The 72,089-nt window shown below is 39.0% G+C and overlaps 2 protein-coding genes across 2 annotated transcripts; both read right to left on the bottom strand.

Annotated features, from left to right (window-relative positions):
- Positions 1–25,048: 25,048 nt before the first annotated feature.
- Positions 25,049–37,750, bottom strand: LOC143857459 (F-box/FBD/LRR-repeat protein At1g13570-like). The gene is made up of 4 exons (XM_077367882.1): positions 37,497–37,750; positions 26,445–26,603; positions 25,618–25,773; positions 25,049–25,536 (listed from the first exon to the last, which is right to left on the bottom strand). The coding sequence occupies exons 2-4, from the start codon at positions 26,448–26,450 to the stop codon at positions 25,372–25,374; spliced, it is 327 nt and encodes a 108-aa protein (XP_077223997.1). The 5' UTR covers positions 26,451–26,603; positions 37,497–37,750; the 3' UTR covers positions 25,049–25,371.
- Positions 37,751–38,726: 976 nt separating this feature from the next.
- On the bottom strand, positions 38,727–65,307 carry LOC143857341 (heat shock 70 kDa protein, mitochondrial-like). The gene is made up of 6 exons (XM_077367773.1): positions 65,152–65,307; positions 42,926–42,999; positions 42,728–42,806; positions 42,090–42,656; positions 41,066–41,686; positions 38,727–39,648 (listed from the first exon to the last, which is right to left on the bottom strand). The coding sequence occupies exons 1-6, from the start codon at positions 65,221–65,223 to the stop codon at positions 39,025–39,027; spliced, it is 2,037 nt and encodes a 678-aa protein (XP_077223888.1). The 5' UTR covers positions 65,224–65,307; the 3' UTR covers positions 38,727–39,024.
- Between the last annotated feature and the right edge of the window lie 6,782 nt (positions 65,308–72,089).

The raw sequence follows: 72,089 nt of genomic DNA, 5'->3' as shown, positions 1-72,089 counted from the left end.
CCGTGGAGCCAATAATAATAAAATCCATAAAAGAAAAATAAAAAACAAAATGATGTATGCTGTGCAGTGTGTGAATCCCTTGTTTTAAACACCTATTTAGTGCCCCTGGATTCTAAGCGATTAAATTCCCATTTATAATGATTTTAGTCCAAAATTCTTCAAAGTTAGTAACAAATGGCATTTTAACAGAGTTAGACAATATCTCGACAGATTATCCACAGCAGAGTCGCCAGCCTGTGGACCCCGATCCGAGAGAGGCGGGGGACGAGCCCCCACACGAAGTCTCAGGATCATCCACGTGAATGGAGAGCTCTTTCAAGGAACTCTCGAAAGAAGAAATGCCTCTCACAGCATGAGTGGCGATAAAAGGTGAGATACCTCTCGATTCGGGGACTAGCCCAGATTCGAGGCGTATCTTAAACAAAGAAGAGTCGTCATCCAAGGAAGTGGGCCCAGGATCTCATACTATGCTCTGTTGCAACGGATAACCAGAAATATAAAAAAAAAGGTTCGTGCCTGGTTACGAATTTGGAAGGTCCGAAGAGCACCTCGTCCGCCCAAGTGCAAGCACCTGGTCTCTTATGCCATTTATTATTGATTTTGAAGAGTTTTGGGTGAAAGTCATATGAAATAGGAACGAATATCTCCGAGAAGACGTCTATCTAATCATGCATGTCTCGGAGATGATTGATAAGCACACACAAAATAAATGAAAGTAGTGTCGCCTAAGAATAGCTAGGTTATGAGTGTCATACCTAATTGGTGTCTAAGTTCTGGTGTGCAAACACATGCATACTACAGCTAAAGGTATAGGATCTGTACATGAAAGTAAGAAAACACAGCAAAACATACAACACAAATCAACTCTATACATAACTGGACAAGATGAATCCTAAAAATCTAATGCAGGACTTGACTCGGACCAAGATGGCCATCCATCCCAGCTGCTCTACATATCCCGGCCTTGGGAAGAATCGGAGTCAACGTAGTTCGATGACCTATTCTAACTACGATGTCTAACCATCTAGAACCGCTATCCTAGACTCGATCCACTAGACTCGACTGATTTTTAAAGCTTTTTATATGATTGCTTAAATTCAAGTGAATTGTAATTTTTAGGACTCTCTATATGCCCTAACTAATGCAAGTTGATTAGCCTTAAGCTAATGCAGGTGGGCCCTACATCCTATGTGTAACTAGGCTGTGCATCCTAAGGAAAACCATGGGCTGACTATATGCTTCCTAGTCTAGCCATCAGTTTGACTAAGTGTCTAACCGATCAACTTGAGGCCTCCTAACTCTAGGGACACTCACGCGACAGGACACACCATATCAATACAAATCAGGACAGCCTCCTAACTCTAAAACACTCAAAACAGCTAGGACAGACTCCTAACTCTAGGGGAAGATCTTTTTGAAAAAGATTTTGAAGATTTTTCTTTTTTTTTGGAAGATTTGAAATGTTTATTTTTTTTAAAGGTTTGGCTGGACTTGGGATGTGAATCCCAAGCTGCACTACGTACCCTGTTGAAAGGGATCAAGCCAACGTAGTTCGGAACAGATTTCTTAACTACTTTCTAATGACTCTTGATTTTTGGGATTTTTAGTTTTTGAAATGTTTTTGTTATTTTTGACACAAGAGGACAGAATCCTATCATAAGGGTAGGACAGACTCCTGATATCCCACAAAGGTTGGACAACATCCTATGCTTTGCAAGGGGAAAAAAGAACAGAACCACAGCTCTGCAAGGGTTGGACAGCATCCTATACCTTGTAAGAACGGATAAAAATCACACGATTTGATGAGAGGTTGGATAGAATCATAACCCCTATGATGATACGACTGACTCCTGAAAGACTGACTCTCTAGCTAAGGACAGACTCCTATGCTAAAGGACTGACTCTGAAACTAGTGACTCTAAGAGGGGATGCTATCTAGACAAAGCATGTCTTCTAGAGAAAGGAGAGACAAGGAGGGGTGTCAATGAGACTAAGCAAGTCTCCCAAAAGAGAGGGGCTCCAAGTATCCTTATCATTGTCCTGGCAATGATGCAAGGAGGGGTAACTAGTAGACCGAGTTGGTCTTCTAGTGAGGGTACAACTGCTTGTGAGACTCGAGCAGTCTCCTAATGTGCGACTCACTAATGAGACAGAGCTTATCTCTAAAGGGTTTGATTTTCTGCCGAGACATAGCTTGTCTCTTAAAAGAGGGCTCTTGATGACTCTTTCATCACCCTTACAATGAATGGGTTTCTAAACACTGAGTACGTCTAAAAATAAGAGGGGAGTGCTACTTGGACCGAGCAAGTCCCCTAAAGATGTTATAGATGGCTATTTACCTGAATGAATAAGAATGTGCTAATATAACTCACCTGATTTAAGTGCAATGAAATATTTGCTCCTTTCTTATGAAGAATAACGTAAAAATGGATCAATTAGTCAATAAAGTAAACATTTCAATCAATTCATGAGGTACAAATGATAATCTAAAGAAAAGAGTCAATTAAGAGAAGGCAATTATCATGACAATGAAAATACCATTTACAAATATATTACGGCATGCACTATCCTATTTTGATAACCTAGCTACACCCCTTTTAAACATCACTACATAATTTCATCTAAACCTTCACATTCACGCATATTGACTCAAACAATCATCAACTTGAATTTTACCCTCACACATAAGAATCTTATATTTCGATCAGCTTTGTAGCTTTGAAAAGACTAAGGCAATCCTTATAAGGTACACTCTCATTAAGTTAGAATTTCTGGAACAGATAAATATTACTTCCAAAATGAATAGCATGATATCAATATCTAGAATTATTCATGACTTTATTTATGAAGCTGATTGGAATTCAACAACTACTCTTGCACGTGTAGAAAATTCCTTTAAAAAAATTCACCTATATCTATTAAAAACACAACAGCCAATGAATAAAGAAAATAAACTGATTTTCATGTCATCAAAATACTTGTAGTAAAAATGATTCAGAGAAGACATGCTCACAACATGATAAAATAAAATATATAATCAAATACTCTATTTACTCTTATTTTCCAAAGACACTTTTCAGCACAATCAAAAGAATTCGAATTAAAAGACTTGATCTTGTGGACCCCGATCGTGAGGACGGCGCCGAGGGACGCGAGATCCCTCCTGCAATCCTCTAAGATCTCCACAATGGAAGAGAGCTCTGCCAAGGAACTCTCGAAACGGATGCCACCCTCACAGCATAGCATGAGTGGCGATATAAAAGGAAAGAGATACATCCTGATCCGGAGCCAGGGCTCGAAACCAAGATATATCCGAAAATAACTCAGAGTCGCCATCCATGGACAAGCCATGGAACCAAAACAAATGCTCTGTTTGCAATGGATAACCAGAGACACAAAAGGTCCGTGCCTGATGACGAATGGGGAAGGGGTTAGGCGCCCCCAATTCGCCCGAGTGCGAACACTTGGTCTCTTATGCCATTTATTATTAACTCCAAAGAAGTTTGGGTAAAAATCATATGAAATGGGAACAATCATCAGGAATCGTCTACCTAAGCATGCATTTCCTGATGATAAAATAATAAGCGCATAAAATGAAATGAAAGATGTGTCACCTAAGCATAGCTAGGTTATGAGTGACATGCCTAATGGGTGTCTAAATTCTGATGTGCAAACACATGCAAGCTATAGCTAAAGGTACAGGATCAGTACAAGAAAGTAAGAAAACACATCAAAACATATAATAACAATACAACAAATCCTAAGACTCTAAATTATTAGCCCGAGTCCTCGGATGGTCTGGTATTCATCCAAAGAAGCCTACGTATCCCCGCCTCCACGAGAATCAAGGCAACGTAGTTCTTCGCGCCTATTCTAAGCTAGGATGCCTAAGACACCTAGACCCCTATCCTAGACTCGATCTAAAAGACCGGACTAGTTATTAAAGTTTATTGTACGATTATTTAAATTCCAGTGAATTGTGGATTTTAGGACACCCTATATGCCCTAACTAAATGCAGATTAGCCCTAGGCTAATGCAGGTGGTTCCTACAACCTATGTGTAACTAGGCTGTGTGTCCTAAGGAAAACAATGGGATCACTAACGCATCCTAGACCTAGTCATCAGTCGGCGATGTGAATCGCCAACTGACCGGACGGAGGCGCTCCTAGCTAGGACAAACTCCTAACTCTAACACAAACACACAACAAAAGACAAACTCCTAACTCTAAAACAACATAAACAAGCACACAACAAATAAAAGACAAACTCCTAACTCTAACACTCTCTATCTAGGACAAATTCCTAACTCTAGAGGAAGATCTTGTTGAAAACAAGGTTTTGAAGAAAAAGGGTTAAAACATTTATTTACAAAGTTTGTTTGGACTTGAGATAAGAATCTCAAGCTGCACTACGTACCTCGTGGAAGAGGATCAAGCCAACGTAGTTCGAAAATCGAACTCGCCTAATACGCTTCTAAAAGAAATACTCAACACTTTAGATTTTTTAAAGGTTTTTTATGTTTTTCAAATGTTTTTGATATTTTTAAAGTTTTCAAAAATTTTGAGTTTTAAATTTCTAATGTTTTTGGATTTTAAAGTTTTTCCAATGCTCAGGACCTTTAGATGAATTCACTCTTACAGAGAACAAACAAGCATAACCATAAACTAGGGCAAAGCCCTAAAGCAAAAAGAGAAACTCTGAATAAGCAACTAGCGTCTCAAAGAGACAAACCACAACAAGAAAGATAGCGTCCCAAGAAGAGAGAAAACGATCCAAGATCCCAAGCAAGCAAAGCTCTAATAAGACTGAGTTAGTCTCAAACAAGGATGAATGACAACAAATCTAAAGGCGAACTACTAACTAACACACTAAAAAAAAGGAGCACAAATGAGTCAGAGACTCACTAAAAACACTACCAAGAAAGGGGTAAAAATGAGTCAAAGACTCACCAGGAGGAAGGGTTATTCTAACATGAGGCTAGGTAAGCCTCCTAAAGGGGAAACTCTCTATAGGAGACAAGGCTTGTCTCCGAGACACAAATGACGTAAAAAGGAATAAGAGACCCTGTGCATATTTGGCAAAGGTAAAACACCCAACCGGGCCGGACACCTACCTAGCCCTAGGGTGCAACAAATGTGCAACCCAATACCCATAAGGGTAGGGGTATGAAGCCAAGCCGAGTAGGGTGTTCTCCCAAAAACCAAACGACGCACAAAGAGGAGAACTGGTGAGAGAATGAGACCGGGCGGGTCTCCCAAACACACACAAAGATGGGCTCCAAAGGTTCCTAAAGGAATTTTTGAACCCACAGGCTTTTTAGGAATCTCGAATTCTTTTGGGTTTGTAGAAATTTTTAGAATTTTCTTGAAGCTTTTAATTATCTTGAGGCTTTTAGTATGTGTGTGGTTTCTTTTAGGTTTTTTGTTTATAAGGCTTTAGTTTCACTTGCAACTTTTAGTGGTCTTTTGGTTGATGGCTTTTAATAGGTTTAAATTGGTAATTTTAATGGGTGAATTTTGGGTTTGTGGCTTTTAGGTTGGGTGTATTTTAGATTTGTGCCTTTTGATTTTTGTTTGGAAAAGGACGTTAACACAACCATGTTTTGACAATTCCACATATTCGACATTGACCATTAAAAGTTCCAACAAATGCAGCCAACTAAAACTGTCATAACTCTTTAACCGCTTGGCTAAATTGAATGCACAAACATGCGTTGGAAAGATCATTTAGAGGGCTACAACTTTGTAGTTCAGCATTGTTTGTGAATTTGTGATTTAGAGGTTCGAAATTGGGTCACAAGATGGGCAGCCAGCACTATGGCGGGAATGATATTGGCACTGCCATATTTTTGTCTTATCATTTCTTGTCGAATAATGGGCTGTGATTATCCTTTGGGAAAGTAGGTTGTGTCTCCTTTCAACTGAAAAAGGGGTTGTGACTATCAAATTGAGACGGGTTATTTTGTTTATCAATTTAGAAAAGGAAAGGGTATTGTTATCAAATGATGCTCGAATGGGCTAATGTTGCAATTGGATTTTTTTGTTTTAGGGGCTGTTTGGGAATGGAAAATATATTCTAGGGGCTGTTTGGGAATGAAATTTGTAATTCAATTTACTGTTTATTGGTGGATTTTAATTTCCAAAGAGGGTTTGTTAGTGGATTTTATGTGTATTCGAATTGGAGGGGTGTGGCTTTATCAAAAGTGGAATTTGGTGGACTGTTGGGGGTTACAAAAGTTGGTTCTAAAATTGAATGGGTTTTGCAAAATTGGGTTCTTGGTTACGAAATTGGGTCCTTGGACTACGAAAATGGGTTTTTAATTTAAGTTTTGGACTGTGTTGTGGTTGCAAAATTGGGTGGGTTTCGGATTATTGATTTTGCCCAAAATGAACCGAAAATCCCATGAGCCTAAGATTCAAGATCCCTCACAAAAACTTAATTAATGAACATAAAACAAAACTTGAACAAAACAAGATTATCTAATAAGAAAAACTTACTCTTAATAACATGTATCTAAGTCAAGAAAGAAACTAGAAAAAAAAACTAGTACTCACCTGAGAGAGGGTATGAGGAGACTGCTCCAAAGATGGGATCAGAAGGTTGTTTGTCCATGTTTTAGTCAAGAGGAAAAACTTTCTTTTTTCAACCATCCTCCCTTGAGAGAGAAAGAGCTGTAGGTATGGATATTGAGAGGGATGTGAGATGAGAGCTTGAGAGGGTGAGAGGTTGCTGTTGAGAGGGTGAGATTGAGAACTTGAGATCATGAGAGAGAGAGAGAGAGAGAGAGAGAGAGAGATGAGATGAGATGCTCTTCTTTTTGTTCTTTTTTTTTTATGGGCTAGAGAGGTGAGACCTCTTGTTTGAGGGAAAGGGTGAGAGCTCCAAAGGGTGAGAGGGTTGTTCGGTCCCCCAACTCCCCCAAGGCCACTCCATCTCTCCCACAGCAACTCTCTTTGTACATCACCTCCTCTTCCTTTTTTTTTTAATTTTTTTTTCTTATGTTGCCACCTCTCCCAAAAGGAATTTCGTGGGTTGCCTCATGCCAAGATTCCCACCATGCCTTCTTTCCATAAAATATTATTTATTCCCTAAATAGTGTATAGAAGATGCCATCAATGTTTTGCATATAATTTTTATTTATTTTAGCAAATGTGATGCAATCATTTTAAAATTGATATTTTAAGCATGCACTCATCATTACACTATTTCTCAAATTAAAACCCGTGTGGCTCCATGCAAGGGAAGAAGAAAAATACTACCTTTTGCTTCTCTTTTCTTTCTTTTTTGCTATTTTAAACAACACCTCATCATTTCCCATGTTCAAAACCATGTGGCCTCTATGCAAAGAAAAATGTTACATGCTTCTCTTTTCTTTCTTTTCTTTTTTTAAATTGCTACTTTAAACAACACCACATCATTTCCCATGTTAAAAACCGTGTGGCCTCTTTCAATTTTTTTTATATTTAGCTTTAATAAAATACCCTTCCATGAAGTGTTGTACAAGCAACCCTTTTCTTCTCTTAAATCATTTGCCATATGATCCAAACCGTCCAAGCAATATGCCACTGTCTATATGGATTGCGCCCCCTTAAATCATTTCCCTATGACGATCCAGACCATCCAATTGATGGGTCCCAACCTAAGTAGGTTGTGGCCTCCTAAATCATTTCAATGGGCTGATCTGATCTGTACAATTGATGGGCTGAAATGTAAGTTGGTTACACCCTCGAAAATCTCTTCTATGGGATGATCTGAAGCATTCAAATAATTGGCTATCAAGTGATAGGCTTGGATCACTCATAATGTGGGCCCCCTGAGTCTCTCCCATTGGCTGATCCGAACCGTTCATTTGATGGGCGACAATTGATGATCTTGATCATTCAAATAATGGGTTGCGATGTGATTAGTTGTACCCTTGAAATTATCTTCGTAGAATGATCCACCTTGTCCAATTGATGGGCTGCCATCTTAAGATTTTTATTTTTCATAATAATGGGCCCATGCCAGACGAAATACGTTATGCCCTTTCGGATTTATACTGCGCACCCACTCTCAGCTCGTCCTATCTGCCAAATCAAATTGGATTTTATCGAAATTTAGCGGGGACCTCGGTGGGACCATAAGCTGCTTCAGGGTTCAATTTGGGACCCCAACTCACTGATTTGAAGAGACTCGCACAGACAACGCAAACTTGGGTCTGGTCAAAATGGGGTGTCTACAGATGCCCCTCTTTGGCAGAGCGTGTGTAATACGCGAATGGCAAAGCTGAACAGACAACGCATTTTGATCGACCCGAAAACAAAAGAAATTTTTTTGGGATTTTTCGGTTCTAAGAACGATACTTACAAGGATAAAATGGATTTTGGTTTTGAAATTCAACACTCAACATGACTTATGAGTAATTTGGTAAAAGGCGGGACACATAACTCGGCAATCAAAACATAAGAGAAACTCTCACCATACATAACATAGTAACATACCAAAGAAACAAACGCAGGCATACCTAAATCCACACGTGGGTGGCGGCGGTATACTGCAGAACAACGAATCATGTAAAACATGACCCAGGCTTTCATTACAAACAACAAAAATAACAAGATAGAGTTGCGGTCCAACTTTTTACCAAACTAGACAAGAAAGAACAACAGTTGAATGAAAATTTTGATTAAGGGTCCATGGTGATAAGCCACGAAGAGCCTTGAAAGCGGGAATCAAGGGTCCACGGTGAGAAACCGTGAAGAGCCAAGGAAGCAAGGATCAAGGGTCCACGGTGATGAACCGTGAAGAGCCAAGAAAGAAGGAATCAAGGGTCCATGGTAATAAGCCATGAAGAGCCAAGGAAGCAAGGATCAAGGGTCCACGGTGATAAGCCGTGAAGAGCCAAGAAAGAAGGAATCAAGGGTCCATGGTAATAAGCCATGAAGAGCCAAGGAAGCAAGGATCAAGGGTCCACGGTGATGAACCGTGAAGAGCCAAGAAAGAAGGAATCAAGGGTCCATGGTAGTAAGCCATGAAGAGCCAAGGAAGCAAGGATCAAGGGTCCACGGTGATAAGCCGTGAAGAGCCAAGAAAGAAGGAATCAAGGGTCCATGGTAATAAGCCATGAAGAGCCAAGGAAGCAAGGATCAAGGGTCCACGGTGATGAACCGTGAAGAGCCAAGAAAGAAGGAATCAAGGGTCCATGGTAGTAAGCCATGAAGAGCCAAGGAAGCAAGGATCAAGGGTCCACGGTGATAAGCCGTGAAGAGCCAAGAAAGAAGGAATCAAGGGTCCATGGTAATAAGCCATGAAGAGCCAAGGAAGCAATGATTAAGGAAATGATCAATGACATGTAAAAGATATGAATGGAATGACTATGAATAGTGGGTCCATGATATATCTGAGAGGACACATCACGAAGAGCCACTCAGGGAGCAAGGGTTCATGGTGTACCTGACTGGTAGACCATGAAGAGCCAAGGATGAACAAGGATAATGACAAGCAATGGAGATGAATAGAATGAGTATGGATAGTGGGTCCGTGATATAACTCGAAAGTCAGATCACGAAGAGCCACTCGGGAAGCAAGGGTCCATGGTATTCCTAAATGGTAGACCACAAAGAGCCTTGAATGAATATAGAGGACTAATTTATTGAATGGAGAATTGATTTTTGGATTTTTTAGATTTTTCTGGAATTAGCTTTCTCTTGCCAAGAAAATTGGGAGTATGAGTTCCTTGCTGAGGATCAGACTTAAGTACTTGACGGGGCTTTCAGGTGTTTACCCTTCTTTAACAAGTGAAAAGCATTCTGCTGAGGTTTGACGGTTGTAGGAGCAAATTCTAGATTCCGCTGGGGAAATTGATTTTCTTTAGAACTTGACTCTTTCAAGAAAGAGGGCTCATCTGAAGAGTTCAAAGATTTGGCTCAAGACGTGCTCGCATCTCTCTTACTTCAACTTGTTGTAAACATTGGCACTGATTGCCTTTGATGCTTGATATCTTTTATGACGCAAGTCATAAAAGATGCCCCTAGTGTATTGTACTTCCATGACAAGAGTCTCAAGAAAAGTAGAACAAGGATAGATAAGGAAATTTTTGGATTTGCATAGGTTCTTTCTTAGGAGTAAAGATGGGAAAATGGCTAAGCTCAAAGACTTCTCCTTTCATTGACCACTATTTGAGGTTCGCTCTTTCTGACACCAACTGCTTGAAACTTGACATATTCAGCCTGTCCGAACAGGATACCTAAACCAGGGTCTTTCATTTTGAAAGGTATACATCCCTTCCTTTCAGTGCCGGACAACTTAGACCTTGAAAGAAAACAAATATAAATGAAGGACAGACTCCCAAGGACTCTATCAAAGAAGATGTACATTATTCAAAGAACTCAACTCACTTTTGATTCACCTTTAGATAAAATGGGTTATTTTTTTAAATGGTAAGGTCAACCACCCTCCGAGTAATCTCGAAAACCAAGTCAAAAGGCTCTAATTTCCTCCATCGGGATTTCCGTCATGGTTATTAACCCCTTCGGATTGCTCAGTCTTAATGCCCCTAGTTTAAAAAAAAGATATCAAAGCAAGTCTTGTCGACACTACTCGGATTCCAGGATCCTGCCCTGTTTGAGAATGCTTCTCCGTTTCCTTGATTTCTCTCTCCATGGGAATTCTTTGCCTCTGACTAGATTGCCTCTTTAAATTTTCAATCCAGCAGACCGCTGCCCTTACTTTGCATAAGCCAATCCCTTTGGTTATTGACTTAGCAAGAAAACAACTTTCACCTTTCTCTAGGCCGCCCTTTCGGGTTTTCAACCTAGTGGGTCTTCAGACTTTCATTCTTTTTTCTGTTTTTGCTTTCATTTGCCTTGAACCTTTGCTTGTTTTACCAGAAGGACTTTCTAGGAAGGCTTAGGTTCAAAAAGGGGGGATATTTGAAGTTCAAACGATTTGGACCGAATCTGGTCTAGCCAGACTACCTACGTACCCCAAAAATGGAGGATCAGATCCGCGTAGTTCGCTTTGGGGTTTTTCAAAGAATGGTTTAGCATTTAGCTTCAAAATTTTAAAAAGGATTTTTATCCCAAGGTTTGACCGAACCTGAATAAATCAAGTTGCCTACGTACCCCTGAAGAGTTGGGGATCAGGTCCGACGTAGTTCGGGTGCATAAATGCCCCGGGTTTATAATGTGTTTGAAAAGAAGTATTAGCTTTAAATCGTTGGCCCAAAGGGTTCTCAAAAGGATTTTAAAACGTTAGGATTTTGGCTATTAAGGCTCAAACGTCCAATGATGGCCTCCTGATGTATTTGATGTACAAGCTCTTTTGCTTAAGGTTCAAAGCCTTTGAAAATTTTTTATTTTTTTATTTTTTTTCAAGGAGTCTGGCGGTTTTCTGGCAAAACTTCAATTACTGCGCTCCACTCCCATCTCGAAGATCTTGAATTTATGCTTAAGGTTTCACAACCCCTTGTCTTTCTTTCTTTCTTTTTTTTTTCTTTTTTTTTTTTTTTTTTTTTAGGACTCAAATTTATCATACTTCTTTGCCAGAAACTCTTCTCTCAATATTTCATCAGCTCCAAAAGATGTCTGATGTTTCGCTTTTTAAAATCTTCACTTTTCAACTGGATGTCTAAAGCCAATGAAATCTTGCTTTGAGCAACGACAGGGCATTCCCCTGGTTTATCCTTATAGGATCAAGCAAGACTACCTTAAACCCCCCTAAACAGGTTTATCAATTCTTTGCTCTCCTCGGGAGATAAAGTTTTGTCACTCCATCTTTCTCGAGTTTCGGATTTCGATACCACTATCGATAGCTTCGATTTCTTCTTCAAGTGGTTATGCTAGACGCTCTTCCTCTCGTTTGACCTTTTCAGATCTCGAGGGGAATTTCATCTGCAATCTCATCCAAGAGGGTGTCTTTAGTTATTTAAACATTAGATCTAAAGAGTCAATCATAAAACATCAAAGATTCGAAACCAACAACTTTATTGACTTGAAGACTCTTAAGTACATCAGTAACTCTTTTTTTTTTCGACACGCCTCAATGGGCTTTACATTGAACTTGACAAAGGATGGAAACAACAGACTATGAATGAACACGACTGACAAACATGACACACTTTTTTTTTTTTTTGACATTAACATAGTAAGACTTACCAACTCTGAGAGACGAAAGTTGGTACAAACTTAATGAAAGACAAACCTTAACAACACATGACATTTTTTATTTTTTTTTCGATACAGATGAACTGGCACTGAAAATATGAGTAGTACACCTTCTTCCATGATGTCGATGACTTGGGGTTCAACCCTGATATAAGTCATGTTGACTTGATTAGGTGAAATGAAAGGAAACTGGTTTAACCAATGGGTGAGATCAATTAGGTCAGACTCCTGTCATGGAATTGACAAAAACTGATTTTAGTATGAGGCAACCACATGAAAATGATATACACAAGTTGAAACAAGAGATAATACAAACACATCTCTCCCTTGGATAAAACCAACAGCAGAACTGTAAGAAGGATCATGGTAGGGTAAGCACATGACTTATCAATAATCCCAAAGGATAACAATCATACTGGAAATGAGTTGAGTAAAATCCGGCAGCATGACGGCCCTAAAAGGATCGTGGTAGAGTAAACTCATGGCTTATCGATAACTCTGAAAAGATAGCGATCACGCTCAAGGTGTTTATATAAAATTCGGCAGCATGACGGCTATACAGGGTGATCCTCACAACTCAACATAAGGGTAAATGAATAGAAACTCAGTAATGTAGGACTCTCAGCAAGGATACTTGCACTCAAATAATGATGGCAAGATAAGCACACAATCAGTAAGCAGAATATGGTCACCACGGAGATGTAATCACATGAAAGACTGGCAATGAATGACGACGAGATGACAGATTATGGTTTCAACAATGGCAAGGGAAATGCCACCAACCAAATCAAGAGAATGTAGATAGGAAGAATTAGACCAGGAATACCCACCGGAAATGGGTCCTAATTTAGACAATCAACTCAACAAATGGTGTAGGTACAAGAAGGTAACTAGAAATCGACTCAGCAAATAAGTTATGTACAAAGGAACGACACAACTAAACACTCGAGAGACAAAAGGCAGACCATAGTTAGAATAATGATAGAGGAAAATTACTGACCAGGTCTGAAGGCTGGGGAATGAAACAATGTGGCTAATGGATAGACCAGAAAACTTCATTGATAGACAGGCCCTGGTCTAACAGCTAGCAAAAAGAATGGATAACAAAGAATCAAGAAATGAACCCAGGCTATAAAAGGTGGTGAACAAGAATCATTGGCCTGATCCAAAACTGAAATAGTAAACGAACTCTAATCAATGATAATAGGTCAGAAAATCTCAGTAGAAAGTAGGCCCCGATCTCAACCGACAAAAACAGATATAAATCCGAGATATAGGAATAATCATATGATAAAGATGACAGGGTAGACCGCGATCTAGATGATGACCAAGCAAGAGCAAGAGTCATTGACCGGGTCTGAAAGAATGGTATGACTGAAATAGATAAAGAAACCTTATTCGAAAGGATAAGCCCTAATCTAAGAATAATACAATATACATACATATATATACATATATATACATCCTAACCAGGGGCACCAGCCCTAATCTATCTAACGGAGTCGAGAAAGTCTCGACTCGCGACAGACCAGTGAGTGTACTAGAACCGCGCTGTAGCCACATAAAGTGAGCTACCCTAGTCTACAAATGGGACAAGGCTCCTAACTCTAAGCTTCACATGTGTGAGCAACACATGTTCAACCCCATATGAATGCAATATACTTATATAAACACGGGTACTTCCTAGTTGGATTTCACTAAGTCAATACGTATATACATAATATATAAAACAAAGTAGGGCTCCGGACTCAATCTAATGGGTACTATGCGTATGAAACATACTTAATATGTATAACAAAAGTACGCCCAATGTTATACATAGTATGCTTCATTGCTCATCGGCTGCTGTAAACACAAGTACACCCAGTGTTTACGGCTGCAGCACCGGCGCATAGCTTGGAAATAGATTCAACAGTACCATCAGGGTGTAATGACATCCCAGTCGGGCACGCATTTAATCTATCCCGTGGAGCCAATAATAATGAAAAACAATGAAATAAGTAAAGAATAAACAATATGATAACATATGATGTGCAGTGTGTGAATCCCTTGTTTTAATTATGCACCTATCTGGTGCCCCTGGATTCTAACGATAGAATTCCCATTTAAAATGATTTTAGCTCAAATTTCTCCGAAGTTAGTAAAAATAGCATTTTTATAGAGTTAGGCAATGTTTCAAGAACTCCCCAGCAGAGTCGCCAGCCTGTGGACCCCGATCGTGAGGACGGCGCCGAGGGACGCGAGATCCCTCCTGCAATCCTCTAAGATCTCCACAATGGAAGAGAGCTCTGCCAAGGAACTCTCGAAACGGATGCCACCCTCACAGCATAGCATGAGTGGCGATATAAAAGGAAAGAGATACATCCTGATCCGGAGCCAGGGCTCGAAACCAAGATATATCCGAAAATAACTCAGAGTCGCCATCCATGGACAAGCCATGGAACCAAAACAAATGCTCTGTTTGCAATGGATAACCAGAGACACAAAAGGTCCGTGCCTGATGACGAATGGGGAAGGGGTTAGGCGCCCCCAATTCGCCCGAGTGCGAACACTTGGTCTCTTATGCCATTTATTATTAACTCCAAAGAAGTTTGGGTAAAAATCATATGAAATGGGAACAATCATCAGGAATCGTCTACCTAAGCATGCATTTCCTGATGATAAAATAATAAGCGCATAAAATGAAATGAAAGATGTGTCACCTAAGCATAGCTAGGTTATGAGTGACATGCCTAATGGGTGTCTAAATTCTGATGTGCAAACACATGCAAGCTATAGCTAAAGGTACAGGATCAGTACAAGAAAGTAAGAAAACACATCAAAACATATAATAACAATACAACAAATCCTAAGACTCTAAATTATTAGCCCGAGTCCTCGGATGGTCTGGTATTCATCCAAAGAAGCCTACGTATCCCCGCCTCCACGAGAATCAAGGCAACGTAGTTCTTCGCGCCTATTCTAAGCTAGGATGCCTAAGACACCTAGACCCCTATCCTAGACTCGATCTAAAAGACCGGACTAGTTATTAAAGTTTATTGTACGATTATTTAAATTCCAGTGAATTGTGGATTTTAGGACACCCTATATGCCCTAACTAAATGCAGATTAGCCCTAGGCTAATGCAGGTGGTTCCTACAACCTATGTGTAACTAGGCTGTGTGTCCTAAGGAAAATAATGGGATCACTAACGCATCCTAGACCTAGTCATCAGTCGGCGATGTGAATCGCCAACTGACCGGACGGAGGCGCTCCTAGCTAGGACAAACTCCTAACTCTAACACTCTCTATCTAGGACAAATTCCTAACTCTAGAGGAAGATCTTGTTGAAAACAAGGTTTTGAAGAAAAAGGGTTAAAACATTTATTTACAAAGTTTGTTTGGACTTGAGATAAGAATCTCAAGCTGCACTACGTACCTCGTAGAAGAGGATCAAGCCAACGTAGTTCGAAAATCGAACTCGCCTAATACGCTTCTAAAAGAAACACTCAACACTTTAGATTTTTTAAAGGTTTTTTATGTTTTTCAAATGTTTTTGATATTTTTAAAGTTTTCAAATGTTTTTGAGTTTTAAATTTCTAATGTTTTTGGATTTTAAAGCTTTTCCAATGCTCAGGACATTTAGATGAATTCACTCTTACAGAGAACAAACAAGCATAACCATAAACTAGGGCAAAGCCCTAAAGCAAAAAGAGAAACTCTGAATAAGCAACTAGCGTCTCAAAGAGACAAACCACAACAAGAAAGATAGCGTCCCAAGAAGAGAGAAAACGATCCAAGATCCCAAGCAAGCAAAGCTCTAATAAGACTGAGTTAGTCTCAAACAAGGATGAATGACAACAAATCTAAAGGCGAACTACTAACTAACACACTAAAAAAAAGGAGCACAAATGAGTCAGAGACTCACTAAAAACACTACCAAGAAAGGGGTAAAAATGAGTCAAAGACTCACCAGGAGGAAGGGTTATTCTAACATGAGGCTAGGTAAGCCTCCTAAAGGGGAAACTCTCTATAGGAGACAAGGCTTGTCTCCGAGACACAAATGACGTAAAAAGGAATAAGAGACCCTGTGCATATTTGGCAAAGGTAAAACACCCAACCGGGCCGGACACCTACCTAGCCCTAGGGTGCAACAAATGTGCAACCCAATACCCATAAGGGTAGGGGTATGAAGCCAAGCCGAGTAGGGTGTTCTCCCAAAAACCAAACGACGCACAAAGAGGAGAACTGGTGAGAGAATGAGACCGGGCGGGTCTCCCAAACACACACAAAGATGGGCTCCAAAGGTTCCTAAAGGAATTTTTGAACCCACAGGCTTTTTAGGAATCTCGAATTCTTTTGGGTTTGTAGAAATTTTTAGAATTTTCTTGAAGCTTTTAATTATCTTGAGGCTTTTAGTATGTGTGTGGTTTCTTTTAGGTTTTTTGTTTATAAGGCTTTAGTTTCACTTGCAACTTTTAGTGGTCTTTTGGTTGATGGCTTTTAATAGGTTTAAATTGGTAATTTTAATGGGTGAATTTTGGGTTTGTGGCTTTTAGGTTGGGTGTATTTTAGATTTGTGCCTTTTGATTTTTGTTTGGAAAAGGACGTTAACACAACCATGTTTTGACAATTCCACATATTCGACATTGACCATTAAAAGTTCCAACAAATGCAGCCCACTAAAACTGTCATAACTCTTTAACCGCTTGGCTAAATTGAATGCACAAACATGCGTTGGAAAGATCATTTAGAGGGCTACAACTTTGTAGTTCAGCATTGTTTGTGAATTTGTGATTTAGAGGTTCGAAATTGGGTCACAAGATGGGCAGCCAGCACTATGGCGGGAATGATATTGGCACTGCCATATTTTTGTCTTATCATTTCTTGTCGAATAATGGGCTGTGATTATCCTTTGGGAAAGTAGGTTGTGTCTCCTTTCAACTGAAAAAGGGGTTGTGACTATCAAATTGAGACGGGTTATTTTGTTTATCAATTTAGAAAAGGAAAGGGTATTGTTATCAAATGATGCTCGAATGGGCTAATGTTGCAATTGGATTTTTTTGTTTTAGGGGCTGTTTGGGAATGGAAAATATATTCTAGGGGCTGTTTGGGAATGAAATTTGTAATTCAATTTACTGTTTATTGGTGGATTTTAATTTCCAAAGAGGGTTTGTTAGTGGATTTTATGTGTATTCGAATTGGAGGGGTGTGGCTTTATCAAAAGTGGAATTTGGTGGACTGTTGGGGGTTACAAAAGTTGGTTCTAAAATTGAATGGGTTTTGCAAAATTGGGTTCTTGGTTACGAAATTGGGTCCTTGGACTACGAAAATGGGTTTTTAATTTAAGTTTTGGACTGTGTTGTGGTTGCAAAATTGGGTGGGTTTCGGATTATTGATTTTGCCCAAAATGAACCGAAAATCCCATGAGCCTAAGATTCAAGATCCCTCACAAAAACTTAATTAATGAACATAAAACAAAACTTGAACAAAACAAGATTATCTAATAAGAAAAACTTACTCTTAATAACATGTATCTAAGTCAAGAAAGAAACTAGAAAAAAAAAACTAGTACTCACCTGAGAGAGGGTATGAGGAGACTGCTCCAAAGATGGGATCAGAAGGTTGTTTGTCCATGTTTTAGTCAAGAGGAAAAACTTTCTTTTTTTCAACCATCCTCCCTTGAGAGAGAAAGAGCTGTAGGTATGGATATTGAGAGGGATGTGAGATGAGAGCTTGAGAGGGTGAGAGGTTGCTGTTGAGAGGGTGAGATTGAGAACTTGAGATCATGAGAGTGAGAGAGAGAGAGAGAGAGAGAGAGAGAGAGAGAGAGAGAGAGAGAGAGAGATGAGATGAGATGCTCTTCTTTTTGTTCTTTTTTTTTTATGGGCTAGAGAGGTGAGACCTCTTGTTTGAGGGAAAGGGTGAGAGCTCCAAAGGGTGAGAGGGTTGTTCGGTCCCCCAACTCCCCCAAGGCCACTCCATCTCTCCCACAGCAACTCTCTTTGTACATCACCTCCTCTTCCTCTTTTTTTTAATTTTTTTTTCTTATGTTGCCACCTCTCCCAAAAGGAATTTCGTGGGTTGCCTCATGCCAAGATTCCCACCATGCCTTCTTTCCATAAAATATTATTTATTCCCTAAATAGTGTATAGAAGATGCCATCAATGTTTTGCATATAATTTTTATTTATTTTAGCAAATGTGATGCAATAATTTTAAAATTGATATTTTAAGCATGCACTCATCATTACACTATTTCTCAAATTAAAACCCGTGTGGCTCCATGCAAGGGAAGAAGAAAAATACTACCTTTTGCTTCTCTTTTCTTTCTTTTTTGCTATTTTAAACAACACCTCATCATTTCCCATGTTCAAAACCATGTGGCCTCTATGCAAAGAAAAATGTTACATGCTTCTCTTTTCTTTCTTTTCTTTTTTTAAATTGCTACTTTAAACAACACCACATCATTTCCCATGTTAAAAACCGTGTGGCCTCTTTCAATTTTTTTTATATTTAGCTTTAATAAAATACCCTTCCATGAAGTGTTGTACAAGCAACCCTTTTCTTCTCTTAAATCATTTGCCATATGATCCAAACCGTCCAAGCAATATGCCACTGTCTATATGGATTGCGCCCCCTTAAATCATTTCCCTATGACGATCCAGACCATCCAATTGATGGGTCCCAACCTAAGTAGGTTGTGGCCTCCTAAATCATTTCAATGGGCTGATCTGATCTGTACAATTGATGGGCTGAAATGTAAGTTGGTTACACCCTCGAAAATCTCTTCTATGGGATGATCTGAAGCATTCAAATAATTGGCTATCAAGTGATAGGCTTGGATCACTCATAATGTGGGCCCCCTGAGTCTCTCCCATTGGCTGATCCGAACCGTTCATTTGATGGGCGACAATTGATGATCTTGATCATTCAAATAATGGGTTGCGATGTGATTAGTTGTACCCTTGAAATTATCTTCGTAGAATGATCCACCTTGTCCAATTGATGGGCTGCCATCTTAAGATTTTTATTTTTCATAATAATGGGCCCATGCCAGACGAAATACGTTATGCCCTTTCTGATTTATACTGCGCACCCACTCTCAGCTCGTCCTATCTGCCAAATCAAATTGGATTTTATCGAAATTTAGCGGGGACCTCGGTGGGACCATAAGCTGCTTCAGGGTTCAATTTGGGACCCCAACTCACTGATTTGAAGAGACTCGCACAGACAACGCAAACTTGGGTCTGGTCAAAATGGGGTGTCTACAGATCTATATGTGAATAATCATGTATTGTGACTATAGAACATCTAAAGTAGAAAATCTGACCTTCCTTCAAATTATTATGCCAATGAATCATATATATAAACAACCAAGCCAATAAATAACGAGCTGCTCTATTTTAAAAAAACGAGAATGTCCACAAGTATTCTCTATATTCCCCCTTGGAAATTTGTACTCGTATATCCTCATTTTGACCTCCCAAATCTATTATATTTCTAACTTTCAAAGCATCCAACTGATCTTAAAACCAGTTAATGGCACCATTAATGAGAAACCATTTGGCAAAGCAAAAATCTATTCCTAGCACTTTTAAATAAACAATCACAAAAAGCTAAAAAAAAAAAAAATGCCTATGTAACATGAGATGAACATAAAAAAAATGTCTTCTGATCATAAAGAGATTACCAGAATTCTGAACCAAATCGTGATCATTAGATAATTGCTGGAAGAAAACATCTACGAACCATATAACCTTTTATCAATTGGTAACTATCTAAAGTAAACCTTAGTAGGTTATGAAGACAAACATCACAGATTTTAAGCAAAACATGACCAAGTGCTATCAATTGAGCATCTCATATTATTCTTAACTCAGAATCTTCGACATAAAACTTCTCTTAAAAATCATGAACTTCTCAAATCCTAACCACAGCTACCGTTGCCATTTTCTTTTTTTAAACAACAAAATATTTCATAAAAAAAAATCGCACAAAGCTCAGATACGTTCAATCACATCACAAACATTAACACTCAAGCTAACAACTTATGAATCTTATCAAAATAGAATTTTCTTATCATCATAACTTCTCCAGAACACATCATAAACCAGTAAAACTTATCATAAACCAGTAAAACTCTTTAAATGATCAACAAAAATCACACACATTCCATTTTTCAAAATTTTATTAGAGTCTAAGCAATAGACAACAGATTCATCACTCAATATGAAATTGAACAGATGTGCTTACCTTTTCCAGAACAAAGCTCCTAAAAAATGATAGTTGTCATCTCTTGGAATCATGTGGCTTCCGAAAGTTCAAGAAATATTAGATCAAAGGTTATTTCTTAAGCTTGACGACGGCAAGTTCCAGCTCGCCGGAGAAAATGGAGATCCGCCGGAGAAAGAGGCCGAAATTTTACCAAAGTATGATCGGAAAATTGAAAAAGGGTAGGGTTAAGAAAATAAGTGCTAAGGGTAGAGGATGAGAACAAAATCTCAGATCTAGGGTTTAATGGATGGATCTATGGAATTAGCGCAGAAATCTGAGAAATGATCTTCGGATCTTGAACTAGGATTTGAACGTTCGATCTATAGTTCAAGAAAGAAAATAGGACTGAAAATGAAGTAGATTAAGGAACTTACCAAGGCATTGACCGGTCGGAGCTTGCCGGAGCATGATCGAAACTCGATCGGAGAAGAAAAAATCGGAGTTAGGGTTTAGCCTTTCTCGCTCTATTTCTCTCTGTTTCAGATCTATTTTTTTGAGAAAATCCAAGAGACCCAAAATGAGACGATAAAATCGATATTTATTAGGCATTTTCGGGTGATGATAATGGCACTACCATTTTTTATTGGCGCGCGGTTGCGCGATTTTTTATGAGCGCGACATGCTATCGTGTCCCATTCGGATGAAAATTGCACCGTTCAGGGATAAATTCGCCCCCCTCTCAAGATAAACTCACCCCCCTTTAAGGACTTGCACCACGACACTATCTCAGCTCGTTCGCTAGGCAAATGAGCTCGGATTTCGACGAAATTTCGCAGAGACCTTGCTGGGACCCTAACCTACCTTGGGGTGAAATTTGGGACCCTAATTCATTCATTTGATGGGATTTTGCTCAAACACGGGAGGCTCAGGGTACGGTCAAAATGGGGTGTCTACATACACAAATTGGGATTTAATACATGAAGCACATTTAATGAAAACAACATCCATTGATTTTGTTATTTCTATCATGAGCAGAATTGTAATGCCATTAGAAAAGTTGCTATAGGTAGGGGTTTTGTAGCAGAAGGGGTTTATCAATTCTCTGGAAGAGGGTTAGCAACTCTCAAAAGTAGGGTTACCAATTTTCGAATGGGCTTATCAAGTGCCTGAAAATTGGCAGAGGGTACTGGAGTTTTGGAATGGGGTTTTCAAGTATCTGGGAGTGGGGTTATCTAGTATAAAAATGGGGTTATCAACTTTCGAATGGGGTTATCAAATTCCTGAAAATTAGTCGAGGGTACTGAAGTTTTGGAAGGGGGTTTTCAAGTCTCTGGGATTGGGGTTATCTAGTATAAAAAATGGGGTTACCAATTTCCAAATGGGCTAATCAAGTCCCTGAAAATTGGCCGAAGGAAGTGGAGTTTTGTAAAAGGGTTTTCAAGTCTCTGGGATTTGGGTTATCTAGTATCAAAATGGGGTTACCAATTTCCGAATTGGCATATCAAGTCCCTGTGGGCTTGGATACTGGAGTTTCAGAAGGGGGTTTTCAAGTCTTTGGGATTGGGGTTATCTAGTATCAAAATGGGGTTACCCATTTACGAATGGGCTTATCAAGTCCCTTAAAATTGGCCGAGGGTACTGGAGTTTTGGAATGGGGTTTTCAAGTCTCTGGGATTGGAGTTATCCGGTATCAAAATGGGGTTACCAATTTCCGAATGGGCTTATCAAGTCCCTTATAAACACATTTTTACTTTCTGCTTTTTTTTCACTCGTTCATTTTCACCGTTTTTTTCTTTCTACCCTACAGTTCATCTTCCTCATCCGCCATTGAAAGGGAGAAGGAGAAATGCAAAACCCTAAAATAAATGAAAAACAAAACCTAGATACAAAGAGATAGATAGCAATGAACTCACGTTTAAGTTTTCGAGCTTTCCCACCTCCAATGGTGGCTAAACGATAAATAAGATGACTAGTAGGCTAAAAAAAATAAAGTTGGAAATGGAAAAGTAAAAAAAAATAAGAGGGAAAGAAGAGGGAAAAGTGGAAAAGCAAAACTTGTTGCTTAAGAAAAGGGCATTTCATCCAGCTCTTACTGACAAGACCTCTTTTGTCTCTCGTTGATAATTTCAGAAAAGCATCCTCTTGATAATTCCACCTAATTTTTGTCTCACATTGGTAATTGTTCCAATCTGTAATACCAATTGGTTAAGGTTAAAAGTTAGGGGGATGATATTTTCAACCCCGTGCAGTACGCATGCGCCCTTATTATAACGTGATTTGATGTGAACAGTGGGCAACTTTAATGCTTTTTTACGTCAATTCACGTTGGGGCGTTGGGGGGCGCATACGTACTGCAGGGGGGTGAAAATATCATCGCCCTAAAGTTAACGGCAAAACATAATTCAAATCAAGTTAGTGGCGCCCAAAATCGTTTTAGTAGGAACAACAATTTTTCTATGAGAAAATATTTTCAAATAAAAACAATTTATGGAAAAAGAGAGAATAACAACGGAATGAAACATGCTTAGTTCACTAGCGGGGCATCCACCCTTGATATTTGATCCAACAGCAGCCCATTTTTTCAAGGGCAGAAGCCCCCACTAGTGTATGTGCCCAAGCAGACTTGGGCACCACATAATTTCTCGTTCTAGGAGATTGGACATTTTGTTTTCTTTAAACATAAAATAGTAAGTATGGCCAAATTTTTGGGTTTCCCTGTATTTTGGAGAAAATTTAAGCCCATGAATAAAATATCCCTGAAAATGAGTTATCCAAACAAACAATAGAAAAATCATTTTGTAGGAAAAATCATTTTGCAAGAAAATAGAATCCATAATCCAAACATGCCCTAAGTAATGCACAAAATGCTTTTTCATCAAAAGAATAGGCGCATTCACGCATTATTTTTTTATTGCTGGAATCAAGAATTGGAATCAACATCCTAGTCTAATTCCTATTCCGATTTCCCTGTAAAAGAAGTGGAGAAAAAACTTAAATAAAAACTTCAATTTAAAAATGAGGAATTCTAGACTGAAGGGAGCCCTTGTAAAAAAGAGGTGAAAGGGCTCTCCTATTGGCTACACATCACCATCATGCATTAATAACGGCCGAAAAGTCAACATGATGGTGATGTGCAGCTAATGGAGGAGCCCTTTCACCACTTTTTTGCAAGGGCTCCCTTCAGTTTAGACTTCCTCTTCAAAAAGATTCAATAAAAATTTTATTCCAACCACGGCAGAATAGGAATTCCACCTCTTGGGTAGAAAATGTCATTTTCCCCTTTTAATTCCACCTTGGTGTCAATTCCGCCCCTTGATTACTTGTTTTATTATCAAAATGTCAGAATCGGACAAAACCAAGAAATATGAGGATTCTAGTACCTGTTTCCGGCAATCCAAGCACACCCAGAATCGGAATTAGTTTGGAAAGGGAAAATATTTCTAAAAGGTCCTACTTTTGTTTCCGGGATTTGCTAGTATCCATTGCAGAAGGCATTTCGCAGACGGTCTGTTGCATGTGAGAGCAGCCACACAGGCTCACTTTTCAACAGATTTTGTCGTCATTAATAAGGTGGGCTGCTCTCACATGCAATAAACCATCCACGGAATGCCTTCTGCGATGGACGCTAGCAAATCCCTTTTTTTACATACTAAAAATGATAGCTTTAATAAATTTTTACTCACAGGGTGATACGTGCGTTATAATAGCTTGAACCAACCTCATTAAATTTCAGTTGCCAGGAAAAAGTACTACATAATTCAATCTAATGAGCATGCTATATGATCGTTCAACCATGTCTCCATACAAACAAAGGAATTGTAGACTTAGTTATAATCAATTTGGGATTTGCTAGGGACTTTCGCAGAAAGACATTTCGCCGCTGGTGGTTGCATGAGAGAGCACCCACCTCAGATGAATTAAATGAATCTTCTGAAAATTGGCCAGTGTGTAGGCTTGGCAAAATTGGCCGAACCGAACCGAGCCGAAACCGAACTGAAAATTCGGTTTCGGTTTGGTTAAACCAAACCGATTCAAATTTCGGTTCGGTTTTGGTTTGCTAGATTCGGTTTGGTTCTACCAAACCGATGATCGGTTCAGTTTCGGTATGGTTTGGACAATGATAAATGCACCCCTTTTCATAGGAAAATGATAAATGTGCCCCTTTTCATCGGTTCGGTTCAGTTTGGAGTGTTTCGGTTTAGGTTTCGGTTCGGTTTCGGTTTGGAGGTAAGCATGTTCGGTTCGGTTTCGGTTTGATGGTCAAACAGAACCGAAACCGAACCGTTGCCACCCCTGCCTGTGTGTGGCTGCTCTCTCATGCAACAGCCAGCCGAAATACCTTTCTACGAAAGTCCCTGCTAAATTCCTGGCAAATCCCAATCAATTTTAGGTAAACATATATACAAGCTTTCATATATTTATTAAGGGAGTTGCTAGCCACTTTTCTGGAAAGCCAGTTTGCGCCCAGCATTTGCATTTCAGCCACACATGTTGACTATTTCGCAGATTTTGTCTTACTCATTTAATTCATCTGACATGGCTGTCATGAAATGCAAAATCGGGGCGAGAAATGGATTTCCGCGAAAGTGGCTAGCAAATCCCATTTATTAAACAAGGTTACAAAGTTTCATCGTCAAGTTTTACTCAGAAGAGAAAACAATTCAGAAAAAGTATGCAAGCTATTGTTAGAATCGACTCAGTGATGATCATTATTAAGGTTAGTTCCACTCTGTAATCTGTTTGTCAATGAGTAAAGTCACGACGCATTGTGTGACAAAAGAATCAATAACGTGCAATAGTAAAGTTTAAACAAGCAAAGAGAAGTTAAAATTTTCCCCAGGACCCCATTAATGATAAGAATAAACAAAAATCATATTTACCAAAGGCCAGATCATGGAATGCCCATGTCCTCCCCTGAAGCACTGAATAAGATCTCTGCTTGTGCTGAAGCTCTTCGAAATCGAACCAACTTTTTCAAAATCTTTGCTTCTTCATCCTTTACCTCGTTGGCTTCATTCTTGATAGTCAGTGTCTAAAGCACCGGTGAATTAACGAGAAGCAGTCTTATGAATTCTATTTCCGAGTTACTTCCACGCATATGAGTCATATCCACGGTTTGGAGGTGTTTCCACATGCAATCTTTGTGTTCTTGAGCTTCCAAGCAGTAGTCCTCAGGGAAAGCACTGCTATCCCATACCTAGAATTTGGAATCTAAGTTAGAGTAGTATCCCGAAAAAGAAAAAAAAAAAAAACTAAATCTTGTGTTTAGATAACTCACTCTAATTACAAGTAACTGGAGATGCTGCGAGCTTCTAAGCATGCAAAGAATGGCCAAGATCTCTTTTCCATTTCCAAAATCTACGTCCAAAGAGAGATACCTAAGATGCCCACATGTATTAGGAACCATCACCGGGATATCACCAACAGCCAGATCCTAGAACACCAATGAAAAAGAAGAAAATTAATATTTTGGTTTGTAAGAATTGATTCTGCATCCCAAGCCCCTCAACATTGCTTTAAACAGCAGAGAACCTTGTGCATCCCAAGCTCCTCAATTGGGGTGTTTTCAAAACAAAGAGCTTCAACTGAACCATAGAGGAATAAGTATCGGAGATTCGGAATATTGATTTTAGGACAAGTGTAATCATAACCTAGATATGTCAAACTCTCAAGAAGCGGAGATTTGGAAATCAGACATTGGAATTCCTCATTGGAGATGACTACACTACAAAGATAAAGGCTCTTCAGACGACTAAAGCTATCAAATGCCGGAGGTATATTGAAAATGCAACCCTGCAATCTCAAATGATATAGCTCTCGACAAGAGAAGAAACATGAAGGCAACTTATAAAGATCACTACAAATAAATTCAAGGAATAATTGCTTAATCCCCTGTCTTGACACGAAAAGTATCCACCAATCGAAATCAGAACAGGAAGATAATTAACACACTCGAACCCGTGAATTGATCCTCTATGCTGCAAGAGAACTTGATCGACAATGTTCACACACTTGAGGGTAAAGAGTTCCTTCTTCGAAGATGGGATACCACTTGGATAACATCGCTCATCGAATACAATGTATGGAATTGTGACCCACATATACCTCCATTTACTTGACAAGATGCTTGTCCTCACAGCATCCTTGATCGGCAAATATGAGAGAATTGCATCTATGGCATCCCTTGGAAGATTGCTGATCACATCGACAGTTGAAGCTCGCCCCACTTTCATTTCGGAGGGAGAATTCTATTCTTGTTTTCTTCTGAAATTAAACAAACAAAAATTCAGCCATCTCAAAGTTGCATCAACTATTATATGAAGAAAGACGAAACAAATTGAATCAAAAGCAAATGGGCACCATAAATGAAATTGTAGCAGCAAGAATAAGAGGATGGCACTGTATAGAATAGTAGATGCTACTTACAAGTCAAAAAGTACACCACAAAAAGAGAACATGGGAGTAGGCATTTTTTTGGTTTGTTTTTTATTTGCATGGAAGTTGGTTTTTTACTGATATACCTACAAGATATTGAAGTAAAGCCTATATTTATAGGGCTTCTGTAAGCTACTTTTAGAGTCTTGTGAGTTGAAAACATTTTCACAAAGCCCAAACATTCACTTTGAATTTATTTTTATTTTTTTTCTGAAAAGTGACAGATTTCATTGATATTGGAATAGCATTAGGGACCAGGAGTCCCGTCCTGCTTTACAAAATATCAGAGATAGCTGGAACGGGCATACCCGAGACCAGTGATAAGACTACAGAAAAACAAGGCAAAATATTAACATTTCTCTTCTTCCCTGCTTCATACCTTTTGCTACTCTTCTTTTCAGACTCTAAAAAGACTTTTCTACATCATCAGACTTTTTGCATGCCTCTATACATCAAGACCACAAGATACTAATAAATCAAAAACTATAATCTTCCTAGAAGATCATTCCTGCAAATACATCAAGACCACAAGATACTAATAAATCAAAAACTATAATCTTCCTAGAAGATCATTCCTGCAAATACACTATTAAAACAACACAACATAACATCTTTGCGATCTTCAGACGAAGATCTTGAGAGTAACCTTTCAAAAATTAAAGCTAGCTTTTTATGCGACCTTCCATGAAGATCTTGACATCCTTCAGAATTGAACCGAGACTCAGAAGTCCACCATGCCCTGTTTGTCAGAACTTCATGGGTTTCCAAAAACTCCCAAAACTAGATATTTTCCAAAAAGAAACTAACCATGTCTATGCTACTCAGAAAGACATCTCCAAACCTAAGAGCACTTTCTTAACTCACACAGAAAATAATCAATCCCAGGTTGCAGCTCCTTTTCTTTAGGGAAGAACACGATAGCAAACTCCGGTACCGGTACTTCTTCCATCGGGTCCGAATTGATGGCAATCAGTTTCTCCAACTTCCGGATGCAAAGCCGTCAGTTGGCCTCCCAACTGAGACGGCGCTCTCTTTTCTCATCCTCAAGGCTGTTCTTGAAGAAACAAAGCTTGTAAACCAGCAGGCATATATCCTTAATGTTGCTGTGCCTGTGAGAGGGAAGAGCTCCTCCACATTCTGAAGAAAATCCTCTCTAAGCTGATTCCATTGTCTTTTAAGGGTACTTTTGACGATCTCTCTTGGGGTGGGGGCTTCAAGGGAGGCCTTGGTTTCATTATACCATAAGTGTTGCACCTCATTTAAGATCTCCATCCAAGGGGAGCAGTCCACTGGTTGCAACCTTCTATGCTTGAATGTTCGAACTTCCGAAGAGAAAGCGCTGCAGGATTCCATTTTTAAACTCTAAAAATGATGCCCTTTCCTTTTACTGGAGGCCCATGAATCTACCTTTTAAGAACGAACCGTCTAAACTACCAATTAAAAGGCCCCACAGACGAAAACGCGCAAAGCAAGAAAATCTATTAAAGAGACGTCACCTCCCAATTAATAATATCAACACTAACAACGAGCCATTTGTCATATAAACCACAAATGTACTTATATCTCCTCGAAGACACTGTTCCCAAGATTTGTATTTTGCGTAATCTATTTACTTTTCCTGCCTAGAGAGCCACCGCTTCCGGAGTCTTTAGCTTATTCTACCAAAGAAACGCATTTACCAAGAAACCTCGATTTTGCATAGTACAATCCATATATCCCATCCTAGAGGCCACCGCTTCCGAAAGGTCCTTTTCCCAAAAAGGATTATAATAAAAGAGGAGAGTTGAGGACTCTCCTCCAGATTTGACGACCCAGCAATTGTTGCAGAAATTTACCACAACCTAGGCCCTCCAGAGTTTGAAAATGAGGCCAGACGGCTCAAATCTTTTACTGATTGACCAAGAACACTACTCATTAGGATACCCAGGATTTTCTTGGCTTTAATGTTTGATTTTCCATATCTCAAGAAAGCCAATGTTTGGCACCAAGCCGTGATGTTAGAAATTTTAAAAGAAAATTTTAAGTTGAAAAGTCAAAGATGCTTTTTCCTTTGGGTTTAAAATTTGGAGGGAAGATTCAAATTAAAGTTTCCCCCTCTTGTTTTGAAAGCAAATGTCTTTTGACTAAATGGGGACTTGAACCCAAAACCTTGGAGTGTGTGTGTGTATGTTGTGCTCTCTAAACCAAAGGCAAATTAATAGTCCCACATTGCTTAGGAAGAAATTTCTTCTTATCCATATAAGATAGAGAGTTGGAGAAAGGCTTGGGCCTTCAAAGGGCTTTAGAATTTGTTGGGTCTTGGGCTTTTAGAAGAGCACAAGCCAAAATGTAAATAACACACGCGCGCGTGCCTCGCCTCGCCTCGCCTCGCCGGGCCGTGGCCCGTGGTCCGTGGTCCGAGGTCCGGATTTGGGTTTGGGTACAATAAAGCAAGGAAGCAGGATTCTTCCCTGGGAGCCTTCGATTCCCATTTCGATTCCCGCTCTGGCAACCTTTAGTAGGATTCTTCCCTGGGAGCCTTCGATTCCCGCTTTCGATTCCCGCGCTGGCAACCTTGCAAATAAAGTATCTTTTTCGTGCCCAAATCGTATTTAATTTTTCCCATTAAATTTAAATCGGTTTGCTAATCTCCCCACGTTTTGGTATTGACACCCCTAATAAGTGTGAAAATCGTTTCATATCCAACAATCATATTTGTGACTGTTGGGAGAGAAACGTTTAAGACACTAATGGTGGTTAATCTCTTCCAACGGTCACTTCCTCATCATCTATAAAAAGGAGAGAACAACACCGTTTGGGGACAGATCTATGTACACGAATTCTGATTTTCAGAGGCAACTTTTCTTCTGTTTTTATCATCTTCTTCCTCCGATCTTTCTGTGTCTGAGCACTATTCCAAGGTGGTTCTGCATGGACCAGTCAGCGAGTGCACGTGGACTGGAGCCAACTTTGGATGTTTTATCTTGGAGCATCGGTTCGCAGATCCCGGTTGCACCGGTAGGGGGCGGATACGATTCTTAAGAAGAGTGACCAGTGGCACGACTCGGCCTTCTTAATCGGGTTTTTCCACAAATTTTTTCTACAAAAGAGATAAGTACTGGTTTATTTAGATTTCTTATTTCCAACAGAAAAAGGTTCTCGTTTCAAGTAACAGTTTTTCGGGTTCGATTAAGTCACAGATCAGACCATTAAGTCCAACACTTAATATTGTCAGAATGATCCTGTGGTCTTAGCTCCACACCCACAGGAGGTGAAACAGCTATTTTTGGATCACCCATTGCTGAGCCTACTTCCGAAAAATCAGTCTTGGAGGGCCCATTCTGAAAAGACGGGTGATTTTGAATTTTGAATTTCAAAATCGAAGGAAGGACAATCGAGCGAGACCCACCAAGTCGGTTCAGATTAACCATCGCCGGCCCTGGTGCAATTTGCTGATCAAAGGTATCACCTCCGCCTGAATTAACAATATTTTGGACGACACCCTGGGCCTTCCGACCAGAGATAAAGGAACGACCGAGGGCTCCTTAGAAACAACAGGGGGCAGAGGCAAAGGACGAAAATTCAAGGAATCAACTCGGGTAGAGGAAGCCCTGAACAAATTCTTACGAATATGTATAGACTTTTGTACCGGTCTTTGAGTTTGAGGCATGGAGGCTTGAATTTCTATACCTATTTTGAAACAAATGTCCTGGACCCAAATCTGAACAAAGGATCTGGTTTCGAGCCAAACCGAAGTAAGAATAAGAGCCGATGCATGCGTCATACAGTGGCCATGGTTGCCTTCCATTCTTACATCAAGGACTTTTCCAAATAATTTTCCCAGAGCCTCCACAGTAGATGTTGCTCATACACGAAGAGGAATCCCAATAAAATTAACCCAGATAGCCTTTTCCTCTTGTCTTTTTAACGGCCTCCACTCAAGAAGGGAATGAAGTAATTGCACGCTTCTTCTTCCATTGTCAAAAGCCTAGATGCCATATCTTCATTATCAAACATGAAAAGGATCTCATTAGGACCAAGAATGCATGGCATAGAGAGAGACGGAATATTCCATAAAGTCTTAGCTCGATTCCATATATCAACAAGATTCCAATTCCTCCATTTTATCCTACCAACCAAGCATGATTTAAGAAGGTGTTTACGGTCCTCCACCTCCTTCCCGGAGATGGTTAAGGTCGGAATCCCATTTTCCGTACCGCCTAGGATTTTCCCAGAGTCTGGCCAAAGACCCTCGAGTCTTACATCTGTCGAGGTATGAGCAAAATATCCTGAAAAGGTGGAGACAGCCAAGATTTACCTTTTGCTTTCCGGACCTTACAGCATCGACAATCTCTTCGCCAAGTAAAGTTAAAATAACCACATTTAGAGCAGGTCCAGTCTCCCCATTTTTTCATCTCTCCCTAGCCCGATGAACGTAAGGCCCTGATTCTCACTTTGAAATTCAACAGCCAGGATTATGAAATAAGAACTTATATTTTGCAGAAGCTCAAGCATTAGTTCGAACCCAACTGTAGAGCTTTTATAAACTAATGTACAAAATCCAAGACAGGGAAAACAATAAAGATTTTGTTAACATCTAGTGTGTCTGTGTGTGATATATATATATATATATATATATATAGAGAGAGAGAGAGAGAGAGGTAATCAAGATATTTGATATTGTGGGTCCCACAAACAAATGCCTTTTGATGATCGTAATAATTTGATCAAAGAGCCTGCATATGGAAAGTGAAAAACTAAAATATAAGCACAATGGTCCACACCCAATGAACCACAGTTACATTTAATTTGGTCAATAGGATTGCCCTATTGACATGAAATTCGACCAAATGGAGATTCATGCTAGGACCCACTACATAGATGATCCTAATCAACCAAAGATAGGCCCCACAAAGACCATTGTCGCTATAGCCATTGGGGATCCAATTTGTCCAAATGAGAGTTTTCTTTTACATCTTTGAAGGGCTTGAAGCCAATCGGGGGGAAGGGGTCAATTACAGAAAAAATTTCACGGAAAATAAAATTCTAGGGTCTAGTAGGCTTGCAAGTTTCCATTAAAACAGGAAAAAAAATATTTTGGAAAAAAATCATGAATAAGTTTAATGTTCATATTCCATGGGAAAAAAATTTCCCCGAGAAAATTTTAATACATCCAAACTGGCCTATGAATGAGTCAAAGTTGCTTTTGTTGGCATAAATATGGGGTGGCTCACATAGGACTAACCCCATCTTTAGGACTAACCCATCTTTAGGAACATCATAAATATGGGGTGGCCCACATAGGACTCTAACCCATCGGAGAACAAACATCAGGAGCTAGTCCTCATGACTGGAGGTGAGTTCAACATTTTATACTAAGTCATAGATAAAAGTTTGTATTAGAGTCACCTTTCGGAATATGGTGATTGATTTTATTTTTATTTTTTTATTTTTTATTTTTGAATGGTGGAATATGGTGATTGATCAGACTAGATTAATTGATATTTCCATTTTTTTACGATTTTCAGACTAAATGCTTATTATCATTGTGATTATTACTAACAACTACATGTGACCACTTTCTTCTCATTACACCTATCGGATACATGGCACATACAACAATAAAGCTGATCATTTCATATTTCAAACAAAGGCTTCAGAAAGAAAAGGATAGTGTCACTATTATGACAGAAATGAATTGCAACATAAAGATATTGGAAGATTAGGTCCTGAGATGTTTGACTTTTTGCCTCCTTGAATTTTCTTTTTCTTCTTGTATTTTCCTTGTTTCTCCCTTTGTATTTTTATCCTATATGTACCCTTTTTGGGCGGACCATCTCAGTCTTCCCTATCTTTAATGAATATTCACGATTGAAAAATAATAAGGGAAAAATACAGATACACCCCCTCAACTATGGCCAAATTCCACTTCTAACCCCGTGGTATTGAAGGTACCAAAGACACCCCCCAACTATGGCCAAATTCCACTTCTAACCCCGTGGTATCGAAGGTACCAAAGACACCCCCTCAACTATGGCCAAATTCCACTTCTAACCCCGTGGTATTGAAGGTACCAAAGACGCCCCTCAACTTTCTAATATTTTTAAGTAGACCCCCCCGTTGACAGTCCGTTAGTTTAACCTGGCGGGATGACTAAAACTAACCATGGTTAATATTTTGAGGACAGAAATACCCTCGTCACTGGTTTTAAGCCATTTGCAGAGGGAGTAGGGTTACGCCATTTCCCACGCCATTGTCGCCACCTCTGGCCGCCGTCGTCGTCGCCATCTTCGGCCACCGCCGTCACCGCCACCACAGACAATGAAACCCCACTCCATGGCTGCATCCAAACCCCACATCTCAAGAAAAAAACACTGATAAAAACAAAAAAAAAAGATCTAAAATATTAGGGTTTATGTGCAAAGCATGATAATGATCTGAATGAAGACAAATAAACCCCTATATCGAGGGTTTGAGCTGATAAATAAACAATGGTGTGAATCAAACCCTAATTTTCAGTTTTCAGGTATGAAAACCTGAAAACCCTAATTTTTAGTTGGGGAAGACGAGGGCATTATAGTCATTTCCTCCTCTTAGTCCACTCCGTCACGTTAAAAAAACCCACGGATAGCTTATGGGGTGTCTTTAGTAACTTCGAAACCACGGGGTTAGAAGTGGAATTTGGCCATAGTTGAGGGGGTGTATCTGTATTTTTCCCTAATGCATCATCATCATAATAATAATAATAAAAGGTAAACAAAGTAAGCCAAGTGATGATCATCGTCACTTGCAAGTGATCTACTAAGGCCATGTTTGTTTTGGATTTTGGGAACCGATTGTGAGTGTTAATCAGTTTTGGACTCACAATCGCTTCTAAACATCCAAAACAAACAGGGCCTAAGCTTTAGAAGACAAGGATCCTTTTTATCCCTCTGGTTCTGATTTGATATTGTTTTCTTTAATCTACTGCTCTAGTCCTGCCAATTGTGGAGATTGATACATGCAAAAGACAGTGACTTGTGGAGAAGAGAATTGTGATAAGTAGGAAAGGTTGTAATTTCTGAGTTTAAACACAAAACAGAAGTCGAACTTGTTTATTTGATTTAGAATTCCAGCTAATAAGTTGAGAGTACAATCTGAGTACAGGTGTGATAGGGGTGGATTTTGTCTATAAATGAGGGCTATGGGCAGGGACGGAAATTTCCATACGTTGTTCGTAGCCAATTTAGTCTCATAACTAGGAAATACAATTTATAAATATACATTGCCTCTAGAAAACAAAAGAAGAAAGATTACAACTATGTTAAGCAAAAGTAGAGTAGAAAGATTAGGGAATGATTGAGAAATTAAGGGGGGAGTCTAAAGTTAGTAAGACTTGTGGGGCAAGTTTCAAGGAAAACATAAATTGGGCACTCTCCCTCCCACATCCCAAGTTGGACGCCCAAGTGAGAGAGAGAGAGATAGCCAAAAAAAAAGACAAGGAAGGAAAAGGAGTCCATTGAAGAGTTGGCTTGATATATAGGGGAGGACTCAAATTTTTTGGTTTTCTTTCTCCATTGATCAAGTAAGTCTCTTATCTCTATCATGTATCAAACTCAAAATCCATTCATGAGTATATGATTGTATGATTTCCCTAATAAGATACTTTACGGGTAGGTCGTAGAAAAGGGGATTTTATATAGTTTTCAATTTTGTACAGTTGTGGGTACAAGTAATAATAAAAAGGAAACTATAAATGGCCTTCGATTTTGACAGTAGTAGATGCTCATTGATTAAAAACGAAACTTTTATTTTTGTTTACGAATCCAACAGTTGAAGGTATAATAATAATAATGATTGTAATAACAGTAGAAATTTCTATATAATTTCCATTCCAACAGTTGAAGGTATACGGGGTTACACTCCCATATAAAGTTCACTTTTGGTTTCGTAACCATTTTGGGAGCATGAATCAGTCCCAGTATTTAACTATTTGTATGCCCTACTTTGGGCAGCAATCTGTTTAGATTTTTGGGCTGATGGTATGTGGATTTTTGGAGTAAGCTGGCCCAATTTTGGTACTGTTTTTGTACCTTAAACCGTGAGCACAAATCTGTCCAGATTTATGTCCTATATATATATATATATATATATATATATATATATATATATATGAGTATTTAGGTCCAAATTGGACCAGATTTACACCCTGCTGGTCTAAGATTTTTAGGACCAAAAATGGACCAGGTTGTGTTTGAAAATGAGAGTATCTTATGGCCCTGAAAACATGGCAGATTTATAATATGTAAGCATGTATTTTCAAGTCCACAATGGACTAGATTTTTGGGTAGTATGTACTTGTATTCTCAAGCCCAAAATAGACCAGATGTATGAGTTATAGGTGTGTGTGCGTTTGGTTGTCCAAATCGGATCAAATTTATGAGCTTTGAGTGTATTCCATCGTAACTGTAGATAAACACATAGGGTTTTAAACTAATTTTGAGTAGGTCCTATCTTATCAGTGCATGCTCATAAGAGTACAAGACAATTTTTTGGGGACACATTTCTAAACTAGCAGTGTATGCACAAAGAGTTCCCTAAAATGATTTCTGTGACTACTTCGATCTCATCAAGGCTATACATGTAATAGCTCTAAAGATGATTTTTTTTTATCTAAACAGATCTTATAAAGAAGTATTTTTTTAAAAGCCTCTTTTATATATTAGATATATATAGGCAGATCTCAAATCTTATGTATGAAGCTAAATCAAACAATTTTCATATAAGTTAGATCATTTCTTCGATCCAATGTCCTTGTACGAGGCGGGTGATTTACAATCCCCTTGCTATTTTCTTAATCTTATATCAAACATAAATGGTATCTTCAGGATTATTTCCCTCACACTCTCACTTAGAGGCCATCTCAATATTCACATCCGAGGTTTTACAAGGCAGGTGATAGCTAAATTTGCTCGTATGGCTTTCAATTCATGCAACAAGAATGGTGAAGTATCTTCATTTTTATTGTTTTCTAAGTTATTCTATGGTAAATAAAATTTCCTTTCTTATATTACATGTTAGAAATAGAAATCTGGTTTCTAATAAAGAATTATCAGTTTAATTGTATTTGTCAATCACATGGAATAACTGGGAAGCAGTTTGGAAATATAAGAAATATCCAAAGAAGAAATGGGAAAGGGCGATGGGAAACCTTGAGTTATCCCCGTAATTAAAGGTATACAACTTCGGAGAACCGCGCAACTCCTAGTTGATGTTGGAATCCTACGGAGACCAAGAGTCCCTAGGCGGTATGATCTACCGTAATAAGTCCACGCGGAGTCGGCCGTGTCGGCAAGGTCAACAAGCTAGTGGGAGCTGAAGTGCCCTGGGTTTAAATGAAATTGTTATGATAAGAATGTGGTAGATTTATAATTGTTCCTATAGTTATTGAATTTTTCTCTTTCAGTTATTAGTACATTTTTCACTTTAAAATGATTTTTCTATTCAGTTGCAGAAGATTTTGGTAAACCATTATTCTGGAAAATTTCAATTGTCTTATCTATAATATATGGATCTTGATTTGTTGTTTTAAATTGAACTCTTATACTGGTTCAGTTTCTATCATCCTGCTGACCCTATTTTCTCCCCAGGACTAGAGGATCCTAACGAGGGTGCGTTTGCGCACGAGGATGTCTAGGAGCGTAGGATGATGGGAGCAATTAATTAAGGAAGATGATACCCTTCGTCGACACTTGGAATTTATTTTAGATTGGCTAGTTTGAGACTTTATTTAGTTGAGTAATTTGTTTTAAGTTAAAGTTATTGTAAGGAGACATTCTCAATATTGGAATAAGAGCAATGGTTGTTTAATTTTCATATATGGTTAAAAAAAAAAATTATGAGTATTTTGACAGGTGTTTGCTTGTAGCGATCCGGTCACGGAAATCGGGTTGTTAAAGAAGGTTTCAGCTATATGAAAATTTCAGTGGAATGAAATTTTCAGAATAAAAACTTACAGGGATATGAAATTATGTGTGGAAATGAAATTTTCAAGATATTTTCCACTAAAAAGCTAAAATTCCTGGGTTTATTTAGCAGGTAAGCAACTGTAATTTTCAGTTATAGTTCTGCTTGCATCAGTATGTATAGAAGAAGGAGAATTGTGATTAACTTAACAGAAATTTGAGGATGTAAAGTGGAAATCCATCAATGATCATGCATAGCCTCTTTATTACGAATTATGCAAAAATCAGAAACACAAAACAATAAATAAAATAACTATAATGAACATTAACAATGAAGCCAATTTCTCCAACTTCAACCCCGTATTTGGAAAGAGGAACATCTCAAAGCCGAATGACGCCCAAACTCAATAACCATGACAAAGCACCAAATTGAAACAAAAACAACCAACCCAACTCTCAAATTTTTTTCAAGATAAAATCCCTAAAATCTCAATTTTATTTCAAGATAATCAACCCAAGAAATATTTGATACTTTTTAAGATACAAAACCCAAAACACCCACACAAAAACGAAACCAGAAATCTCATACTAGTGCCAAGATATATAAAAAAAAACAAAGAAAAATGAATTTGGTCAAGTCTCAAGATAAATTACCCAAAAAGTTTGTGAATTTTTACCAAGATAACCACCCAAATCTCAGACAAAAAAGAACCAACAAATCACATTACTTTGTCAAGAGATAAACAACCCATAAATCCAAAGTAGAAGGAGAAGTAAGAGATATAGAGAAGAACAAAACCTTGATCGATGGTCGGATGAGCTCTGTAGGGGAAGATAAACTAATCTTTTACTTAAATCCTGTCTCTTTAGACTTCTACTTTGAAGAGTTCGAGTAGAAATACACTCCTAGATAATTAATATAGAAAGAGGGATTACAGCTTTTTCCCACAAATTTCTGTTTGACAATCCAACTCTCGCCCTCCTCTTGCCTTCTAGGAAGATTTTATATGATGAATGAGAGAGGGGGGCGAGTGACATCAAAACTGGGGGTGTAAATATAAGAGGATTCCGTTTTAGTTAATTGAGACGTTTACAAGAATGCCTTGGCTTGCTAAAAGCAGAAATTACAAGGAAGATGGGCCGTGCATGCAAGTGCAGACCAAAATGGCAGTGGGGCCCACATTGATTGGGTGATCCTGTGCCAATAAATCTTCTCTGTAGGATGATCCTAACGGAGGTTGAATATTGAAGGAACATTATGAAAACCTCCACAGATCACAGGGTTAGGATCATCCTATGGAAATAATTTTCTAGGCACACCCTATCTATATATGGGCCCAATAAATGAACGGTTTGGATCACCCAAGCAATATGGGCCCTACGGTATTTTTTGGTGAACGTGCACACATGGTCGTCCACCATATAAATTCTCTGTTAAACATGATGGTGATGTGCAGCCAATGGCGGAGCCCTTTCACCTCTTTTTTGCAAGGGCTCCCCCTTCAGTTTAGACCTCCTCCTAAATTTATGATAATATCCCACTAAATTAATCATAACCATATTATTTCCCCTCTAAATTATGGAAAGAAAAAGTCTCTCCCCCTCTCAAAAAAAAATGTCCATAGCCAAAAGAAACTTGCTATCCAAATAGGGCCCTGAGGAAATAATATAGCCAAACCCCCATTCTCAACATTTTCACTTGTTCTTGTTTAGATTGTTATTGATAATAGACACAGACAAAAAAGAGGTTCAAAGCAGTCATTTAAAAGTAAGACAAGAGGTGAGGAGGGATCACTTCCCATTACATAAACAAAGCTGTTTAACCTCCTCTCACCTGAAAAAAAAAATCAGCTTTTTGGCTGAGGTTAATAATTTTTATTAGGATTAGTCACAACCATTTACCAAAAAAATAAAAGAGAGTGAATGGCTGATTTTTTTTTTCGCTGATTTTCAGAGACGCTTTAGTAGGAGCTGAGGAGAGAAACTCCTGGCCGAATATTAAGAATTCAAAAAAGCTTAAAGAAGGAAATTAAAAGACAAAAATATGGTAATGTCTTCTCAACCAAAAAGATGTCAACAGGGGCCACTCAAGAAACTGGCTTTGTTTCCCATGTCTCTCTGATTACCTTTATGCACTTCCATCTCTCAAAAGAGTTTCATAAAATCTGTAGAATTCTCAGAGCTAAGGTTCTACTAAAACTTCAAAAAGATTTAAGTACAAAACTTCAAATCTTACACTGTAACATTTAACAAATTAAGACAATTAGGATATCAACTTCCAAATTCCCACGAATCACTCTTTAAGGACCATATCACTTGTCAGCCTTCTACTTCTTCACCTCTTCATAGTCTGCTTCTGGGGGTTGGTCACCACCCTGGGACCCACCAGAGGCCGACCCACCGGACCCACTCCCCGACATATGCTGCCCAATCTTCGAAACAGCTTTATTTGCGGCATCGAGCTTAGCCTTGATCTCTTCAACATTCTCTCCGGCCATGGCCGTCCTTAGATCGACCACTGCCGACTCAATTTCAGATGCAACCTCTGCCGGAATCTTCTCCCTGTATTCACCCAAGCTCTTCTCTATGCTGTAGATTGTAGTGTCAGCACTGTTCTTGATATCAATCAGAGCTTTCCTCTCCTGGTCTCTCTGTGAGTGCAATTCAGCCTCCCTAACCATCTTCTCGATCTCGTCCTCGGAGAGTCCTCCGGATGACCGGATTGTGATCTGTTGCTCTTTTCCGGTGGACTTGTCTTTGGCCGACACGGTCACGATTCCATTGGCGTCAATGTCGAATGTGACCTCAATTTGGGGGAGACCTCTGGGTGCGGGTGGAATGCCCACGAGCTCAAACTCACCTAGGAGCTTGTTGTCAGATGCCATTTCACGCTCACCTTGGAGTACCCGAACACCGACTTGAGTCTGGTTGTCGGCTGCAGTTGAGAATACCTGATCATAGACATGGATATCAGGGATAAAAATTAAATAACAGGTTAAAAAGCAACGATAATCAAAGCCAACAAAGGGTCTGCATTTAGTTATGAAATCTATAATCATATAAATAGTGCCAATGATTCATTTGATACCTCATAATTTCTAATAATGATGATAATGCCTGTGAGAATTCTTTACGGGAAATGATATTTCTTGGTTGTCTTTTCTCAGAAAATGAAGTTATTTTCAAAGAAAAGGAAACTGAAGAGGGTGGAAAAGATAGGAAAGGGGATGGAAATATCAGTTCCATTCTTTAATACAAACAATACTGGCACGGCAACTCAACTCACCAACTGTGATTCTCTGTAGCCATAGAACTATTTGAAGTCATCTTGAAACCAGATGCCTCATTTCCATTCACCTCAAGCTAAACATATCTTGCTATATGAATAATGGGATTTGCTAGGGACTATCGCAAAAGGCATTTCACGTACCGACATATCTTGCTATATGAATAATGGGATTTGCTAGGGACTATCGCAAAAGGCATTTCACGCACCGACATATCTTGCTATATGAATAATGGGATTTGCTAGGGACTATCACAAAAGCCATTTCACGTACCGGCTGTTGCATGAGAGAACAGCCACATAGGATGAACTAAATGAATAAGACAAAAAGTAAGCCTATGTGGCTGCTCTCATGCAACAGCCGGTCCGGGAAATGCCTTTTGTGATGGTCCCTAGCAAATACCATAAATAATAGAGATTGTTTCACCATGTTGCACATCGTGTTGTGACTAAGCGCTTCACCCAGAAATCAGCCTTTCACTTCTTCGTGAAGGGCTTGGATTAAAAAACATGTTTTTAGTGAGATTAATCCCAGCCCTTCACAAAAAGTGAAAGGCTGATTTCGGGCGAAGCATTTAGTCGTGAAGGAGATGAAACAACTTCATAAATAATAATTGATTCCGTAACCCATTGCATCAAAACTTTCTGTGCAAGTGATTTGTTTTCTAAATGTGGGACAGTTTCAGGTGATGATGATCTGCATCCTTGGCAACAACTGGATTTTTTTGTGCAAGTGATTACAATGGATCATTCCTCTAATATTAAATAGGTAATAATGCAATTAAAGAGAAACATGGGTACTTTGGTCAAATGAGGGTAATATGATGATGAGTAGTCAGTTCTATAACCAGTTATGAACTTATATTTTTCAAATAATTAAACAACGTTTTTCTTCTTGAAGAGGAAAAATCCAAGGTTTCACTCACACACCAAGCACAGTCCTTTTTTTCAGCAGGGGTATGGAATAAGTTAGAAAGCCACACATCTCATCACCGTACAATCAGGTGACGGAAAGAAAATGTGGTGTGCAAGTGAAAATCTGGATCATAGCCTTTTACTTTTGGTTGAAACTGTGGACTAACCTGACTCTTCTTTGTGGGAATGGTCGTGTTCCTGTTGATCAACCTGGTGAAGATACCTCCCAGAGTCTCGATACCGAGTGAAAGAGGAGTGACATCCAAAAGAAGCAACTCCTTAACGTCTCCACGGAGAATGCCACCCTGGATTGCAGCTCCCATCGCAACAGCCTCATCCGGATTCACTCCTTTGCTTGGACTCTTACCGAAGATCTCAGCAACAATTTCTTGAACTTTCGGAACTCGGGTCATCCCCCCGACAAGAAGAACCTCATCCACTTCCTTGAGAGATATGCCAGCATCCTTCAAACAGCTCTTACATGGATTTCTAGTCCTCTCAATCAAGTTGTTCACCAAAGTCTCAAACTTTGATCTTGTCAGAGTGATATTCAAATGTTTTGCTCCTGATGCATCAGCAGTTATAAATGGCAGGTTGATCTCTGTTTGGGTTGTAGAAGAGAGTTCAATCTTAGCTTTCTCGGCTGCTTCCCGAAGCCTTTGGAGTGCCAGTTTGTCCTTTGAAAGATCAATCGCCTCAGTTCTCTTGAACTCACTCACTAAAAACTCCAACAGGGCATTATCAAAATCCTCACCACCCAAGAAAGTGTCACCATTGGTCGCTTTAACCTGCAGGAGATGTAATTAGGTGAGAGGTTTCATCCAGATTAAGGATGTATCTATGTCAGAAACATCGTTCACGGGAATTTCTCGGCAAGGGAAATCTGAGGATATATTAAAGTTTTTTATTTTTTTCAGGTCTATATAGGGAAAAACAATAAAAAAATTATTTTAAAATATATAAATATATAAAATTTAAGAAAAAATATAAAATAAAAAATCATAAAAATATCAAGATATTATCGTGATATGGTATGATAAAAATGAAACTATCGCTACATTTTTTTAAACCTCAGGATTTTATCATTTTATCAAAATGTCAGGATAAAAACGCGATATTTTGAAAATACCGGAGATATTTGGGACATAGGGATGTATGAACAGTTTTAATAAGAACAAGTAAAATGCTTACTTCAAAGACCCCATTGGAGATTTCTAGGATTGAGACATCAAAAGTTCCACCACCAAGATCAAACACAGCTATAAGGCCCTCCTTGTTATTCAACCCATAAGAAAGTGCAGCGGCAGTTGGCTCATTGATGATTCGCTGCACATCCAAACCTGCAATCCTCCCTGCGTCCTTTGTTGCCTGTCTCTGAGCGTCATTGAAATATGCCGGAACAGTAATTACAGCTTTTGAAACAGACTTTCCAAGATAAGACTCAGCAGTTTCTTTCATCTTTGTCAAAATAAAGGCACCAATCTGGCTCGGTGAATATTTTTGTCCATTAGCTTCAACCCATGCATCTCCGTTGGGAGCCTTGACGATCTTGTAGGGAACCATTTTCATTTCTTTCTGTGTTTGTGGGTCCTCAAAACGCCTTCCAATCAGACGCTTTGTCCCAAAAACTGTGTTTGTTGGGTTGGTGACAGCCTGGCGCTTTGCCGGAGTTCCCACAAGCAGTTCTCCCTTCTGGTTGAAGGCAACCACAGATGGTGTGGTCCGGGCTCCCTCAGAATTCTCAATTACTTTTGCACTCTGCATATAATATTAGACTTATTAGTAGTAATACTGTGACAAATAACGACATCAGATGTCAGACAACTAACCTTTCCTTCCATTACTGACACACATGAGTTTGTGGTACCCAAATCAATCCCAATAACATCATTGCCCGCAGGTTTTGAGCTGGATCAAAATATTTGGAAAATCATTGTTCTCAGATAAGAAAGAAACATGGGGATTTTTAAGAGTTCGAAAAGCAGTCACAAGGCAAAGCAGAATAGAATATTTTGATCAACATGTACCTAAATGGTCTTGTCAAACTTGCCAATTTGTGGCCCAAAGGAGAAGCCCATGGCATCCTTGCACTGCTAGTCACCTGCATGAGCAATCCACGATAAAGAAGACAAGCTTTATTGGGGTGATTTGCACAATTATATGTTCACTCTCAATAGTATCTTCACATCAGTTTTAGAAGAGGAATCCAAACAATAATTGGAGTAACTGTTAGGGATTCTCTTAATTTTAGCAAAGGTATCTGAGCTGAAAAGAAAATGATGGAAAGTACCTCATCAAAACCGTGCACAGCAATATTCTGAAGATTGAAATCAGACCATAAAATCATATGAGATAACTCCTAATTTATATAAAGTTGCTGAACACCTTATTTAATTTATATAAAATTTCTGAATAACTTATTTGATTTTATGTACTTTTTGAAACATAGAGCAAAAAAGAATACAGCATTAAAAATAAAAAGGCCTGGGGATGAGATGACCGACACAAACAATAACAAGTCAAACAACTACTAAGAGGGAATGCATATTGATGCAGGTGTGCATCTACGCCGTTCGAAGGCAGAGCACATCACATCCATGATCGGACTACTACGGACCATTAGATTGCCAAACCAACTCCCCAGATCGACGACTAATCTCAATCTCAAGACTATAGCGAAGGAATACCTTGTGCACCGATCGTCCCAGATCGCCCGTAGATCAGAACAGGGAAAAGATCAACAACCCACATTGATCAGCATGCTTCAAGAGTCCTAAATTAGCTTTATTTTCTTTATTAAATATTTTTGGGATTTTTTTAAGTTTGCCTAATTTTTTTAAGTTTGCCTAATTCAAGAGTCCTAAAAGATCAACAACCCACATTGATCAGCATGCTTCGAGAGTCCTAAAAAACAACATGCTCCAAGTTAGTTGACAGCCAGTCCTTTATACCTATGTCACAAATATCTCCGATATTTTCAAAATATAGCGTTTTTATCACGAGATTTTGATAAAACGACAAAATCCCAAGATTTTAAAAATATAGCGATATTTCCGTTTTTATCATAAAATATCCCGATAATATCACGAGATTATCCCAATATTTTTAAGATATTTTTATTTTATATTTTTTTCTTAAATTTAATATTTTTAAATAATTTTATTTTTACCATTAATTTCCCAATAAAAACCCAAAAACAAATAATAAAAACTAATATATCCCGAGATTTTCCCTTGCCGAGAAATTCCCGAGAACGACATTTGTGACATAGTTATGCAGCACCGTGAAGAAAAATTGAGGAAGGGGGAGAGAAATAGACGAAAGGGGAGAAAATTAGAAGAATAAGGGAAGAAAAGACGAAAATAACCAGAAGAATAGACGAATATAGGGAGAGAAGAGAAGAAGAAAACCAGAATTAGAGGAAGAAAAATCTTTATTTTTATTTTTTTGAATGGTTAGAAGAATCTTTATTCAATATCAATAATCATCAAAGTTACAAAATAAGCTGTAAAGAGGCCTATAAATAGGCAATTAACAACCTAAAAGATAGAAACCTACTAAAATAAGAATTCCTAAAACAATAAACTTCTCAATTCTAAATAAAATCATAGAAACTAATAACATGGAAATAAAAATACGAGAAAGTAAATAATACGGAAATAGATCTTAATATATGCATCATTCTCCCCCGCTTGAAAAAGAACTCGCCTTCAAGTTCTAGTCCACCTGAGTCAAAGATGTAAAAAATCCACTGAAGTAATAGAACGCGTAGTCCGACGGAGGCAATCATGATGTCTAACGCTCGAGACAATCCGGAGAAGCATCTGCAAGGTTGGCAGAAGAAGAGGGAAGAAAGTGTCCATGTAGACTCATGCGAACAGAATCTGCGCTGGAGAAGTAAACTAGCTGGAAAGATCGCAACGTACTCCTCCTGGATCGGCAAAACAGCTATGGGCAGTATCAATCCATGATCAGCATCAAGATGGTCATCATGTGTACTGAAATCGGCGGGCTCAACCTCCATAATCATCTTGATTGGTGCATCTCCTGGAGATAGCAATGATCAGCTCGTGCTGTGTATGCTCTGGTAATGTCTCAACGATCTAATCACTCGGCTCGGACTCAAGCAATGGATCAGCCTCACGTGGATCTGCCACAATATTTGCCTCAGAAGATTAAAAGATGGCTCGCTGGATGCTCGGCAATCGGTGCGGCAGAAATCCCGGAATCGTCATCCTCAGAAAGCAACGGAGTCTCTGGCTCTGGATCGTCCATCTCAGATTCTAAATCTGAATCTGATGGAATCAAAGGCTCAACATCGATGATCTCATCAATACTAGCATCGGGCTCCGTAAGAATATCATCAACAAGTGGTACGGGGGAAGAAGTAGTGAAGTGGCTCTGCAAATCCGACTCACGCATGTGACGCTCTTGAAATCTAGTGGCTGCTGCAATTTCGTCGACTCGTGCACGTCGGGCTGCGGCTTTTCGTTCACAACGAGCAGCTTCTTCTCGTCGAGCAACTGCTTCACGCATCAATTGTTTTTCATACCGATATGCTATTATTGCATAAATACCCATAAACTCATCACGGACATTCTCCCATTGACAAAATAGAGAACTGCGATGACGGTCCGTGATTCGACGTATCCATAACCTCTGGGCTTGTCGTCGTACAGTTTCACTGGCTCGGTAGACGGTAGCTCGGTGATCATAACCGTAGTACTCATGATATCCTCAAGAGCATTGATCCACCGCAAACATGCATTCTCATAATAACTATAGTGAGTGCGGCCTTCGAAATATTGATCGTCGTAGCCGTTAAAATATGGAACATATGGTGGAGCCATTGGGATCAGCGTCAAAAATTGAAATCAACTGTATGATCTATCTGGCATGTTGAAATAAGCACAACGTCTGTTGCGGATCTGAAATCAGACGAGTGAAAACTGATGATCGAAAGAAGGGGCGCGATCAATGGCTGAGATGAGTCCTGAAACTGTGCTGAAGACTGTTGTCCGCTGCTGAAAATAGGCTGGATGCGCTCTAAAAGTTGTCACGAACAACTTTCGTGTTGAAGTCGAGGGCCAATTTTAAGCAGAAATTGCCCAAATGAGGAGAGAGAAAGAGTGTGAGAAAAGGTTCTTTTTCTGTTTTCTTTGTTGTTGTTTTTTTTGAGGGGGTGTCTAAAGGTAAAATAGAAGGGGTTAAATAGTGTACCTTAAATGAGAAAGGGGTGCCTAGAGGAAGTAGGGGGTATGTGTAGAGAATCTAGAGTTAATAGAAAGAATAGGGTGTTGGACATTGAACCGAATTAGAAAGACTCTAATTAAAAAGCATTTAGTGGGTGTTGGACACGTAACATACCACTTGGATAACAATTACTGCTAAGAATGAGAATAAAGTTGAGATAACTTGCCTTTTTTAAATATTGCTTCTCTAGCAAGTTACCCCTTTTCTATATGTTACTATTAAAGAGACACCCTTTTTGTTTCTAACTTTATGTATCTTGACTTAGGAGGAGTGGAGGACACGTGAGTTGCCTTTTTTGTATTTTGTGATAATAACTTGCTGGGCAAGTCCAATAAAGTTGTCTAAAATATTAAAAAAAAGACTTACCTGTGTGACCCACCTTCACCGGATATATACAAGATACCAAATAAAAGCTACCAAATAAAGAGACTTCCTCCTTTTGTTAACTCGCTGATTTACTTTCCTCAATTTTATGGAAACAATAAGAGTTACTTTCCTGATCAAGCACGGCAATAGGAAGACCAACAACAGCAAGGTCACCCCAGAAGTGGCGGTTTCTGGTTTGATGTGGTCGGCTCACAAAGAGAGGGGGATAAAGGTAGGTTTTTCAAGGCTGGAGGTAGGTGGCTGCAAGGATGGGACCAAGTAGGGCCAAAGATGATCAGATCGGTAATACGGCTGAAGGTTCTTGGTGGCTTAAATTATAGGACACACGATGGTTTTCAAAAGGCTGAAATCATGGACTGAAGTAACTTGGGAAAGGGCTGCTGAGATTGAAAATCAAGGGCTTATGGATGAAATGACTGTGTGTTTACCGAAGAGGAAATAGGGACTAGGGTTGAAGTTCTAGGTCACGGATGAACAGTGGCGTAAAATCAGTTGGAAGAGGGCTGTTTTGGGCTTGTCACCAATGGGCTGAAAGGGGTGAAAGAAACAAGGGTTAAGCGGAAATATGGTGGCATACCTTGAAGGAGTTTCGAGATTAATTTCTGCAACTTGGATCATTTGCTTTGATACCAAATTGATGCAGCACCGTGAAGAAAAATTGAGGAAATGGGAGAGAAATAGACGAAAGGGGAGAGAATTAGAAGAATAGGGGAAGAAAAGACGAAAATAACCAGAAGAATAGACGAATTTAGGGAGAGAAGAGAAGAAATCAGAAGAGAGAAGAAGAAAACCAGAATTAGAGAGAAAAGAATCTTTATTCAATATCAACAGGGGTGTAAACGAGCCGAGCCGAGCCTGGCCAGGCTCAGCTCGGCTCGTTAAGTTCAAAAACTCGGCTCAGCTCGTTAAGCTCAAAAGCTCGGCTCGGGCTCGAACCAGGCTCGCGAGCCTTACCGAGCTCGGGTTATATGAAGTTCACACCCCTCATCTTCCCTGGACAGCCCTACTAGTGTAATTTGACTACTTTTTTTACACTATGGGGGGTGGTCCTAGTAACAAATGGGGTTCCAAAAATGAAGTGACATATTTTGCCCCCCCCCTTTCACTCCCTGGACAACCCTTTTAATGTATATATTAATATATAATATATATATTTAAATATATTAAATTCTTAACGAGCCGAGCCTGGCCTAAATCGGGCTCAGCTCGTTAAGCTTAACGAGCCTGGCGAGCCGGCTCGGCTCAGCTCGTTAAGGATTCGAGCCGAGCTTTTTTCGAGCCGAGCTCGAGCAAGCTTCCGAGCCCGAGCCAAAATTGACACCCTTTAATATCAATAATCATCAAAGTTACAAAACAAGCTGTAAAGAGGCCTATAAATAGGCAATTAACAACCTAAAAGATAGAAACCTACTAAAATAAGAATTCCTAAAACACTAAACTTCCTAATTCTAAATAACATGGAAATAAAAATACGAGAAAGTAAATAATACGCAAATAGATCCTAATATCTGCATCACATAGTGATGTAGGACCGGGAAGAGAAATATAAGAAATAGGAGAGAAAGAGTGGGAGAAGAGAAGAAAGAGGAGAGAAGTAGAAGAAGATTAGAAGAAGAGGAGAAGAGAGGGAAGAATAGAAGAAGAGAAGTAGAAGATTAGAAGAGAATAGAAGAAGGAATCTGAGAGAAGAAGAGAAGAAATTAGAGGGAGGAGAAGAAACCTGTAGAGGGGAGAGACATCAATCTTTATTCAATAATCATCAAAATTCACAATAAAGCTATAAAGAGGCCTATAAATAGGCAATTAACAACCTAAAAGATAGAAATCTACTAAAATAAGAATTCCTAAAAGGCTAAACTTCATAATTCTAAATAACATGGAAAATAAAAGCTTAAAAACTAAATAACATGGAAAATAAATGCCTAGAAATCCTAATGGGCAAATATGCCACTTATTGCCCTACGATCTGCACCACATAGCTTTAGACCGCCCCCAACCACAGCATTATTATCCAATTGTTGTTGACGTGAACTAGCCCCAAAAGCTGTTACAAACCAGCCCGTAAACATCACCTCAAAACCAGCCCTTCATCCCCTTTTCTATTACCCGTAAGTCCCTACATATTTCTATCATTTGACCGACACTTCGAATTTATTGCCGACTCACGTGTCCTGCCGTGTCCTACACGACACGAGTGTCCACACGTGTAGACACTCCTTTGGACAGTTTTACTTGTATTGCTGTAAGTGTTAGACTTAATGTGGGTGTGTGGACATGTTTTTGCACCGTGTCAAGTGTGACATTCTGTTTTTTTATTGAATATTGTGTTTACCTCATTTAGACAACTCGTATCCATGTCCAAACTGGACACACGAATCCATATCCACAAATCATGATAACATATACTTTCTATTTTCGCTGTGTCCCCGTTTCTAAAGTTAGGGGGTTTGCAATGTCCGACACTCCGCATCCGTGTACAGAAATCATAGCATATTTCTTATCTTTGACCAACCCAAACCTCACTGAAACTCCCCTCTTCTTTAACTGATCAAGCCTGAATTCTCTTTATTGCTTCCTTTCTTGCCATAACCGAATTACACCATGTTTCTTGATTTTCTTTAATCATCAAACATACTTCCCTTCATAATAGAATCTCATCATCTATGTTATCTTTAACCTCCCAACCATTTTTTCTTCCAATAAATGGCAACCATTTCTTTTTATCTTTAACCTCCCAACCATTTTTTGTACCATTCAAAAAAAAAACCAGCCACCCTTCATCTTCTTGATTTTCTTTAATCATCAAACATACTTCCCTTCATAATAGAATCTCATCATCTTTGTTATCTTTAACCTGCAAACCATTTTTTCTTCCAATAAATGGCAACCATTTCTTGTTATCTTTAACCTCATAACCATTTTTTGTACCATTCAAAAAAAAAACCCACCACCCTTCATCTTCTTGATTCTTGAAATCCAGCAATCAACCAACAACCCTTCTGTTTCCATTCTTGCTCAACCACCATAACCAATTATTGATATCTTTTAACCACCCCCGGAACGATTCTTAAAACCAATTCAAGAATTCCATGATACACCCCTTCCACCTTAATGAACATACTTTAGCTCACCCATAGGATTCCCTACACAAACACCTTCCTCCATTAAAGAGGATACTTTAGCTTCAAGTGCCATTTTCAACTGCCCCTTCAACACTTTCACATTCCCTTTTCAACATTTTTCACAACCCTTTCCTTCCAATTTACGAGTCTTTTCCTCCCCTTTTCCTTTTTATTCCTCCTTTAATCCTTAGTAAAGCTTCTCCTATACCTACTCAACGTCATATGGTATCGGAGCTTCCGCTGCCACACGGGCCACGCCTACTCTACGTCACATATCCAATGCAAAGTCCTAGCCGATCTACACCTCTCACCAAGGTATCCGCCATGCAAGTGGCAATTTTTTGGATATGTCCGAAGGAGGGTGCCAACTGCCAACTCTTTACTAAGATCAATCAATGTTTCAACACATGGATGCAGGCCAAAACGCACACACGGGAAATCCGAGCTGGCTTGGCTCCAATATACTCATGTGACTCAGCCAACTCAAGTAGGTCATAAAAACAACAAAAAAGAGTGAAAAGGGGGGAACTATGAACTTCTAATTTACTAAATTGAAAGAATGTATGTTGTCAAATAGTTATTACAGTGAGTATTACAGTGAGTATCTGAACATGGATTAACTTTAAAAGTGCTAGCTACCAATAAGGCTTTAAGGGGTTAGGGTTTCACAGCTGTAAGAAAAGAAAAAAAGCAAGAGAGGAGGGAGAAAAAAGGCGGCGAAGAATGATAGTGGCAAACTCTTTTCTTTCTTGAGGGGTGATGAAGGAAGGCGAAAAGGGTTTTTTTCTTATGGGTAAGTTGGGCTTTGGCAAGACCCCTACCAGAATATTAATAAAAATACAGAGTTACAATCTTTGGTATTGGGTTCCATTAGAGTCTTTGAGTCCAAAATCACGAAGGGAAGAGGGCAATATTCTCCCCTTTGCAAGGAAAATGTGTTTCCTAAGAGGAAATCCGCAGCTTACTTCGCTTTTCTCCATATTAGGGGGCGACAAAGTTACAAAACCTTAGCTGACAAAGGGAGATGATGGGGGCTAACAAAGTCACAAAACTGAGAAATCTAGCTTCCAAATTTACCAGAGCGTGGCAATGAATAAGAAGATTTATGGAAATGCATATGAAAAAAGTTGTTGAGGCTGAACTTTTTTTAAAGGGTAAGCCTGGGTTTGGCTGGAAGCCGACAAGTGTATTAAAAAAAAAATGAATGAATCTAGATATGAAATTAGGGAAAATTGAAGATGTAAACAAGAAATAGACTCGCGAGCACTGTATAAACAAAAATAAAAAGGGAAAGAGGAATTGGGCTTGACGATGAGTACACTAATTTTTTATTTTGTAAATCTAATGCATGTATCGTTCTTCATATTTGTTTTCAAACGGGGAAGCCAATTGATGCAAATAAGACTTGTCTTTGGCCCTAACTGATTGATGCAAATACGACTTCTCTTTGGCCCTAGCTCTTGGAATTGTTCCTGGATGTTTATAGAGCAGCTTCTGATAAAGAGGCTTTTGTTGGTGTTTGTTTTGACCGCATTAGGGGTGTTCTTGTATGGTCCCCGGTCTTCAGGAGGAATTTCTTTGATAGGGAGTCGGCATCCCGTTTTCTTAAGCTTCTTGATGGGTGTTACATTAAGAGGAAAGGTGTGGATAAAAGAATATGGACTGCAGAATCTTCGGATATCTTCTCTGTCAAATCTTTGTATTTTATCTTGGTGCCTGGTGGTGTATCCTCTATCTCAGCCAAGGTATGGAAATTTCAATGCCCCCCTAGAGTTTGTATCTTCGGTCGGGCAGTATGTCGCGATCGGATTCAAACGATTAACTTTCTACGAAAGCATGGTATGTTGCTCATTGACCATTGCCCCCTATGCTTGAAGGATGGGGAATCTGTGGGTCATCTTTTCATGCGTTGCTCCTTCACTCGTCAGCTATGGAGCTTCATATTTTCGAGGTTTGGTATAGCTTGGGTCTTTCCATCATCTATTCCGAATTTGGTAAATCAATGGGGTTTTGTGCCTTGGAGGAAGAAAGGAAAAATATTATAGAATATTTGTTTGCTTGCGACGTGGTGAGTGATTTGGAAAGAGAGAAACTCTAGAGTTTTTGAGGGGATATCCAAATCTCCGTATTGGCTTTACATAAAAATTATTGCACTATTCGATAACTTGGGCAAGATGTCATTCGTCTTTCCGTTTTGTATCAGCCTTTGACCTATGGGAGGGGTCTAGGGAAGTTTGTTTTAGTAGGGGATAATAGGCCTGGGATTGCTCAACGGTGGGAGCCGCCTTCTTGTGGAATGCTTAAAATGAATTTTGATGGTTCGAGTCTTGGAAACCCGGGACCGCCGGGTTTGGAGATGTGTTTCGTAATGATTGTGGTGGAGTTGTGTAGGCCTATTCTGGCCCTCTGGGGATATGTGATGCTTCGGAGACTGAAGTGAAGGCGGCTTATCAAGGTATCAACAGGATTGAGAGAGCATGGATAAAACTATTGTGGAGGGTGATTCACTCAATGTGATTCGGTGGTTAAGTAGGGCGGTGTTGCCTCCATGGAGATTTTCTTCTATTTTTTATGAAGTAGAAGATTTAATCTAGGGTTCGAGTATCATGTTTAATCATGTGCGGAGGTCCGCTAATGGGGAGGCGGATGGTTTGCTAGGGGTGGAGTTAGTCGCTCGGACTTGGAGTGGTTTGATTTTCTCCCTCCGTGAGAATTATTTTGTAATTTTTCTTTCTTTTTTTATTCCTGTATATTCGGGTGTGGTCCATCTCGGTCCTGTCTCTTCTTTTAATGATATATTTTCGCCATTTCAAAAAAAAAAAAAACATATACTGTTTGCATCTTTAAACCTAACTTATGTTCTAGCTCAAGACTAGGAAACTCAAATTAACATTGAGCATCCTTGTTTTATATTTCTGTTTCCAATTTCTATTAAAGATTTACAGTGAACACAACCCATGATATGACAAAATTCTTATTCACGACTGTCAAACAAAGCATGGTTGGAGAGAGAGAGAGAGAGAGAGATTATCACTTATTCAATACATATAGGCAAGTAGGGATTGAGCCTCTAGCTCAATGGGTCGGAGATTCGATCCCAAGCTTCCCTAACCGAAAACGGCAAGTAGTTAAATATCTTCCACAATATGCATCTGCTATAAGAGCTCCCAAGAAAGGCATGAGATAAGAATTTACCACTCAAGTACTAATGCCTGCTGTGAGGAATTGCCTGAAAGCAGGCAAACGAAATACTCTTAATATGTCATATGTCTGAGGCATTCCTACAAACATATGGCATGGAATAAAAATAGATATCATCTGTAGAAGACGTTTCCTGGACACTCTATGTAGTATGCTTTGGACTGTTTCCACTGGAATCCAACATGACCAGAGTCCTCGGTAGCTCAGGGTTGATCTCATCACAATAATAGAATTGAAAATTTCAGAACCTCTGGCCAGAGTCCCCAGTAGTTCAGATCGAGCAAACCCAAAACAACATTGAAGAAGCTATGAAGGACACGATTCAATCTGAGAGAGAGAGAGAGAGAGAGAGAGAGAGAGAGAACGACACACAGAGAAACTAAGTTGGAAATTTCTCCACTGAAATCAACTGCTGAAAGCTAACAACAACTCAATCTAAAATCTTTCGGTCAGCCCCAAAATTCTTCCCTCGTGAAACCGCCACAAAATCCCAAATGCACTTATGAAACAACCTATCTCACCCCCAAATCAACCCTAAGCATAAAAAAAATACTAACTCTAGGATATGCCCAACAAATTTCTAGCCTAAAACTACAGTAAGATGCCAAAGTCAACACCAAATGAGGAAAACCAAGCCCATTTTTCTCACACAATGAAAAATAAAACCCCCGGGTAGTTTCTTTTTCTGGAAGCACCTTTTGTTTAATCGTCGTGAGAAGCTGGACGGGCTTGGACAAGAGGCTAGTTGTGACCAGAAGGAGCGACCATTGCACAGAGAGATATTGAAGAGGAGAGCAGCAATAGAGAGAGAGAGAGAGGGGGGTAGATGAGAGCTGACAGGGGATGACAAGCGGTCGGCGGTCGGAAATCGGGAATCGGCCGACAGTGTTCTGTTTTTTATTTCTTTTAAGAGAGAGACATGCGAGACTGACGAAAGGGGTAGGGGTATTTAGAAAGATGTCATATAGTTATCCAGATAAAACGATCCGTCGTTTCTGTTCTGAGAGGGAAATGACTATATTGTGTTTCTTTCTAAATGTTTCTAGAAAGAAAAAAAAGTGAAGAAAAAAGATTCCAGTTTATATGCCAAACATGATTCTTAGAACTTTATGATCTTAAAATCGGAAAAAAAAAACATTTAAAACGTTTCTGTTGAACATTGCCAAACACATACTTATCATGTTATTCAAGAGATAATTAAGAATTTTAAAGTACGGCTATAAGAGTTGGGTCAGGGTTTTTTTTCTTTAAACCCGACCCGACCTAAGATTTGGCCAGGTTTTTCAACTTGAAAACAGACCCAACCCAAGACCCATGATTTTTTAACCCGACCCAGAGTATTTTGAGTTGGGTCGATGTGGGTCCGACCAAAGTTAAAACCTTCACAAAAACATGTCAGTTTCGGATGAAAATTTCGGAAGAAATTCTGTAAAATCATAGAAACATATGAAAACATATGCAAATGATGGACATTTAAGATGAAACTTCATGGACTGTTAGAATGAGCACAAATACAGACTACAAAATCGTCATATAAGCAAAAGCACCACCCATAATGGTATAAAATTGAATACCCAGTTGGATGCATTGTCATGCATGTATGATAATTCAGTAAATACTAATACTACATTTCACTCGTATTTGATACAAGTATTTATACATAAGACATAAACCACATTTCATATAAATATAATTATATAACACATACTGGTATGGTATACCACTAATAAACTTACAATTTTTGGCTTCAATGTGCGTTTCGATTTCAGTATGCATTTCGGTGAGGATAGAAACATAAACACTAGTCATTTCACGACGGTTTTAATAGAAAATTAAAACCACAAGTACAATTCACACTACATCTTTTTTTGTTAATAAATTGAATTTAACTTGATCATATCTTCATATTCTTGTAAGAAGATAGTCATGACCTTTGATTCTCATGTTACGAAGATACCAAAAACTATTATCAAAAGTGCATTGATGTTAACAATGGTTGTTATTTTTCTTTTTTTAACAATGCTTGTTATTGATATTCATTATTTCCTTTTTGGATCTCTCCACATCTGGACAAATAGAATGAAAGGTCCATTTCAAACCAAACCATATAAGCTTACAATTGATTCATTGCCATCTCTCTTTTCAATGATAGTCACTCACTATTTATGCTTTGGCATTCTGAGCATCTGGACATATATAGACTAGGAGGTCCCTTTCAAGCCAGACCAAATAAATTTTTATTTTTTTTTGAAATATTAATATATTGATAGAAAGAACCGAGAAGGTTCACAAAATACAAAGAAAAGGAAAAAGAAAGTACAATTTACGGAGGGAGATAATCAAACCACTCTAAACTAGCCCTGCTAACTCTAGATTTGTCGAGGGAATCAGATTCTCCATTTGCCGATCTCGGAATATGAGTGAAAACTGCAGCCGAATCAGAAACATAATCAGAGATCTCATCCATAATACTGAGAAATCTCCATGGCGGCGGAGCAGAACCCGAAAGCCACTTTACCACATTTGTCGAGTCCCCTTCTACTATCACCTTGTCCAGGATGAGATTATCTAAATGTAATATTCCGGAAAAAGCCGCTTTTACTTCCGCATCAGAAGAATCGCTTATACCGATTGGACCGGAAAAAGCCCAAATCACTTCACCTCTATCATTCCTAAGAAGACCACCAATTCCAGCTGCACCCGGATTCCCAAAAGAAGCACCATCAAAATTTAGCTTGAAAAGACCAACGGGAGGAAGAGCCCACTTTTGAATCACCTTTGATTTAAACGACACCTCATTGCATATGATATGCCAACCCTCTCACAAATCATAGGCAAAAACCGCACAGAAAAGATGAGAACTTTTCGCCCAGAGAATAGCCAGGGCAATAATCTTCAAATATAGACCATAGGAAGATTTTGCCTTTCCATTAAAGATTCTCTCGTTACGCTCTTTCCAAATGGACCACCAGACTGCCAATAAACAAATTTTCCAAAGAACCTTGCCTTTTTTCTTCCAAGGAACAAAATCCCAGCTTTCAAGAACTTGTTCAGTAGAGTACGGAAAGACCCACGGAATACCGAATCTCATCAAAATCAAACTCCAAACTTCGCGAACATAACTACAATGATTCATCGATCACGATCTCAATGCTCCACAAATCATGGTTATCTCCATTGACGAAAAGAATTAAAGGCACCAACCACTAGCTCTTGCTGTTGATTTGTAGTATCCTGACCTAAAAACCTTCATATCCTCATTGTCATTCTTCACAACAACACTTCATCCCCAATTTTTATTTTGAAATAAACATTTAGATATGAAATTTTGTTTAGGCATTTTGAATTTCCACAAATTCATTTAACATGAGCTAATAGCCAACAATATTAACAAACAATAGTCTTCTTATTTATGTGGGCCAAAGACCAATTTATGTCCTTCACTATCTAATAACTGAATCGTGGAGTTATCATTACTTCCTGGCATTTAATACGGGGTAAAAACATACCATACAATAAAACTAATACAGGGAAAAACCCTAGCTCTGAAGCACGGGTACTCTTCCGGGGGTCCCGTACCCGTACCCCACACGTATGGGGTGCGGGTACATTCGGGTACGCCCCGGGTACGTACCGGGTACGCACCCTATATTTAAAAAAAAAAAAACCCAAGTTTTAAGTCTGGGTACGTGTCGGGTGCGCACCCACGCGTACCCGACACGTTTGGTGGGTTTTTTAAGAAAAGGGGGCTGTTTTAGCAACTTAAGGGGTGTGGTTATAACATATGGGGGGGGGGGGTGTTTATAAAAACAAATAAAGGGGAAAAACCCCGATCATTTCTCTCCCTCTCTCAAACCCTAAACCCTCTTCTCCGACGAGATTTCCTCCACTCCGGCGAGCTCCCTCCCCTCCGGCAAACCTTAACGGTAATCCTCACTCCCTCTCACCTCTCTCTCTCTCTATGATTCTCTCTCTCTGTCTCCGTCTCTCTCTCTCCGTCTCTCTCTCTCAGCCTCTCTCTCTCTCCGTCTCTCTCTCTCAGCCTCTCTCTGTTACTCTCTCTCTCTCTCTCAGCCTCTCTCTCTGTTTCCATCTCTCTCCATGACTCTCTCTCTCTCTCGACCTCTCTCTCTCTCTCTCTCTCTCTCTCTCTCTCTCAGCCTCTCTCTCTCTCTCTCTCTCTCTGTATCTCTGTCTCTCTTTTTTTTTGGGGATTTTGTGAATCTGTTTTTTTGGGGATTTTGTAAATCGATTTTGAGTCCAAAAACAGATTATTGGGCCCTCTTTCTTTTGGATTTTGAGGACAGATTGTGAGTCCAAAGTAGATTTTTGGACTCACAATCTATTGAGTCTAATTTTGAGTCCAAGAATCAGCTTCGGACTCACAATATGTTCTCAAAATCCGAAACAAACAGGGCGTAAATGCTATTTTTGGTGCAATAATCTATTGGATTCAAAACTAATTGTTTGTCTATTTGTTTTTTGGGTGCAATAATCTATTTTTGGGGTGTAATACCTGTTGAGAGTCCAAAACTGATTATTGGATTCAAAATTTTGTTTAATTTTGAGTCCAATAATCTGTTTGGAGCTCACATTTAGGCCCTGTTCATTTGATATTTTTATACTGTGATAGTCTGTTCATTGTTCATTGAATAGATATTTTATTATATATCTATTCAATAATTTGTTGTATATTTTATTCCAATAATCTGTTCATTGTTCTTTTAATAGATTTAAGAATGTCTTCATCCGGTGCTAGTGTGACACCTTCTACCGATGAAGATGTCTCGAAGCCTTTGTGGAAGCATGTGTCGAGATTTGATAAAGATCCTAAAGGTGGAGGGAATGTGAAGTGGCAGTGCAATTATTGTCAGAAGAATTTTAGTAGCTCGTACACAAGGGTTAGGGCACACTTATTAAAGATAGCCGGACAAGGAATCAGAGCATGTCCTAAAGTGAAGACGAGTGATCTAGTTGCTATGCAAAGGATGGAGGAAGAGGCCAAGGAGATTATGAAGCAAAATACTCCCAAGAAAGTGCCATTGCCGCCATCGTCGAGTACTGGATCATTGGGTTGCACAAGTATGTTTGTGGCTCCAAGTTATGATTTGAAGAAGAGAAAGACAATTGGAAATGTGAGTGCACTTGAAAAAGCTTTCAACATTGTGGCCCGTGATCAACTACATGCCGAGATTGCTAGGATGTTTTACTCCGGTGGCTTGCCCTTTCACCTAGCAAGAAACCCATACTATGCTATTTCCTACACTTTTACCACCAATAATGCACTTTCGGATTATTTGCCTCCGGGGTACAACTTGCTTAGGACAACTCTACTTCAAAGAGAGAGGGCTAATATTGATAGGTTGTTGCAACCTATTAGAGACACGTGGAGGGAGAAAGGCGTGAGCATTGTTAGTGATGGATAGAGCGACTCACAGAGGAGGCCTCTCATTAACTTCATGGCGGTATCGGAAGGTAGAGCTATGTTTCTTAAGGCGATAGATTGTTCGAGGGAGACAAAAGACAAGCATTTCATTGCTAACTTATTGAAGGAAGTCATTAATGAGGTTGGACATGATAAGGTTGTCCAGGTAGTTACCGATAATGCTCCAAATTGCAAGGCGGCCGGACAACTTGTTGAAGCTCAATTTCCTTCCATATTTTGGACCCCGTGTGTGGTGCACACACTCAATCTTGCTTTGAAGAACATTTGTGCGGCAAAGAATGTGGAAGTAAATCAAATTGTCTATAGAGAATGTGGTTGGATCTCGGATATTGCGGGAGATGTCATGCTAGTGAAGAATTTCATCATGAATCATTCGATGAGATTGGCCATATTCAACGACTTCAATAGTTTGAAGTTGCTTTCCGTTGCCGAGACTCGCTTTGCGAGTGTTATTGTGATGCTTAAGCGATTTAAACTCTTAAAGCAAGGTCTACAAGGTCTATAATCGATGGTGATTAGTGACAAATGGAATTGCTATCGAGATGATGATGTAGGAAAAGCAAAGTTTGTGAAAGAGAAGGTGTTGGATGACATTTGGTGGGATTATATCGATTACATACTCTCTTTTACATCTCCTATGTATGACATGCTAAGAGAGTGTGACACGGATAAGCCTTGTCTTCATTTGGTTTATGATATGTGGAACACGATGATTGAGAAAGTGAAGACGGCAATCTATAGGAAGGAAGTAAAGAGAAAAGAAGAAGAGTCTAGCTTTTATGAAGTGGTGCAAGAAATTCTTTTTGATCGTTGGAACAAGAGCAACACTTCGCTTCATTGCTTGGCTCATTCATTGAATCCAAGGTACTTGCGCCCGTGGACCGAAGAGATCCGGCGGAGGATCATCGAGTTGATCAAAAACTTTCCGAGATCGAGAGCCAGATGACGAACATCATGTCGATGGTGTCACAATTGGTGTACGCAAAAGAGGCATCAGTCTCACAGGCTAGTCCTGAACCCATGACCTATACGAAAGAGGTGGAAGTCGAGAAGATATGGATGACACCTCATGTAGAGATTTTCTATTGGTGTGAAAATACTTGGAATATATTCACCTAGACAAGGGGAACTCCCATGCGCCTTTTTTGTAGGAAGGGACATCCCATACACCTATTTACAGGGAGGACATACACGCCAACCTCATTCAGGGAATGATTTAAGATCTTATTTTATAGGATTTGAATTCCTAAAAGCGAGGGCTACACTATACCTAACAAAGTGTACATGAGTAGTTCCTAGTTTGCTTTTTTTATTTGAATAGATGTAGCTCCTAGTATGCTAGGCAACTATAATATCTTCATGGGAAATATCTAAGAGAGAGAGAGAGAGGAGTTTGTGAAGAAGCCCCATGCTTCTCCAAAACACCTATTTCATAGGAAATACTCCCCCCTACGAAATTTTAATGGAAGGAGATCTCTCACATGGAGAAAATTTAGCAACCCCCTACAAATAGTAGGATGAATTGTGCAAATTGGAAAAGGCCTATGATAGGGTGGAATGGGATTGTTTGGATTACTTGCTTGGAAGAATGGGATTTAGGAGTCGGTGGAGAGCATGGATGGAGAGTTGTGTATCTTCTGCCTGGTTCTCAATTCTGATTAATGGGTCCCCTAAAGAATTTTTTAAGTCATAGCGAGGACTTAGGCAGGAAGATCCTCTATCCCCCTTCCTTTTTGTCATCATGGCTGAGACCCTAAGTAGATTGATCTCTAGAGGGATTGGGATGGGATTATTCAATGGTTTTAAAATTGGGAATGATCAAGTAGAAGTGTCTCATCTTCAATTTGAAAATGATACCCTTCTTTTTCGTGCAACGGCTGTGAATCAACTGATGAATTTGAAATCTTCCCTTAGATGTTATGAGCTGATTACTAGGCAGAGATCTAATTTCAGCAAGTCTAGGTTGTATGCCCTAAACATCCCTAAGGCCAAGGCTCTTGATCTGGCGGGGATCTTAGGTTGTCAGTTAGATTGTCTGCCCTCTACCTACTTGGGCCTTCCTCTGAGGGTAGGAAGACCAAATAAAGATTTGTGGGATCCTGTCATTGAAAGAATAGAAAGGAGATTGGGGACTTGGAAAAGGAATCTTGTCTCTAGCGGGGGAAGACTTGTTTTGGTTAAGGCGGTCTTGGACAATATTCCCATAATATTTTGTCTCTTTTTAAACACCCTGTCAGTGTAATACTTCGTATTGATCAAATACAGCGGAGATTCTCATGAGGAGGCACTGAAGAGAAGAAGGGTATTTCCTTGGTGAACTGGAAAAAATTATGTCTTCCTACTAAGAATGGTGGTTTAGGTATATTAGAAGTGTGAAAGAATTTAACCACGCCCTGTTGGGAAAGTGGTTATGAAGGTTTGGGGAGGAACAATCGCATTTGTGGGTAAAGGTGATTGGGAGTAAATATGGTTGCAAACCGGGGGAGTGGGAATCAAACAACCTTTTTAATAAACATGGATTGACCGTGTGGCGCGATATATTGAAAATGCCTCACATTTTTAACAGGAGTATTAAATTTCGGGTCTATTATGGGGAATGTATTAAATTTTGGAGTGATGTGTGGTGTGCTTGTGAGCCTGTTATTAAATTGTTCCCAGATTTATATGTTGTTGCTTCTGAGAAAGAGGCTTTTGTCAGTGACTGCTTTGTTCGCAGCCAGGGTAGCTTAGATTGGTCTCCTAGGTTTAAAAGAGAAATTTCTTTGACAGGGAGTTGGATTGTATTCTTTTTTCTTAAGCTTTTAGATGGGTGCTATATTAAGAGGAATGGGTTGGATAAGAGAGTATGGACTGCGGAATTCTCTAGTATTTTTCTGTTAAATCCTTCTATTTTCTCTTAGTGCCTTGCCGTGCATCCTCTATCTCAGCCAAGGTATGGAAAATTCCTTGCCCGCCTACAGTTCCTTTCTTCGGGTGGGCGGAATGTTGAGATCAGATTCAAGCGATTAACTTTCTTCGGAATCGTGGTATGATGCTTGTTGACCATTGCCCCCTATGCTTGGAAGATGGTGATTATGTGGGTCATCTCTTCATGCATTGCTCTTTTCCCGTCAAATATGAAGTTTCATATCTCAGAGATTTGGTATTTGTTGGGTTTTTCCATTTACTATTTCAGAATTGATGCATCATTGGGTCTTTGTGCCGTGGAAAAAGAAAGGCGAACTGTTGTGGAGTATTTGCCTTCTTGCGACTTGGTGGGTGATTTGGAAAGAGAGAAATTCTAGAGTATTTGACGTGAAAGCGGTATATCAAGGTATCAAAAGGCTTGATAGAGTATGGATTGTATTATAGTGAAGGGTGATGCACTTAATGTGATTAGATGGTTGCGTGGATCGGTGTTGCCACCTTGGAGATTTTCTTCTATTTTTGATGAAATAGACGATCTAATCTCGGGTTCTTCTATTAGCTTTAATCATGTGAGGAGATTTGCTAATGGGGAAGAGGACTCTTTGGCTAGGGGTGGGGTTAGCCGTTTGGAGTTAGAGTGGTTTGACTTCCTCCTTAAGAGTCTTCTTGTTATCTTTGTATTTGTTTTTGTTTTTTGAAATGGGTTATCTTTGTATTTGTATTGTCTCTTTGTATTCTTTGGGGGGGTCCATCTCGGCCCTCTTCTTTCTTAATGAATTCAATTTGCCATTTCAAAAAACAAATGGTAGGATGAATTGTAAGTAGACGATTATTCCTTCAACTTCAGTTTTTCTATTAAGGAAAAGTCACTTGGGGTAGTGGACGATTACCCCCAACTCCCATATCTTCTTTTGTTATTCTTTGCTCAGGTGTGCCTACTTCACATACAATATTAGGCATTATCCTTGTACAAGCAAAGGCAGTAAAATATTAGGCATTCAAGTTGGGTTCGTTTGGAGAGGAAACCTACACCTGAGTTTGGATAAATCCCGAGCTGCAAATCGGCCGACAAAATTAATCAAGTTTCACTCTTAATATAATGGTCAAATGTAACAACGTGGAACTATAGAGATTAAATACTGAAAATTGCACATCAATGAAAAAAAAAGGTGTTCCAATATGTTTTTCTTGGATGGAAAGTAAGGACAGGATGAGGCGTTGGGATAGAGGGATAAAGGTATGGGGCATATATCTGATCGAATTCCAAATTTTTGGGGATGATGGTCTCACTACTACAGCTCCCAAAGGGACAGATAGGCTATGTTGGTCTCTGAGTTCCCAGTTGGTACAAAGGAAGGATAGATAGAAACTAGACCAACCACCAATCCTACGAGAAAGTGCTCATTGCCTACCATGATTTGTTGTAGTTGGTCTGAACTTGCACAAGAATATCCTGCATGTTGAGAACTTCTTCTGGCTAATAAGGCAGTGGAAGAGCATTTCGAATCCAGAATGTTGTGCTAATAAAGATCGCGGGAACTTATATTAACCGAGACGTTAGAGATTTGGTGCTACTTATGAGCATTTTTAAGCCACGTAGTGCCACTTTTGTATTACCATGACCGGAGAGGATGCTGGCAGCTGAAAATGTCCATGTAATCGTGGAATTGCTGATTTTGGAGCCTTCAATGGAGGTCATGCTTGACGACGATGAAAAGGCAGTCTCAAGTAGCTCCATGCCTGTATGGAAAGAGTCAAAGGCGGCCAGTGGAAGCTTAAATGGCATGTACAGACTCCAGAGGGACCAAGTAGAAATGGCATCGGAGGAATAAGGTAGGGATAGATATCTGCCGAGCACCTCACAACCTTCGTGATGTAGTGGCTTTCAAATCAATGTATATTCTCACTGGGTGGCCACAAAGGGATTGCAGCAAATGAAATCAAAGGCAGAAACATGAATCACTAAGGGTCAGATTGTTGCCTTGGTGCCAGCTATTACGATAAGCATTCTTGTGGACCTTGAGGGATTCACGCATATGTTCCATCAATGGTGTGAGAAGAGTGCCTTAACAGTCTAGATCATTGAACAATATTTGTGTCAAGTTTTGTATATTTCGATGATTGAATTTCTTGAAGCTCTGGAGAGGATGCTGGCAGCTAAAAATGTCCATGTAATCATGAAATTACCGATTTTGGGGCCTTCAATGGAGGTCATGCTTGATGAAGATGAAGAGGTAGTCTCAAGTAGCTTGGTGCCTGTATGGAAAGAGTCGAAGGCGGCAAGTGGGAGCTTAAATGGCATGTCCAGAGTGATTAAGTGGAAATGGCATTGGAGGAATCAGGTAGAGATAGATATCTACCGAGCACCTCACAACCTTCGTGATGTAATGTATATTCTCACTGGGTGGCCATAAAGGGATTGAGGCAAATGAAATCAACGGCAGAAACATGAATCACTAAGGGTCAGATTGTTGCCTTGGTGCCAGCTATTACGATAAGATTTCTTGTGGATCTTGAGAGATTCAAGCATATATTCCATCAATGGTGTGAGAAGAGTGCCTTAACAGTCTAGATCATTGTACAATATTTGTGTCAAGTTTTGTATATTTCGATGATTGAATTTCTTGAAGCTCTGGTGGCCTAATTTCAACCTATACTATTTATGTGTCATCACCGGATCCCAAGATACAAAGGACGGAGAACCCACCTGATATCTTGTCTTGCCTATCCCTTAGGAGCTTTAGAAGTCAATCCATCATCCCTCCCTCAGAAGAACAGGGTAACGGACCAATTTGTGTCCTTCAATATCTTCTAACGGAAGCATAGAGTTATCATTAAGGACAACCATGAAATTTAGCATGGGGCAAAATACTTGGTACCAAATTTGTTATAAGACCCACTGCGAACTACAAACCAATCTACCAAACTAATTAAGGTCATTACTCTTAATTTAATGGTCGAATGGAACAAAGTCAAATTATACAAGTTAAATTGACCGATAGTCTGGCATAACAACGGGAAAACAAAGAAGAAAGAAATCATTCTAATGTTCCGTAAGCTATATTTCCATGGACTATAATTTCCATGTTCTTAAAATCACAACAGCTGAATAAAGCAAAGATATGTTGAATAAAAAATCATTTTCCAAGTGAGTCTCAAATACGATGGAAACAAAAAAAGGCTACCAAGTAAAGTAACAAATCCTTAACATTCAATATACATATAAACACAAGCCAACTAGGAGCATGCTACCGCCTGGAAACCTCAACCTATTTGTAAATTGTAAGTTTACTAAAATTAGAGAAAAATCTATGTTGCATCGGTATGGCTACGAGTGTCGGAATCTGACATGGGTATCGAGTGTCGGATTCAACAAACCTCAAAAAGAAAATTTCATGGTTTCAACAAAATATTTTAATCAATTGTCAAATTTTAATTATAGCAAGTAATATTAATAGGTTAAGTATAAATAATGTTTTAATTTCACATAAAAAATTTACTATTAGGATGGATAAAACTCAAAACATGCGATAATTATAAAGTTGCGGTACTAGAATTAAAAACAAATAAAAGTGACCTAGGAGTGTCACCATAAATCCTAAAGTATTGGAATCCGAGACGTGATTGACACGGATACTTTGCACATTTAGAAGAATGTCTCATTATCTTTAAATTACACTCTGATAAAATGATTAATATATGCCGACTTATACAAAGAAAATTGAGATTTATAAAAGAAAAACAATCATATCAGTTTCTACAAAAACGATCCTTACGATTTTCACATAAAAACAACCAGATTTCCCAACATTCATTCATTTCCCAATCAACAATCATAGCAACTCGCCAAATTATTCAACAAATTTTGATAAACCCTAGAAGATCGGTACAGAAACACAACAAATATGAGAGCGGAATCAAGAATTTAAGAACTTACGGATTTGTAAGCGGATAGAGAAGAAGTGAGATCTGGGCGTCTTAGAGCTCTAAGCAACACCGAAGTCGCCATGTTCGTGATTTTTTAGAGATAAAAAAACAAACAAGGTTTTGAGTTGTGGAAGCGTAGGGTTTTGAGGGGTTTTCGCAAATGCCTGCTTATTCGGTAAAAATTGAAAATTACCGGCACGTACCGGTCCTCTAGACTTGTTGACGGTGTAGCTTGGCTTTGGTCAAATTACGCTTATGCCCCAATTCGGCTACCTACCTAGCGAGATTTTAATTTTATATGATGAATGGCCGTATAAATAAAAAATTTTTTTTTTTTTCAAAAAGTACTGTACGGCCCACTTCATAGGATGATCCAAAGCGTTCATTTGTGTTGATCCTACCCTTCTGATCTATGTAGGGACCACAAATTATGGAACATGTTCAGATTGGAAGGTTAGGATCATCCTATGGAGATGATTTTTGGGGGCACAACATATTTATGTTGTGCCTCTACAAATGAACGGTTTGGATCATCCTATGAAGTGGGCCGTACAGTACTTTTTGAAAAATAATGGTTTATACGGCCATTCACCATTATGTTGTGCCCCAAAAATCATCTCCATAGTATGATCCTACCCTTCTTATCTGTGTAGGGACCACAAATTATGGAACATGTACAGATTGGAGGGTTAGGATCATCCTAAGGAGATGATTTTTGGGGGCACAACATATTTACGTTGTGGCTCTACAAATGAACGGTTTGGATCATCCTATGAATTGGTCCGTACAGTACTTTTTGAAAAATAATGGTTTACACGGCCATTCACCATTATGTTGTGCCCCAAAAATCATCTCCATAGGATGATCCTACCCTTCTTATCTATGTAGGGACCACAAATTATGGAACATGTACAGATTGGAGGGTTAGGATCATCCTATGGAGATGATTTTTGGGGGCACAACATATTTACGTTGTGGCTCTACAAATGAACGGTTTGGATCATCCTATGAAGTGGGCCGTACAGTACTTTTTGAAAAATAATGGTTTATACGACCATTCACCATTATGTTGTGCCCCAAAAATCATCTCCATAGGATGATCCTACCCTTCTTATCTATGTAGGGACCACAAATTATGGAACATGTACAGATTGGACGGTTAGGATCAACTTACGGAGATGATTTTTGGGGGCACAACATATTTACGTTGTGGCTATACATATGAACGGTTTGGATCATCCTATGATGTGGGCTGTATAGTACTTTTTGAAAAATAATGGTTTATACGGCCATTCATCATATAAGAGCACATTGACAAATTTTCCAGGATGTATCTTTTGAGGTGAAACCGGCATAAAACAAAATTTATTAGGGGTGCAACTCAGCTCCAGTTGCATTGGGTCGAGGCTAAACATAGCCCAACCAGAGATAGCATTCACTCATCACTCAACCCTAACCCGACCTGACCAGAGCCTCGGGGCAAGGATGGTCAACCCTAGCGCAACCCGCCTCTAAATCTCTCAACCAAAACCCTACCTGTCAAACCTGTTTTTTTTTTCCAGATCGCGTGGGGTCGAGTCGGCTTGGGTTCAGGTTCACTCAGGGACAGACAGAAAAAAACATAACCCTAAGAAAATTACAATAAAATTAGAAGAAGGAGGCAGGTTGCCAAGGCTTCAGTCCTAACCTAACCCAATCCAATCAGAGGAAATGCCAGCTCAACCCAAGCCAAAAATCGGGTTGAGCCCGCGCCTAATTGCACCCTAAAATTTAGTCCCTTTTTTAAGAGAAAAAATTGGTGTAAAATTTGTTTTGCTCTTATTTTACATAGAAAGAAATCGATTGAAAAAAAATCTTTAAAAAGTTTTTTTTTTTTTTTTGCTCGGTTTTAAACTGTAAAAATTACGTTATGCTATTCATATTTGCACTACCATGTTTTGATAATGACACAAAATCACCTTGGCTTTTATTATTTAACCAGCTATCAAAACTCAAAAGTTATTACAATTCCCAAAAGCTTGAGGTCGCAGGAGTTGGGCATGTAGCTCAATGGTTGAGGCTTTGTATCTCAACCTTGGGGTCGCAAGTTCCATCCCAGATTACCTACCAAAAGATTCCTAAAAAGCTCTCAGGAGCCAACTAAAAAGGAAAATACAAGTTGAGTTTGTGTCATTATCAAAACATGGTAGTGTAGATACCATTAGCCATCCGCTATATTTAATTCTTTTGATAAATTCAAATTTATTATAACAGATTATTGTGAAAATTAAAATCACAACCTAATCTAACAAACACTTGACCAAAATAATCTTAAGGGAGGGCATGTTTGGCCACCATGCAATATCATTTGGCCCAACTGTGAGAGAGGGTTTGAGGAGGCAGGGCGATAGACTTGAAAGGGTATGAGTGGAGAGAGCATGAAGAGTTCTTGAGAAATCCCTAAAATAGTACAAAATAAATACACCACTTCAAATTGGTTTTTGTTCCTGTAAACATAAATTTTAAAAATAGTTTCTTCATAAAAAAAATTCAAAAAGTCAATCAACATAATTTCTTGTGTTTTCAGTTCCTTATTTATGGACTTTTTATACTCATCCTCACTCCAAGCTTCTCAATTTCTGGGATTGAGCCTCTAGCTCAATGGTCAAGGCTTTATTATTCAGCCTAGAGGTCAGAGATTTAATCCCAACTTACCTCCCTTAAAAAAGCTTCTCAAGTTCCTCCACCCATTTCTCACAACTGGCCCTACAAATATTTCATAGAATATTTTTTTCATGAGCAATGACAGAATGAAGGGCACCCTTGCAAAATCCTTCTAGGACACTCCTATTGGTTAATTTCTCCAAATGCTACAAAGTGTGGCACCGAAAAAAGTGGATGTCGCCTAAAAAAGTGGAAACCGTGTTGAAAAAGTGAAAACCGTGTTGAATTTGCAGAAATCAACCAATAGGGGCACCATTGAAGCTGATTTGTGCAAGGGCGCCCTTCATCCCATCATTCCTCTTTTTTCATACCGGGGTTACCAAGACCTTTCCGGGAGTTACCACGCCCCGGCTCTGATACCATTTGTTAGGGAACTAAACCGGGTAAAACTCACCCCTAAAAGCTAGCCATTAGAGGGAGGGTGCCTATTCCCTTATAACCCAGCCCCATCCCCATCACTTTTTCGATGTGGGACTATTTGCTTTTGCATGAAACTCCAACATTTCCTAACATGCCCACAGTGAAGGGTGTATAATAATTTTATGATAAGATGGGGGCTCTTGAAGAAAATAGAGATGGCAAAAATTACAAGACTTTGGGAAGGTTGCAAAGTTCTTTATATGTAGTTGTTGTCATATTCTCTTGCTTTTGACTTTGGGGAAGGTCGCAAACCTCCTGTGAAAGGAGTTATTCTATGGTGCTTGAGCATACTTTTCCCTTCAAAATAAATTGGTGAGCAGGGTTAGAAGTATTTTTGTTGTGACATATTACTAGTTAGATTGTCATTTAGTAGATCCAATTTGTAGTGGTTAATTACAAGACAGTTAAACCCTAATTAGGTTTTTATATGATGGGTTGGATTACCTACATATGTATAATCTAGGGCGCAACTTCAGTCGATTTTTTGGTATCCGGGTTGAACTTTTACCATAGAATCGAGTCGGGTTCGGGTTGATTCCAATTTATTTTTTAGCAAAAACGCATACAGACCCTACTCAAATTACAGCCCTAAAAGAATCTTAGGGTTTCGACCAAATTATATTCCATCAACTCTATTGCTAAGGAGACAAATAGAAATGGTTTGGATCATTAAGCAACTACGCCCCAACTGCACTTTTTTCTGCTCATATTTTTCCATCTATCATATAAGAACACATGTAATAATATTATATGAGAATATTACAGTCGGGGATCTCATAATTAATGTTCCATAAATTTATAATCTCTTATATCCTATGCTCAAACCAAGTACAAATAGTGTTCCGATGTTGCTAATTTATAATACTTAATAATAATAAAATGTAGTGATATAAGATATAAGATAGTACATTCTTAGAAAATGTTGTTCAAAGTACATAAATTGTCGATAGGCACAATATATGATATAACGACCTTATGACTAGGGTTTGAACTCGTAGAAGTAGTTTGAATTTCGATCATCATTTTCGTATATCCAAACTGAGTTGAGCATAGATGATCTCCTTTATGAGTCAAGCCTTCGCCATTGTCACATGCACAAGCATTAAGGCGAAGGCAAAATAATCATAACTCTCCTTATTTGTAGAGAATTTCAGATTATGAAGAAAACAACGATTAAATCCATCCATCTCTTGGTCCAGATTTCTCGAAACACGGATAAAATGCCTTTGTTAGGAACAATCAAAAGGAAATATTCTTGTATAAGTAATCAGAAGGGGAATCCTTACCAAAAAAGAAAAGAAAAAAGAGGCAGAGCTGATAGACTTATTTTCTAATACTTAATATTCTTTAACATTTTATGTAAAATGATGCCTTCATGAATCAAAAATGTAAGAGCTCATAATGTATATGGTTTTGCAACAACAAGATGTAACATAAAAAAGGGACTACTATCCGCACTGCTCACTTTGTTTTAAACTTCCTTATTATGGTATGTTGATAACATCTTGACTCCTGAGTATTTTAACAGCCGCGAAAAGCTAATTTAAAAAGTAAAACAAAGTGAGCACTGCCATTACCACAATATGGTGGTGCGGATATCAGTCCCCTAAAAGAAACTTTGTTTATATTTTGCAGGAATTATGAAAAATTATTTTTATCTTGCATGAAACGTGCGGCTAATTATAATACACAAATAAAAAATACCAGTTTAGGGTTAATGTTTAGGAGAGTAAACAATAGGAGATAGGAAATTCCCAACTGGGTTATGCAACATTTTTTCCCCATTTATTCTTCTTTTTTTTTTGTCCCATCTCTTCTTCCTCCTTTAATCTGTTTTTTTCTCTTAAATTTATGTTACACAGCCTTAAAACCTCTCAAGGACCCTGTTCATTCTCCACACACGCAGAAGTGATGGTTCTAGCAGGAACCTGAAGTGCTTAAACAGGGAGATCTCACCAACAATGAGCAATGGAGATTTAATGGAGATTTAGGACCACACGCAAACTGTATCCACTATGTTCTCAGCAGGGAAAAGTAAACACATCAATATATGTGATTTGGCTGTTTCAAATTGTTCTTGCCTTTGGACCCATTAGATTACGTCGGAACTGCAACTAGCATTTCTCTAATAAAAAGAACAGCCACCTAAACTATGCTGAATGGTTTGTTTAAATCTATCAAGCAGAGAAATTTTGTGAATTTCTCATCCAAATCAAAGAGGAAGAATACTACAATAAATGAAACATGTTAACTTACCAACCTCTCCAAAAGCTTAAGCTATTGGAGAAAGGCGTTATTTATCTTTTATACTTTCACTCCCCCGCACGTGTGGCCCACTTGGCAAACATGTGGCACATGTGGTCCCACTTCGGGCCGACCATTGCATGTGGAATTTTGCTATCCGGGAGGTTTGAATTCGAGACCTTTGGCTTTGATACCATGTTAACTTACCAAATTCTCCAAAAGCTTAAGCGAGAAAGGCATTATTTATCTTTTATACTTTAACAAAACTAATCAGACTTCCAAGAGATTATGAATGCAACAATTCACCCTGCTAATTAACAGTATAAATCAAAGGGAATAAAAATAGAACAGGAAGAGTATACATTAATGGACATTCAGAGGTCCTATCTGTTAGAAAAGTAGACAGCATAAGAATTAAGTCATTATCGGTATTTCAATAATCTGACTGAAAGTATGTATGCACACAACCTTGGAGTTGGTGGGAAGGTACCGGATCAACCTTTGGAATGTAAAAGGTTTGATCTTCACCCGTAAGATCGGTTTAATGAAGGCTCAAGGAGGGGATATACTTGAGAGAGTGTAAGCAGGCCTGGATTGAGCCAAACCACTAGTAAACCCGGTGCACTCTTCTATCTCTTCCTTCTATGCATGCACATGGTTGATTCAGTTCTTAAGTTTAATTGTTCATGCTTAAATTTGTGTAATTAATTTTAAAAGAACAAAATTTTTTAAAGGCCACCACCCCTCCCCCCACCACCACCAAAAAAAAAACAAGTTTGCTTCCATCTAGCAGTGGTCAGACGAGAAAGATCAAGTATGGCGCACTCTCGCAGCATTGGTCTATGAACATGTGATACTTAAGACATCTAGTCTCACTTGTTGGGACCTTCCAACTCTTTCTGAGTTACATATACTTATTTTGCAACATGAGGGACTCTTGTCCACAACATGAGCAACCACCAAACCTTCTATGACTCCGACAGCTACTTTAAAGATATTCGAGTCTCTTTAGGCTGCTAGTTCCTCTCACTGTGGCCATGATCGTGGCCATCGATTGTTAGCAGCCTCCTAGTGACTACAAGCCTGGTTCTTGACATGGAAACTATGCTTAGTATGTGATAAAGGGAACAGAATTAAAGATCCTTACACCTATTAAAGTATGGTTGGGGCCATACAATATCCGACAGACAGGAGACGTGATCTTATGTTGGCCCTAAATGAGGTATGTCACATGACCTAATGAAGAATATTAACAAGCAGTGAAGACAATGATGAGGTATGTCAGGATACTCTAAATCACAAACTGTTTTATGGAGTTAGTGATAATACAACGATAAAGGTAGAAGGATATTTAGATGTGGATTGGTTCATTGCCAAAGCCTGAATGTGTTCTGATAAATAACTTCCTAATCTAATGAAGTAGTAAGAAGAAACAACAAATTGTTGAAGATCCATTGCCAAAGTCCATTACCATGCTATGGTAACTACTACTGCTGAACTTACTAGTATTTGTCATGTAGGTTGGGAAAGAAAATAAGGAGAAGAAGAAGAGAAGTAGAAGAGAATTAGAAGTAAAGGGAA

Source organism: Tasmannia lanceolata, unplaced genomic scaffold (assembly GCF_043159265.1).
Source record: "Tasmannia lanceolata isolate RefF3 unplaced genomic scaffold, GAP_Taslan_0.1 ptg000024l, whole genome shotgun sequence".
Lineage (NCBI taxonomy): Eukaryota > Viridiplantae > Streptophyta > Magnoliopsida > Canellales > Winteraceae > Tasmannia > Tasmannia lanceolata.
Note: the sequence above shows the minus strand (reverse complement) of the source record. Positions and strands in the feature narration are given on the sequence as shown.

What these genes read in the sequence shown, in the direction of transcription:
- LOC143857459 (XM_077367882.1), bottom strand. An exon ending in TCCAGTTACTTGTAATTAGA is followed by an intron (nt 25,537 to 25,617) that starts GTGAGTTATCTA and finishes TCCAAATTCTAG; the next exon opens with GTATGGGATAGCAGTGCTTT.
- LOC143857341 (XM_077367773.1), bottom strand. Translation starts at nt 65,223, where the DNA reads ATGGCGACTTCGGTGTTGCTTAGAGCTCTAAGACGCCCAGATCTCACT. An exon ending in TGTCAGTAATGGAAGGAAAG is followed by an intron (nt 42,657 to 42,727) that starts GTTAGTTGTCTG and finishes TATTATATGCAG; the next exon opens with AGTGCAAAAGTAATTGAGAA. An exon ending in TCTCCAATGGGGTCTTTGAA is followed by an intron (nt 41,687 to 42,089) that starts GTAAGCATTTTA and finishes CATCTCCTGCAG; the next exon opens with GTTAAAGCGACCAATGGTGA.